At 47.7% G+C, this 69,105-nt stretch overlaps 4 protein-coding genes across 8 annotated transcripts; all 4 read right to left on the reverse strand.

The window, feature by feature from the left end:
- Positions 1-5,834: 5,834 nt before the first annotated feature.
- On the reverse strand, positions 5,835-9,328 carry RBM3 (RNA binding motif protein 3). The gene is made up of 7 exons (XM_029929896.1): positions 9,220-9,328; positions 8,498-8,609; positions 8,181-8,287; positions 7,439-7,544; positions 7,237-7,342; positions 6,743-6,828; positions 5,835-6,410 (listed from the first exon to the last, which is right to left on the reverse strand). Exons 2-6 carry the CDS (start codon positions 8,598-8,600, stop codon positions 6,768-6,770), a joined length of 483 nt encoding a protein of 160 aa, XP_029785756.1. The 5' UTR covers positions 8,601-8,609; positions 9,220-9,328; the 3' UTR covers positions 5,835-6,410; positions 6,743-6,767.
- A 6,160-nt stretch (positions 9,329-15,488) lies between these two features.
- Positions 15,489-30,495, reverse strand: TBC1D25 (TBC1 domain family member 25). The gene is made up of 6 exons (XM_029930781.1): positions 30,253-30,495; positions 28,355-28,464; positions 27,251-27,405; positions 17,621-17,748; positions 17,324-17,512; positions 15,489-17,065 (listed from the first exon to the last, which is right to left on the reverse strand). Exons 1-6 carry the CDS (start codon positions 30,370-30,372, stop codon positions 15,704-15,706), a joined length of 2,064 nt encoding a protein of 687 aa, XP_029786641.1. The 5' UTR covers positions 30,373-30,495; the 3' UTR covers positions 15,489-15,703.
- Positions 30,496-33,504: 3,009 nt separating this feature from the next.
- Positions 33,505-38,487, reverse strand: EBP (EBP cholestenol delta-isomerase). 3 transcript variants are annotated; one of them, XM_029930819.1, is made up of 5 exons: positions 38,379-38,487; positions 37,177-37,496; positions 35,081-35,117; positions 34,822-34,952; positions 33,505-33,998 (listed from the first exon to the last, which is right to left on the reverse strand). In XM_029930819.1, exons 2-5 carry the CDS (start codon positions 37,475-37,477, stop codon positions 33,775-33,777), a joined length of 693 nt encoding a protein of 230 aa, XP_029786679.1. In that variant the 5' UTR covers positions 37,478-37,496; positions 38,379-38,487; the 3' UTR covers positions 33,505-33,774. The 3 variants fall into 3 exon arrangements, with proteins under 3 accessions (XP_029786679.1, XP_029786681.1, XP_029786682.1); XM_029930821.1 differs by lacking the exon at positions 38,379-38,487 and adding an exon at positions 38,087-38,193; XM_029930822.1 differs by lacking the exon at positions 38,379-38,487 and having other exon boundaries at positions 37,177-37,520.
- A 987-nt stretch (positions 38,488-39,474) lies between these two features.
- Positions 39,475-51,049, reverse strand: PORCN (porcupine O-acyltransferase). Of its 3 annotated transcripts, XM_029930847.1 has the most exons (15): positions 50,907-51,049; positions 50,077-50,249; positions 47,641-47,833; positions 47,262-47,305; positions 46,690-46,871; positions 46,479-46,609; positions 46,346-46,363; positions 45,060-45,074; positions 44,839-44,964; positions 44,578-44,678; positions 43,415-43,491; positions 43,256-43,319; positions 43,062-43,147; positions 41,934-42,044; positions 39,475-39,931 (listed from the first exon to the last, which is right to left on the reverse strand). In XM_029930847.1, the coding sequence occupies exons 2-15, from the start codon at positions 50,210-50,212 to the stop codon at positions 39,830-39,832; spliced, it is 1,386 nt and encodes a 461-aa protein (XP_029786707.1). In that variant the 5' UTR covers positions 50,213-50,249; positions 50,907-51,049; the 3' UTR covers positions 39,475-39,829. The 3 variants fall into 3 exon arrangements, with proteins under 3 accessions (XP_029786707.1, XP_029786709.1, XP_029786708.1); XM_029930849.1 differs by lacking the exon at positions 50,907-51,049 and having other exon boundaries at positions 47,641-47,762; positions 50,077-50,160; XM_029930848.1 differs by lacking the exons at positions 45,060-45,074; positions 46,346-46,363.
- Positions 51,050-69,105: the final 18,056 nt, after the last annotated feature.

Here is a 69,105-nt window from a genome sequence, read left to right on the forward strand (position 1 = left end):
CGGCCTGCAGAGAAGCCGAAACAGTGAGCCAGCCTTCCACCCAGTATTTACCCAGCCCCAACTAGGTGCCAGGCACTGGGGAAACAGTAGGAATGGGGGCAAAGTTCCCGCTCTCACAGAGCTGCCATTCTAACTAGAAAGACAAATAGCAAGAAGATCATAGGAAAAATTAGTACTTCCCATAATTAAAATAAGGGTTTGGTTAGGGGCGCCTGGGTGACTCAGTCGGTTAGGCATCTGGTTTCAGTTCAGGCATGAGCTCACTGTTTGTGGATTCGAGCCCTGCATCAGGCTCTGTGCTGATATCTCAGAGCCTGGAGCCTGCTTCCGATTCTGTGTCTCCCTCTCTGTCCTTCCCCCTGCTTGTATTGTCTCTCTCTTTCTCTCAAAAAAAAAAAAAGAATAAATGTAATAAAAACTTTAAAAAATAAGTTTGGTTCGCATTGCTGAGCTGTTGAGGGAAGGGAGGAGGGATGAGAAATAACTTTAAGGTGGACCCTAAATGAAAAGGAGCCAGATACACACAGCTCTGAAGGCTGAATGTGCAGATAAGGCCAGTGAAGCAGGTGAATGACGGACTCAGAGGGGCCAGAAATCACTTCACGGACTAGAACTGGGGCCCCTATGCTCTTAAGATCTCAATTCCATTTACTCAGTTAAGGATTTGGGCCCAGATCTCGGGCCCGGGAGAGACTGGACCCTGGGATTAGGTACTTCAGTCCTCGGCAATATGGGTAAATGGGCCCAGCCCTTGCTTCTTCCCATGCATTCTGTTAATACACTGAACTACTACGGCTCATTGCTTTTCCAAATGTCAAGGCACCCCAGCCAGGTTTCAGGGACAGCCTGAATTTACCAGGCTCTGCCTATATCCATCTTCTGTAACTGTCACAACCACCCCAATGAGAAAGGTGTGACATTTAGCCCTGCTTTGAAGATGAGGGAAGTGGGCCCTGGAGGAGTTTACCACCCGTGGTCACTGAAGTTGAAGACATGGAAACTAGCACTTGGACTCAGGCAAGAAGTCGAACTAGACTCATTTTCTTCTGGCCACTGGAGACCACCAACCCCTGGTAACCAGCCGGCGGTGTTGACTGAGTGCCCCGTTCCTCTCCTCTCCCTCTGCATCCCTGACAGCAAGTCTCAAGTCAGTTTCCACTCCTGTCTCTTTTGTTCACACTGAAACCCACAATGGCTCCCAGCTGCTCCGAGGAGCAGCTCTCGGGCCCTCTCTGCAACTTCGCCTCTTGTTGCTCTTCCTCGATCAGGTTAGCTTCCAGCCACATCGGCTTTCTTGCACATCCTTTGAAAACTGCACAAACTGTTCTTGGGATCTAGAACGCTCTCTCCTGCACACTCTCAGCGAACACTTCTACTCATCCTGCGGTAATACTGTTGATAGCAAGTGCTCTGTGCCAGGCATGGCCCTAAGCACTGTACAGATGGAGAAAACCTTTAATTCTCACAACAACCCTATGAATTTGGTACTGTTAGGCCACGTCAGAGATGGGGAAACGGAGGGAAAGAGATGGAGTGACCTGCCCAAAGTCAGTCAGTAAGCACTGGAGCTGGATTTACACCCAGGCTGCCTAGGTGTGGGAATCTTCGCTCTTACCCACTACACTTAAAAAAATTTTTTTAATGTTTATTTTTCAGAGGAAGGGAGGGGCAGAGAGAGAGGGAGAGTGAGAGAGAGAGAGTGAGTGAGAGAGAGAGAGAGAGAGAGAGAGAGAGAGAGAGAGAGAGAGAGAGACAGAATCTGAAACAGGCTCCAGGTTCTGAGCTGTTAGCACAGAGCCCAATGTGGCACTCAAACTCCCAAAACACGAGATCATGACCTGAGCCAAAGTCTGAAGCTCAACTGACTAAGCCACCCAGGCGCCCCACAAGTACCTTCTCTCCTCCCATCCTCCTCGTTTACCTGTGACCTATCAGCAAATGCTGTTAGCTCCACCTTCAGAATTTATCCAGAATGGGACCCCTCCTCATGTTCACCGCCACTGTCCCCATCGCTGGCCTCAATCAAAGAGAGCTGTCCAGAATCAAACTTTTCTTCCGTGTATTGTATGCATATTCACGCTAACTGGAAAAAACTGAAGGTTATGAAAAGCTCTGGGACACCTGGCTGGCTCAGTCAGAAGAGCATGTGACTCATGACCTTGGAGTCATGAATTTGAGTCCCACATTGGGTGTAGAGATTACTTAAAAAATAAACTTAAAAAAATATAAAGATTATGGGGTGCCTGGGTGGCTCAGTCAGTTGGGCATCTGATTCAAGTCATGATCTTGATCTCATGGTTGCTAAGTTCGAGCCCCACATTGGGCTCTCTGCTGTCAGCACAGAACCCACTTCAGATCCTCTGTCCCCCTCTCTTTCTGCCCCTCCCCTGCTGGTTCTCTCTCTCTCTCTCAAAATAAACAAATTTGGGGGAAAAAAGATTAAGAAAAGCCACAAGTCAGGTCTTATACCAAATTTGAAAAAAACAAAACTGCTTCTAATTTCTCAGATCCCTGTGCACTCTGAATGATAAAGGATCATGGCCTTTATGTTAGCCTGGGGAGGGATGATGGGTGGAAGGTGCAGCTGGGTAGGGACTGTAGGTTTTGTCTTTATAAGCAGAGTAGTAGAACATGGGCTACTAATCATTACCCTATAGGCCTTTTTATGTCCCTGTCCTTGAAGTATTCACAGTCACTTATTTTGAAAAGCCTTTTGGGGGCACCTGGGTGGCTCAGTCAGTTAAGAGTCTGACCTTGGCTCAGGTCATGATCTCTCAGTTCGGGGGTTCGAGCCTCACATCAAGCTCTGTGCTGACAGCTTAGAGCCTGGAGCCTGCTTTGGATTGTCTCTTTCTCCCTATGCCCTTCCCCACTTGCTCTAAAAAAATTTTTTTTTATTAAGAAGAAAAAGCCTTTTCAGTTTCCTACACCCAGGGCACCTGAGCGGCTCAGTTGGTTAAGCATCTGACTCTTGGTTTTGACTCAGGTCATGATTTCATGGTTTGTGAATTGGAGCCCTCCATTGGGCTGAGCTGAAAGCTTGAAGCCTCTTTGGGATTCTCTCCCTCTCTGCCCCTCCCCTGCTTTCTCAAAGTTTCCTACACCCCCAAGTCCAGGAGTGCATGGGGCATGGGTGTGGGTGTAGTATTCAGTAATCTGCCATGTTCTAAAATGTCCATGCAGTGGGCATTATCATTTTCCATTTTATACATGTTGAGCTTGAGGCGGAGAAATTTAAACTGTGAAGCAGGATCTATAAACAGCTTTTAGCCCATGGGGAGTGGAAGGGACCTTGGATTTATTCTTGAAAGGGGCAGGGGACAGAGTGTCTAAAATAGAGGTTTGGATCAAAGTTTAGGGTATAGGGAAGATCCAGGTCTTGAAATATTCGTAGGCCAGGGACTTGGTCTTCACGGGCCTTGGGACAGAGGTTCCCAAGGCACCTCTGCATGGGAGTTTCTAGTCTCCATGGGGTTGAGGAACTTGCACACTAGAGAAATTCTGATCAAACTGAAAACAGAGGACTGATAGGCATTTAAAGGGGGCTGACTCCCATTGTCTAGGAATTTGACTGACGGCAATTACAGTACAAAAACCAACGGGAGTCCTCTAAGCCCTTTTCTTTAGAGCAAATAACAGCAAAAGACTGGATCTCCATGGGCTTGATTACAAGACGCCTTGTATTTAAAGCAAGCTGTATGCCCAGTGTGGGGCTTGAACTCACAACCCCAGGATCATGTCACGTGCCCTACTGACTGGAGCCAGCCAGGCATCCCTGTAAGGCACCTTTTAACATCAAAAGAGCAGAGCAGGTTGACCAAGTTGTTATTTAGGTCTAAGAAGCTATGGTCTTTTGTTGACTTCACTTAGATCACTTTGTCGCAGGAACTTTGTGGTGGGTTATGGGATCCTGTCTCAGGGCACATCAAGGGGAAGGACACTTTACTTCCTGCCAGGCAGGAGCAGCGGTCCCCCCCCTCCCCGCCATGCCCTACCTGCAGGAATGGTGCTTTTTCTAACAGCTCCAATGGCCTTAGCTCTCAGACCAAATACCCAATACCCAAGCAGTGGTAGTAGCCACAATGCCTTTACCTGGGCCTGGCTCAGTGGCCAGACAGCTCGGAGAAGCTCCCCAGTTTCCATCCACCTGCTAAAGCAGATTCAGGACTGCTTGGGCGAAAATGGTCCTCGGGGCCTCTCCAAACTTGCTGGGACCAGGAGGGCTTGGACTACTGGGACTCTCACAATACAAGGACCCATAGTCTGTGAGGGCGCTATAACAATACCAGCGTGGGTGGTTTACAAACTCCGTTCTGGAGGCTGAAGTCTGAGATCAGGGTGCCAGCACAGTTGAGCTGTGAAGGCCCTCTTCCTGTATCCTCACATGGCTGAGAACAGAAGGGGAAAGCTTTTCTCATGAGGGCACCACCCTTCTCGACCTTAATTCTAATCACCTTGCAAGGACCTCATCTCTGGATACCATTATATTGGGGAGGGGAGCATTTTAACATAGGACTTTTGAGGGAACACGTGGAGTTCACTAACACACTGCATGAATGGGGAAATAAAGCATTCATGGTGTTTTGGAACCTATAATCTGGTGGTACTTGACTTTATACCATCCAGGCGGAAGCCACAGACCCAACAGAGTAGAAATCCCAAAAAGAGAGAAAGACCAAGGAACTCCAATGCAGCCACCAGAACCAGGCCTGAGGAATGAAGACAAGCTAAGGTACAATACCAGACCACGCTGGGGAACCCGGGGGGCTCACGTCATGATTTCCAGGTTTGTGGGAATGAGGCCGGTGTCAGCCTCTTCACTGAGAGCAGAGCCTGCTTGGGATTCTCTCTCCCTCTCTGCCCACCCCCTCCTCTTGCAAGATAAATCTTAATAACATGGAGAAAGTCTTTATTTTTTCATGCTTTATTTTTATAGAGACAGATCATGAGGGGGGAGGGGCAGAGAGAGGAGACACAGAATCTGAAGCAGGCTCCAGGCTCTGAGCTGTCAACACAGAGCCTGACGTGGGGCTCGAACCCATGAAGTGAGATCATGACCTGAGCTGAAGTCAGAGCCTTAACCAACTGAGCCACCCAGGCGCCCCGAGAAAGTCTTAATGAAACAAAACTGTCACAGCATCATTGTGAATCCTTGTGAACGAGAGCTTTGCTAACTGTTCTCAGACTGTACGTGACAATTAAATGTACTTAACTCTGGGGTTCCTGTGTCTCTCGGTTTGTGAGCCCCATTTTGGGCTTTGCACTAACAGTGCAGAGACTGCTTGGAATTCTCTTCTTCTCCTGTTTATGCTCTTTCAAAATAAAAGAAAATGTGAAATGCTCAGGAGGCTAAGGCACACAGGTCAAATAGCTGGAGAGCAGGAGAGCCTGGGGTTTGAATCCTGGAATCTGAGCTCTTGGAACATTTTCCAACCAGGATCCTTCCATGTTTCCCAGGCCAAGGTTTGTTTAGCACACCTCTATCTCCCACCATTTCAAAGAAACTAACTGGAAATGCCATTTATGCCCAGGTTTCACTTTATCTGATGCTTTAATTATCAGGACGAATCCTGTGAGAGCACCCACCTGATGCTCAGAAAAGCTAGGGAGATTCAAACCCAAGCAGCCAGATTCCCAAGCTGACAGTATTCAAAACAATGGAAGAGGTCATCCCAGGAATCCCCCACACTTCACGTATATAGAACCCTAACCAAACTCTGCGACTTTTGGCAACCACTGCTTACCCCCCAAATAAATTCCTTCCTCAAAGCCTTCCTTCTTGACTTCCCATTTTTAGTTTGAAAATTAGGTTGAATAAGAAAGAACAAGATCAGTAAGTTTGCTTTCACATTTCAACTTTTTATTCAGCTCCATGAAGGGCATCCTAAATGCTAAATGAAACAGATATTTTTTGTTCCAGTATTAAAGAAAAAGACACAAGTTCTAAGAAACTTCTGTGTATCAGGGTGGTGACCTTGAATAAAAAACTCCCCCCCAAACCATGTTATTGCAGCTGCATTTAGAAATTGGTTCCTAACCAAGATAAATATTATATACAACAGGCTTTGAAAATGTCCCTAAATGCACATCACTTAGAAAAAGAAAAAGTAAGCAAACATTTTTTGCCATAACCAGTAATCCTGAGAGCCCAAAATAAAAAACTAGTAAATAAGATAAAATACCCAGAAACTCTACAAATGTCCCAAGACTGATCTTTAAATGGCAGAAAACTTTAAAATAGACATATGAAACTTCTTAAAAGGTATTTGTAACAAGCTACCTTGGGAGCTTAATTCAAAAATACAAGTCGATATACTAAAACAGATTTCTCAGAGCAGCTCCAAAATTCTTTATAAAATACAGCCATTTGAAAGGATGTTCCTGGATCAGAAGTTTTATTCCTTGTGTACCTGAGAACAGTACGAAGGGGGAGAACTGTCATGTTGGGAAGGCACAGGCAAACGTGCTCGCCTCCTAGGGTTGACAAGGACTGCTGAAGGCTGGGCGACAGCAATACTGCTTCATCTCCTCCATGCCCAGCGAATGTAGATTACAGGGGAGACAGGCTTTTAGACACGCACCTCCCCCCGCATCAGACTAGCCCTGATAGGCACCTGAGAACAAAGGAGGCCTAGGAAAGGTGTCAGGTGGGACAGCAAAGAATGTGTGGGCAGAAGGGGAGTGGAACGAACATGGCAGGGCTGCTGGACAGAGGTCTGCTCAGTGGCAACACAAGCCTCACCTACGTTAGGTGCACGTGCCTCATCTTAGTTGTCATAATGGTCTCTGTAACTTCCTCCTGAGTAGCGGCAGTAACCACCCTGGCTCCTGGGAAAAAACAGATGTCAGTGTTAACAGGAATGTATCATACACACCTCGATATTAAAAACCATACATGTTTGCATACCCTGTCCTTTTAGGTATGTATTATTAACATGCACTTTGGTGTGTAAAACACGATGTAATCAAGCACAGGAGTATCCTACAGAAGTAACATAATTATGCAGTATACTTACACACGATAAACATCATTATCTACCATATGATACCTATGCCACCTTACAATTAATGCATTATTCAGAACTCGTAACATATTAAGTTTCATATTTATACCTTCATTACATTTTGTATTAAAAAATGCTACTAACACCATAAGGAGGGATTTATGAACTCTCAGGCAGCTGAGCTCTTAAGGAAGCAGTGCCACCAGAGTACCCCAATCCCTTGGCTACCCACCTTCCACCGTAGTCTCTGTTCCTTCCATATTCATATCCATATCCATACCCATACCATCCAGGTCGACTGTCATATCTGTTATTCCAATAGCCCCGGTCCCCACCACCTATAGCAGATTAAGAAGTAGTTAAAAGCCAGTTGTCCAGACAAAGATCACTAACAAGTGGCTCCCTTCCATACCCACCCTTACCACTGCACCTACCTCTATAGTAGCTGTGATCACGTCCATAGGACCCAAAGTAACCTCCTCTAGGCACCCTGGCCGATTTGCCCGCGCGATCCACATGGATCTGGCGACCATCCAGAGACTAGGTGTGAGGAGACACAAGGAGGATGGATTGGTGGTCAGACAGGACAATGGTTAAGGGAGGAATGGGTAGGGCAGGTGGGCAAGAGCCCAGAAACTCCTGCTGGGCACCAGGTTCTGGGGCCATGTTCCAGAGCAACCTCCTTTGACCCACCATGGCTTTATCAGGAGCTACAGAACCCCACAAAACGACCTGAATCCACCGTGTTCCCCCTGCTACTACTTACATCTTGACTGAACTCAAGCCGAGTTCTCCTCCCCACTCCTATAAGCTGCCCCACTATTAGGGCTAGACAGACACCTCTCTTGGTTTGAGACTCCAGAGTCCATCCCAGAAGACTCACGAGGTCCTCTCCGGGCCAGGCCCACAGGTCTGCAGACTCTACTACCTAAGCCCAGAGCAGGTCAACCATCCACAGGTGGCTTCTCGGCCTCATGAAGAACCAGTCGTCGCCTCCCAGGCAGCTCTGTCTGCCGCTGCCCTCCACCCCCTAGAACAGAAGGCAGTCACGCTCCTGTGAGTGGGCACTGCGGGTATGGTGGCCGCGCTGCCCCCAGCAGACACAGAAGGAAAAACAGAAAGAATGGTGGAAGTCGCAGATGGGGGCAGGGCCCCTACGCAGGCAGGAGGCCTCACCTCTCCATTCATGGCTCTCATGGCATGTGAGGCATGCTCTGGGTTGGTGAAGGTGATGAAACCAAAACCCCGGGATCGCTGAGTCTCCCGGTCCTTGACAACGACCACTGGGGAAAAGAGAGAGAATGTGAGTAAAAAGAAACAGAAGCAACAAAAGACCGTCGAGTAGACAATGAACTACATCTTAGGCCTAGAAACAGGAAAAGGGGTATGTGAAAGCCTAGAGTCCTTGTTTTCCTCCTTACGGTTTTCAAAATGCAAGGCACCCAAGACTTTCACGAAAACCCCACTCACCATGCATCTGGCCCATGTCTCACCTTTAGAAATAGGACCGAAGCTGCGGAAGTGATCTGCCAGAGCCCGCTCATCGGTGTTGAAACTGAGCCCTCCCACGAAAAGTTTCCCTTCCTCCGAAGACATGGCAGCGAACTGGAGTACAGCGGGAAAGATGAAAAAGAGTGGGAGAAACCGCGGACGTGGGAAAGAATAAGAAATTGAGCGAAAAAAAAAACGTCGGGAAAAAGAAAAGGAGGCGCAATAGGAAGCAGACACAGCAAACAAGAGGCAACTAAGAACAAAAATAGAAGCCGAAAAGGCGGGAATCTGCGGCGCTGGGTCAGCCAAGCGGCCATTTTCGGGCGCCTTCGCGCATGCCCAGACCACCCTCCACTACCACGCCCGTCATTTTGTGCCGCTGCGCCGATTCAAAACATCCTTGTGGTCCCTCTGCGCCCGCAGAACAAGATGGCTGCGGCCACGTGGGGGCAAGCCCCCCTCCCCCAACTCTTGGCTGTCGCGCGGTCCCCGTCGCCACAGACGTCGCGAACCCCTCACAGCATTCCTCGCACTCGGATGTGGCACACCAGCCTCCCACCAACAGCAAAATTTCGCCCATGAGCACGGGGCCCGCCCACCGAGAAAAGTCCCAGCCTACGTGTCAGAAGTCGTTTCTCTCCCGACTCCAGCACTCGCTCCTGGCCGGCGCTGCGCACATCACTGCGGAGAGGAGCGGCTAACCCGCAAGACATGCACGGCTTACCTGCAAGTTAATCAAGAGGAGGAGGAGACTGCTACCGCCGAGGGGAAGAGAGACTGGGAAGAGAGCCGCGCGGGAACACACTTAATAAAGCCTTCGTAGTGCCTATGTCACGGAACGTCCCGCCCCGCGCGCACAAGCGTGAATGCTCATTGGCTGGGGCCAGAAAAGTGGTAAGGGGGCGTGGAAACGGGTGGGAAGAAGGTACGGCAGAGCAAACGGACCAATATCCTCAACACGCTTCCGGACTTGGAGGCGAGCTTTGTGTAATTGATGCCTCCTGGGGTCCGGATGCCTTAGCTGGCCGCGCACGGATCTTTTCGCTCTTATACCCCTTTTCGTCCGTGACATCACCCTCGCTATCCTTGACCTCATTTCCCCCATTGGTTCCGACATGTCCCTTGCCATCTGAGTCGTCTTCCTGAAGGCCCCTGATGACATCATTACCGTCCTCTGATAACTTCCTTCACCTCCCAGTCCTCTCATATACATGAAAAGCCCGATGTTTTATCCCCCACTGTCCCTGCCATCCTAACCCTTCACAGTCCTTAACGTCAGACCCTGCGTTTTATCAGTGTCTAATCCTGATCCCTATGTTTACTTCTCTGTATCCAACATCTAGCCGCCTATCATGGGATCCTTTTTCCTGGAGTCTTTCCTTCTCATTTCTGACTTAAGCCTTCTTCCTCATCTGACAGCTTCTATAGGTCAGTCTCTTGATTTCCCTGCCAGTAGACTGCCCGAGATGCCTTATACAAAACAGGATGCTCCAATCTTTTGAGAGAATAAATCCTAATCCACAGAACCATTTTTTCTATCACTCAGGGTTCCCGAACCCTTGATCCGCAGAAAGGACTTTCACAGTGCACAGTGAACTTACTCAAAGCAAGGAGTGGCTGAGCTCACTACCCGCGATTTGGTCTTGTCCAGTCTTCAGGGTGTCTGAGCTCCACATCGAGGAGGACTGGGTCAGTCTGCTCTCAGAAACCCCAAATTTCTTATCCATAGAATGAACTCATCCGGCCTTCTATGGCTCAGCTCTCCCAACACAGACTAGAGTTGTTAACTGTCAGATTACAGTATGCTATGCATCCACAAAATGGACTTGTGGATTTTGCCATATGCAGACCTCCTATGCCCAGGATGGATATGAATAGATTTCACATTGTCCACATACATAATGGCCTTAGACAGCCCTCAGAGAATCTGAGCCCCCATGCAAAAAAGATCTCTGATCGTATTCTTACAGTTCATGACACATCTTCATTGTTGTTCCATGTAAAGCCCCTCATTTTATTTATTCTTTTAATCCTCCACCCAAATGTTGATCTCTTCCTCTCACAGGTAATCATTTTATTGGACTTAAAGTGTATCTTTTTCAACTTTTCTTTCCTGATAAAAGTATTGAAAGCTCTAGGTTTCTCTTATTAACTAATTTTGCTGTGTGCAACAAATTTTTTGTGTAGTGTTTATATTATTTAGTTGTAAATATTTCTCTTTTAACTTTTTACTTATTTATATTTTTAAGTTAAGCTCTATGCCTGATGTGGGGCTTGAACTCTGAATGCCGAGATCAAGTTGCATGCTCTACTGACTGAGCCAGCCAGGTGCCCCTAGTTGTAATTTCTTTCTTTCTTTTTCTTTTTTTTTTTTTTTTTTTTGAGAGAGACAAAGAGTGTGTGGGCGTGCGGAGGCGGGGGGGTAGGGGCAAAGGGAGAGAAAGAATCTTAAGAAAGTTCCATGCTTAGTGCAGAGCCCAACAGGGCTCCATCTCACAACTGTGATATCATGATCTGAGCCGAAATCCAGAGTGAGATGCTTAACCGACTAAGCCACTCAGGAACCTCTGTAAGTATTTCTAAAGTTTCTTTGTGGTTTCTTCTTTCATCCAAGGGTTATTTAATAATGTTAGTTTCCAAAACTGTTTTTTTTAGCTTTTTGATATTTCTAATTTTATTGTGTTATGGTCAGAGATAATGCTTAATTTCTATTTCATTGAACTTTTCTGTGTGCCCTAACAAATTCTATTTTTCTAATTGTTAAGTATAAGCACAAAAGGAGTCTTCTCCATTTGTTAAGTGGTGGGTTATATAGAAATGTGGGTTTTTAAAACATTTTTTAATTTTTTTTGTTTAATTTTGAGAGACAGCACAGCGAGGGAAGAGCAGAGAGGGAGACAGGGAACCTGAAGCTGCCTCCAGGCTCTGAGCTGTCAGCACAGAGCCCAGTGGGGGGATGGAACTCACAGACTGTGAAATCATGACCTGAGCCGAAGTCGGACACTTACCCTACTGAGCCACCGAGGCACCCCTAGGAATGTATTTTTATAGGGGCGCGTGGGTGGCTCAGTCAGTTGAGCATCAGACTTCAGCTTAGGTCATGATATCTAGGTTTGAGAGTTTGAGCCCCACATCGGCCTCCTTGCTGTCAGCCTGTCAGTGCACAGCCTGCTTCAGATCCTCTGTTCCCTTCTCTCTGTGCCCCCCCTGCTTGGGTTCTCCCAAAAATAAATCAGTATTTTAAAAAAAGAAAGAAAAAGAATATTATATATTTGAAAAGGGCATTTTTTCCTGAATGAATAAATGCTGTGTACTTGGAAAAAAATATTATATATATATATACATGTATACACACACATATAATGATTATATATCAAGCATAAAAGTGTATTGTTCAGCACTCCTTAGGAGTAGATGTGTTTATGGTAGACATATCTTCCTTGTCGATCAGTGTATGTCCTTCTCTTTTATGATCTTAAGTTGTATTGTTAGCTATTGGGATGGTTACCCCAGATTTCTTTGGGTTTCTATTAGTCTGCCATATTCTTTCTTCATCCTTTCATTTTCAACATTTCTAAATCTTTGTGTATGTTGTTGGACTTGTTTGTTTGTTTGTTTTAAATCCAATGAGAGTATCTGTTCTAAATATTTGTGTGAGGGGCACCCAGGTGGCTCATTTGGTTAAGTGTCCGACTTTGGCTCAGGTCATGATCTCGTGGTCCATGAGTTCGAGCCCTGCATCAGTCTCTGTGCTGACAGCTCAGAGCCTGGAGCCTGGTTCAGATTCTGTGTCTCCCTCTCTCTCTCTGCACATCCCCCTCTTATGCTCCATCTCTTTGTCTCTCAGAATTAAATAAACATTAAAAAAATTACAAATATTTGTGTGATTGCCATATTAAAACTTCTGACATCCCAGTTCATATTCTCCATTTACAGTATTTTTCTTTTCCTTTTTTCCTATCATACTTATACCTATATTTTCTTTGGGTCTTTTTTATATCACTTGTTCTGTTTTTTTCTTTAAAAAATTTAAAAAAATATTTATTTATTTTTGAGAGAGAGAAAGAGAGAAACAGAGCGTGAGCAGGGAAGGGGCAGAGAGAGGGAGACACAGAATCCGAAGCAGGCTCCAGGCTCTGAACTGTCAGCACAGAGCCCAATGAGGGGCTTGGACCCACAAACTCAGAGAGCATGACATAAGCCAAAGTCGGATGCTTAACCAACGGAGGCGCCCCACTTGTTCTGGTTTTATATTCTAATACTGTCTCTTATTTATTGTACTTAGAATTCTTCATGTCTGTCCCAGTACTTCTGCTTCAGATTATATGTCATTCGGTATGGTAGCCAGCCTCTAATATAGCCCCGAGTGATCCCTGCTTGATGGTATTCACATCCTGTGTCGTTCCCTCCCATGTTGTACCAGGGTTGGTCTGGGTGACCAAGAAAATACAGCATTGAATGTATGACTTTGGCTCAGGTCATGATCTTGTGGTTTGTGAGTTTGTGTCCCACGTCGGGCTCTGTGCTGACAGCTCAGAGCCAGGAGCCTGCTTCAGATTCTGTGTCTCTCCCCCCACCCTCTGTCTCTCAGTAAGAAATAAACATTAAAAAATTTTAAAAAAAACACAGCAGAGGTGATGGTATGTCATTTCTGAGGTTAAGTTGAAATAGCCACTACAGTTCTGTCTTGGTCATGGTCTCTCACTGCTTGTTGGGACCACGTGTTGTGAGGAGCTGCATGGAGCTCAGGTGGTCAAAAACCGAGCCTCCTGTCAACAGCCTCGTGAGTGGGCCACGTTGGAAGTGGCTCATTCAGCCAAGTTACGCGTTTGGCTGACTGCAGTTCTGGCTGACTTTACTGAAGCCTCAGATGAGACCCTGAGTCAAAAACACCCAGCTGAGTGACTCTCAGATTCCTGACACTCAGAAAATGAGAAAATATATGTTTGTTGTTTTAAGCTGTGAAGTTTGGGGGTAATTTGTTATATGGCAATAGCTAACTAATACATCGTTTATTTTTCTCTGGAGGCAGTTATGCTGCTCTGGTGTCTAGTTGTTTTGGCGGTGGGCTCATGTCCTGATGTAAGCCGTCCTACTGGCGTATACAATGTATGGAGGGAAGGTGAAGGCCAGATTCGACTCTGCTCAATCACCTGGAGTGAGTCAAGTGGTGCCCCATCTGCTAGCACACCACCTGACGATTCCTCTGATAGAGGCTTCATCTTTAAACCCCAAGGGGAGCCCATCGCCCTAGGGGTCGTCACCAGCCCTGGTGTCTGGCGGGGGGGCAGGTAGAGAAGTGATTGCTTCTGGCTGTTCATCTCTTCCCCTCAACAGGGTTCTTGCTGCCCCTGATGGTAGCTCCCTGGACAACTGTAAGTGGTTTGGATGATGTCTGCAGTGGGGTAGGGGGGCAGATAAAGGCCTTCCCAACACATGGGGGGGATAAGAGCCAGAATTTAAACCTATCCTGTATTTGCTGCCTTTGGCCATCATCACTCAAAACATAGGCCATTTAGAGACAGACTTCCATTTCCCCATAGGTCTTCATAGCTGTGCTGCGGTTTCTGGAACTCATGTTTCCCACTAGTTTACTCCAGGGTTGCTTTTGGGCAAGGGAGTTGGTGGCTGTGCTGTTTGCCACCTTGGAAGGAACAAGAAGCCCCAAGTATTCTCAGGGACTAATAGAGGTTTCTGCCCTTCTGGGTATCTGAGCTTCCTATTCACAGAAAGGACCTCAGACCTTCAGAGGTCCCAAGCTGCCACACACAGAATTGACTTGTCTGACCCCTTAAATATCTGAGCTCATTACTCACAGAATGCACCCAGAGAGTGTCAGCTGATGACTGACAAAGGGGACGTTTCAGGCCCTCTGAGGGCCAGATACTCGATCTTGGATAGCCCTTGGAGGGGATGTCTGGCACCTTATCTGCATTTGTTAGACCCATGGTCTTGGAGTGCCCTAGACACAGAATGGTCTTGCCCTGTTTTTCTGGTGCCTGAGCCCTCAGTGGAGTAATGGTCAGCTTCTCCTCCAATACTAGGCCATGATGGGAACCTGTTGAAGGTGACCTCCAGCTTTATATGGCATTCCTGGGGGAGACAGATGACAGGATGGCTGCCCCAATGCCTCTCATCTCTGTGCCTAGTGCAGCTACTTCTTGCCAGAACCTGACACAGTCAGTCCAGAAATTGAAGGAACTGTTACCTAACCCATCATCTGCCATGTCCTTTGTGGAGGAGAGCAACTGGACCACAGAAGAATCCACCTTCTCAGAAGGTAAGTGGGAAAAGGGCCTTCTTTTGATCATTATCCTCCAAATAAGTGGGTGACTTCTTGTAGGGCCTGAGTTTTATCAGTGCTTGGTTTGTGTGCCAACAGAAGTGGGAAGGAGAAGGCTGAGGAGTGGTTTCTATTGCTAACATGGTTAAGACAGGCCTTCATGAGCAAGAAACCCAATAAAGGGCTTAGAGCCTGAAGCCCGGGCAAGGCACAGTCCCTCAAGCTGGTCCCAAGACAAGTGACAAGAATAGCCTCAGCCCCCTGCCCAGGACTGCCAGGATTAGTGGGTAAGACTCACAGGGAAGGGTCTGGATCCTCAAGATGGTGACGTGTGGAATGGCAGAAGTGGCAGGCCCAACATTTCTAAGTAGCCTGTACCGTCCAGTCTGTATAATGAGTCTTGCCCTTTTGGAGTCAAGAACTCCCTCTCTCATCCCTCACTCGGGGGCCTGGCCTGAAAGCATACATTCACAGCCATAATCCAGTCCCTACAGCAGAGAGAGGTACCACAAAACAGCCTCAGGCTGTCCCTAGGCAGTGCTTGACCTGGGCTCACCTTCGAGAACCAAGTCTCAGCGCCCACTCTCCTGCTGCCGGGGGAGCAGGAGCCACCCTCCACCAAGTAAAATTATTTCAGCTCCATCAGGTTAAGAGCCCCTGGGGACTCCATACAGGGAGAGGGCGGAGAAATACACAAGACCACAATGACGTTCATGTGTGCAAAGGATAGTTGTTAAAAACGAAACAACATTAAGCTGAGAAAAGAGGCTGTGGCCTCCATGGATACTCTCAGACCTGGGGAGAGAGGGCCCTGTACTCCAACAGGTCTAGGGCGCACAGGCAGGGAAGTGGGGTCTTATGTGTAGGCCTTCATGGCAAAGAACGGAGATCAGGTGGGGCTGATGGTAGGCTGCAGGAAGCCTGATCAAGACGGGGCTGTGGCTTCAGCCCCCTCCTCTGAGTCCCACACCTCTGACTGCAGGTAATCAGCGAAGAGAGACTTGGCCCGGCGAAGGACGCGCCCCAGGTGGTGTTTTCGCACGAGGCGGTCGAAGTGCATGGCCAGCTCGTTGTAATCTAGCCCATTGCGCATGATGTGGTCGCGGTGCTCCAGCAGGATGGCGAGGCAGAGGAAGAGCATAAACGGGTTCCCTCGGCCAAACTCCTGGGGCGGGGGCAGGCCCAGTGGGGGTGGGGGTGGCAGGGACTTCCCAGGTTCTTGTGGGGACCCCAACTCTGGCATCAAGAGGGATCCTGCAGCCACATCGCCAGCAGGAGAGGCCTCTTGGGTGGATGGTGGAGATGAGGAGGATGGGGAGTCAGGGTGGGAGGAGGAGGAGAGCAGTGGATCTGAGGAGTTCAACAAGGGCTCCGAGAGGGACTTGGAGCTGATAAGGGCAGCTGGGTGGGGCAGCTGGACCCGAGGGTCCCTCCTGGAGCCTGTGTTATCCCTGAGTTGCTGGAGGTCATCCAGACTGGCTTGTCTCAGGAGACGCCCCCCGCCACCAGGCCCCTGGCTGGTCGTGACCAAGTGGTCAACGGCATCTTCGAAAGCACTGCTTCCCCCACCAGCAGGTCTCAGCATGTGCCTCTGTCGCATGGGCCGCCCCCTGTGGCCACTGAAGCCAGTGTCTGCCACTTGACTGGGGGGTCCAACGAGCTCTACCTCATGTTCAGGAGGATCGGGTGGCAGCGAACTCCAGGTGACCTCAAGCATGCGGAGGGCATCGTCAAAGGCGAACTCACGCTTAAGTTCCAGCAACAACCAGCGGTAACAGAAGAACAGGTCATCAGCACCAGCTTCTTGTAGGTACTGATAAAAGTCAGGGTCAGCGTGACGCAGCAGCAGCTTAAGGTGGGCGAACTTGGTGGCCATGGCACGGCCGTCAGGATGGAAGTTCGCAGCCAGGCGCTTCATGATGCCACAAAAGCAGACAAAGGCATGGCCTTCGTGGTCCATGACGGCGAGGATGGGGGAAGCGAGGTCACTCATGCCCTGGCAGTAGGACACCTGTGGGTGGGTAACAGCATAGGTGGTGAGCAAGTCGTGCAGTGCCCGCAGGTGCGGGCCATCCTCAGGCCCCGCATAGTAGGGGTGGGCCCGGTCCGTACGCAGCACATCCTTGAGGACTGTGCTGCGGATGAATTCCAAGTCCTCAGGGCTCGCTCGCTGTGCCCATTCGCTCTTGAGCTGTTCATACTCGCGACTCTTGCGTTTCATGTAGTCCATCCGCTCACGGCCTGTCAGCCCGTCTGGGTACACATTCAACAGGTACCGCCACACCACCTGGCCAGTGACAAAAGGGATAAGGTTGAGATTCTACATGTGAGCCACCACCTCCCAGTGTATATCCGACACCACCCACCCTGCGGCCTGGGGGCCTTCGTCTGCCTTCCCACCTCTGCCTCTAGCCCTCCTGAAGGAGAGCTTGCTGCTCTGGAACATCTCCACGCCTTCCCGTGACGGCGTGGTCCACTGCATGTGTCTCATGAGCTGTTCATGCCTGCGGGTGTGATGGATCTGATGAGTGACGGGGCAGCTCACCTTTCGCAGGGAGGGCTCAACGCCACCGTGATAGATCCGCAGGCGCAACTCCTCGGGGCGGGAGAGCTGGCCCTCGTGGTTCAGGTATGTGTGAAACTCAGCATCGCTCAGGGGAGGCTTGAAGGGCTTGACATCTTCCCCGTAAGACCAGCTCAGCACCTGCTGGACCTTAGACAAGGTGCGGCCCACCTGTGAAGGAAGAGGGAGAAAGGCCACCTGTCAGCTGGCGGGTGCTGAATAGCACGCTCAGAGTCTGGGGTGCCAGCTGCAGCTGGCCACAGGGGTCCCTAAAACCACCTGAGAGAGGAGAGACTGCGTGAAGGGCAGGGCAGCTGTCGTCAGCGATGACCGTTTCTCAGCCAGCAGCACGTCAGAGCCAATGACATCCTTGGGGCTAATTATGTCCCAGTCTTCCAGCAGCGGGCCTAGGCACACAGAATGACACAATACAAGAATGGGGGTCAGAGTCCCAGACCGCAGGGCTGGGTTCCTCTCCTACCACAAGGAGGCCACCCATGGGGCAATGAATGAGTCCCACCTTCTCTTCCCATGTCATCTAAATCAGGCGAAAAATGAAACCAAGAATTCTTTTGTGGTAATGGTCTCACAAAATGGCTGGACAGACTCCAAGCAATATTTTAATGACATGAAGTCATAGTTATTGAGCACTGACTGTGTGCCAGGCACTTTAACAAGGACTTAACTTTAATAGAAATAATAAGAACACTAGATGACATTTCCATTCCCAAGGTGCTAAGTGACAGGAAGTGTTCTGAGTCCTTTGCAAATATTGACTCTTTAACATTCACATCTATTCTCGAAGTTAGGCACTAGTATCATCATGATTCTTTCTATGAGGGAACAGGTACAGTCAATAGAAGTTACTCAAGGCCTCATAGCTAGCGAGTAAAAGAACCGAAATTTGAAGTCCAGGTCCAAAGTTCAAGAGCCCAAACTCTTTTTTTTTAAATGCTTATTTATTTATTTTGAGAGAGAGAGAGCACATGAGCCGGGGTGGAATAGAGGGAGAGAGACAGAGAATCCTAAGCAGGCTCCACTCTGCCAGTGCAGAGCTTGATGCGGGGCTCAAACCCACAAACGTGAGATCATGACTGGAGGCAAAATCAAGTCAGACCCGTAACCAACTGAGCCACCCAGGTGCCCCAAGAGCCCAAACTCTTTTTTAAAAATGTTTGGGGGTGCCTGGGTGGCTCAGTCGGCTAAGCCTCCGACTTCAGCTCAGGTCAGATCTCACATTCGTGGGTTCGAGCCCCGTGTCAGGCTCTGTGCTGACAGCTAGCTCAGAGCCTGGAGCCTGCTTCCGGTTCTGTGTCTCCTTCTCTCTCTGCCCCTCCCCCTTTCATGCTCTGTCTCTCCCTGTATCAAAAATAAAATAAAACATTAAAAAAATTTTTTTAATATTTGTTTAGGGGCACCTGGGTGGCTCAGTCAACCAGCCTCCGACTTCAGGTCATGACTTAAGGTCATGATCTCATGTTCGTGGGTTTGAGTTCTGCTCGGGCTCTGTGCGGACAGCTCAGAGCCTGGAGCCTGCTTCTAATTCTGTGTCTCCCTCTCTCTCTGCCCCTCCCCTGCTCATGCTCTGTCTCTGTCTCAAAAATAAATAAAACATTAAAAAACTTTTTTTTAAGTTTGATTTATTTTTGAGACAGAGACAGAGCATGAGCAGGAAAGGGGGAGAAAGAGAGACACACAGAGTATGAAGCAGGCTGCAGGCTCCGAGCTGTCAGCACAGAACCTGACGTGGGGCTCGAACTCACAGACTACGACATCATGACCTGGGCCCAAGTCAGACACTTAACTGAGTGAGCCACCCAGGTGCCCCCAAACTCTTAATCTTCTATTCTTACTAGCCTTCATCCCACAATCAGTATAGATTACTATGATCATTCTCCTTTTGTAAATGATGACAAAAAAGGTTGCAACGGTAAGTAATTGGCTAAGATTTGACAGCCAGAAAATGGTATGGCTGGGTCTCAACCTTGTTTCTTGGACTCCAGAGCCCAGACAGATTTTAGAGAGAGTATTTGTCGAACAGGTATTTCATGTGTCTTAGGCAGAGGGAATAGTGCTATACTGGTTCTATCCAGTTCTGGCCCTTGGAACATCAGAAGTTTGTCCCTTTCCTCTCTTCTTTACTTCCCCTCACATCCTTTCTTCCCACATCAAATGTGATGTGGTGGCTGAAGCGGCAGTGGCCACACGAAGGGAAGTTTGAGAGACATAAGAGGTGTCGGCCCTGGCATCACAGAGCTGCTAACCTGACCACAGCAATGTCAAACTCTATAAACTCTACAATATGAAATCTTACAATACTTGATACAATATCAAGCTCTACAATATGAAGCAAATCAACTTTGATTTGTTTAAGCCATTGTAATTTGCAGGCAAATGCTGTCCCTACACAGCATGTCCATGGAATCCACTCCACCTTCTGCCACAGAGCTGAGGGAGGAGTTAACGTGTTTGGATGTCACTGCCTCTTGCTGGATGTCTCATGGCGCACTGAAAACCTAAGGGTTCCACTAGCAACATGACCGCCTCCTCTGCTCCTCATGTGAGTGGACAGTGTCTCTAACTGTTCATTTGCTTGAGCCAGAAACCTGAGACAACCTTGCAGCCCCCCACTCTCTCAACTCCCAGGGCCAAACTGTCACCAAGCCCTGTAGCTTCCCCTGAAGATCAGACTTAAATTCCACGTCTTCTCTCATCTCTGCCTTGTCGCCTGAGCCACCACATCTCTCACCTGAAACTGCCTCTGTGCTCCTCTCCACTCTCTCCCAACAGCTGCCCGGGGGGTCTTTCCAAGGCATGAAAACACTTAACAGGTAAAATGACAAAGGTCAAACCAATGATCTGAAAGACCAAATATTAAAAAAAGAAAGGAAAGAAAGAAAGAGAAAGGAAGGAAGGAAGGAAGGAAGGAAGAAAGAAAGAAAGAAAGAAAAGGAAAGAAAGAAAGAAGGAAAACAAGGGGCGGGGCGCCTGGGTGGCTCAGTCAGTTAAGCATCTAACTCTCGGTTTCTTGGTTTCAGCTCAGGTCATGATCTCATGGTTCGTGGGTTTGAGCCCTGCATTGGGCTCTGCGCTGGCAGCACAGAGCCTGCTTGGAATTCTCTTTCCCCCTCTCATTGCCCCTTCCCTGCTTGCTCTCTCCCTCTCTCTCGAAATAAAGAAATAAACATTTAAAAAAAATGTAAGACAAAATAGAAGAGCCCCTTCAAGGTGCAGAGCTTGAGTTTGATGATTTGAGTAAAAAAGTCGAGAGACCTGGATGACTGGTCCAGGAGACTTAAGATTCAAATAGTTCTGTTCTTCAACTCTGGAAGCAAGAAGACACTGGCATGCAGCACCCACAGAGCGTTAAGAAAGGCTTGAGATGCACGGGCCCCCCACCCAGGCAAGACAGTACATATCAATCGTGGACAAAGAAAGACAGTTCTGGTCAGTGGAATACATATAACCCATGCACCTTATCGGAGAATAAGAAGTTCTTTAAGTAAATGACTACTGAATGACTATAAGGGCTCAAAGTATGGGGAGGCAAAACGGAGGGTAAATGGCAACTGGCCACATGTATTTTTTAAATTTTTTTAATGGTTTTTTTTTTTAATTTTTGATACAGGAGAGACAGAGCATGAGAGGGGGAGGGTCAGGGAGAGAAGGAAACACAGAACTGGAAGCAGGCTCCAGGCTCTGAGCCGTCAGCACAGAGCCTGACGCGGGACTCGAACCCACGAACGTGAGATCTGACCTGAGCCGAAGTCGGAGGCCCAACCGACTGAGCCACCCAGGCGCCCCTAATGTTTTTTATTTATTTTTGAGAGACAGAGAGAGACAGTGCGTGCAGCGGAGGGTCAGAGAATGAGGGAGACACAGTCCGAAGCAGGCTCCAGGCTCTGAGCTAGCTGTCAGCACAGAGCCCGACGTGGGGCTTGAACCCACGAACCATGAGATCATGACCTGAGCCGAAGCCGGATGCTTAACTGGCTGAGCCACCCAGGCGTCCCACATGGTTTTAATATGTACAGTGAAATGATGAAGGTACCACTGATGAGGGAAACAAAAGCAATAGAAAATGTAGCTTAAATGAAATCTCCTTACAGCTTGCAGCCCACTGACAGACATCTGAAACATGCACGGTGTGAGCTGGTTCAAGGAATTCATGGCTGCCTTACTTTCTTCATGTTTTTGTTTCATTAAAGACGAAAAGTAACCTTATCTTAACAGCAGCTAGTGCCTCAGGGTCCTGAAAGACTTACTTTCAAATTCCTTAGAGACTTACACTATCCCTAACCCCCACTAACTTAATAGTATGTAGTCAGTCACTTCTCACAACCCTAGTGCAGCTCTGTCTGCCCACGGGCCCTGTCCCTGTGCTTTAATAAAATCACCGTTTTGCACCAAAGATGTCTCGAGAATTCTTAGCCATTTGCTCAAGAACCCCATCAAAATGAGTAGGAGTTTGAATATTAGGTGTTACATTAGGATTCCTGAGACGCAAGTGACCTACTATAAAGAAAATATAATGATAGCCTAGACTTTAAAAAGGAATTACTAACTAACCAAGACCCAGAGGTTAAAGGTTAGGGATCAGAGGGAAAATAAGAATTAAAAGTGTTCCAAAGCTTCCAGTTCAAGGACATGGGAGGGTGGGAGAGACTGGAGGGGAAAAGATTTCACCCGTCAATTGTGTAAACAAGCATAAATCCTGGACGCCTGGGTGGGTCCTTTGGTTAAGCATCTGACTTTGGCTCAGGTCATGATCTCATGATCCATGAGTTTGAGCCCCGCCTTGGGCTCTGTGCTGATAGCTCAGAGCCTGGAGCCTGCTTCAGATTCGTGTCTCCCTCTCTCTCCATCCCTCTCCCGCTCTAAGCTTGGTTTCTCTCTGTCTCTCAAAAATAAATTAATGTTAAAAAAATTTAAAAAAAAAACATAAATCTTGCTTTGGGGTTTTTATGAGAGACATACCTAAAACTAAGTGACAGAGGAAGGCTGAAAAGTGAAGAAGCCTAAAGGTACGTGTGGCAAACATTAACAAACAGGAAGTGCAGCCATGTGAATGTCAGAAAAAGCACCGTTTCAAGACCAAAAATATTATAGGAAATGAGAGACATTCTATACTGATTTAAAAAAGAAAGAACCCATTAATAGAATGGGCAAAGGGTTTCTTTGAGCACAAACTCCTTCCATGGTAAAGCCTGCTCTGAACCGCCACAAGACTACATGTAGTCTTTTTTTTTAATTTTTTAATGTCTTTTATTTATTTTTGAGAGACAGAGATAGCGTGAGCAGGGGAGGGTCAGAGAGAGAGGGAGACAGAATCTGAAGCAGGCTCCAGGCTCTGAGCTGGCTGTCAGCACAGAGCCCGACACGGGGCTCGAACCCACAAACTGTGAGATCATGACCTGAGCCGAAGCCGGCCACCCAAACAACTGAGCCACTCAGGCGCCCCTACATATAGTCTTTATGCAATCTGCTACGTGTGAATGCGCTCGCATTTCCCTGACGAAGCTTCCAAATGTCTCATTACGGGGTGCTGTTCCAGGCCCTGCTTGTGGTATTACATAATATATGGTATGTGTACTACATTTTCTTATAAAATTGTCAAACTTCCCAAACCCTGAATTAATATATAAATTCTATGCAATGCCAATCAGAAGTCTACCAGGATTTTTCCTGGAATTGGATAAAATTATTTTAAGGATCATATGAAAGAATTCACATTTGCGAATAGTTAAGAAAAAGAACAGCCAAGAAAAAGAATAGTGGGAGGTTGGCAATGCTTCCCTTATCAAAATTAACCACAAAACCACTGCGATAAAAATATGGTGTTAGCACAGCAATATACAAATGGAGCCAATTAGTAGAATGCGATAGAAAGACCAGAAATAAACCCAAGTACACATGAGAATTCAGTGTATGATAAAAGTATCATTTCACATCAGTGTAAAAAAGGCGGTTCTTCAATAAATGATACGGGCATGATTAACTGTTTATCTGCCATTTTTTTAAAGAGCTAAGTGTACTTATCACAATGTTCACAGAGTAGAGATTTATTTGTAAAAAAAAAGAAAAATAAAAAGCAGGGGCACGTGGGTGGCTCAGTTGTTTGGGTATCCAGACTTCGGCTCAGGCCATGAGCTCACAATTTGTGGGTTCAAGCCCTGCATCGGGCCCTGTGCTGACAGCTCAGAGCCTAGAGTCTGCTTCAGATTCTGTGTCTCCATCTCTCTCTACCCCTTCCCTGCTCATTCTCTCATTCTCTCTCTTTCTCTCTCTCTTCCTCAAAAATGAATAAACATTAAGAAAAATTTTAAAGAAAATAATAAGCATATAAGAAGAAAATGTAGGAGAATATTTATATAAGCTTGTGGATGGGAAAGATGTTCCAAAGTAAGAGGAGATACTCAGAAATCATAAAGCAATGTGTGTGTAGATATATCTCCACTGTTAGTCAACATAGTGTTGGAAGTCCTAGCCTCAGCAATCAGACAACACAAAGATTCTTCATGGATTGGAAGAACAAATATTGTTAAAATGTCAATACTACTCAAAGAAATATACATATTCTGTGCAAACCCTATCAAAATAACATCAACAATCTTTCACAGAGCTAGAACAAACAATCCTAAAATTTCTATGGAATCAGAAAAGACCCCAAAAAACCAAAGCGATCCTGAAAAAGTAAACCAAAGCTGAAAATTCAGGACTTCAAAATATATTACAAGCTGTGATCATCAAGACAGTATGGTACTGGCAGAAAAACAGACACATAGATCAGTGGAACCTAGGAATGGACCCACAAACATATGGCCAACTAATCTTTGACAAAGCAGGAAAGAATATCTGAAAAAAGACAGTCTCCTGGGGCACCTGGGTGGCTCAGTCACATAAGCATCCTACTTTGGCTCAGGTCATGATCTCAGCTGGAGCCCCACATTGGGTTCTGTGCCGACAGCTCAGAGCCTAGAGCCTGCTTTGGATTCTGTCTCTCTCTCTCTGCCCCCCCCCAAAATAAATAAAATATTTAAAAAAAGAAAGGAAAAGAGTCTCTGCAGCAAATGATGCTGGGAGAACTGGACAGTGACATGCAGAAAAATGAACCTGGACCACTTTCTTACACCATACACAAAAATAAACTCAAAATGGATGAAAGATCTAAATGTAAGACAAGAAGCCATCAAAATCCTAGAGGAGAAAACAGGCAACAACATCTTTGTCCTTGGGCACAGCAATTTCTTACTTGACACATCTCCAGAGTCAGGGGAAACAAAAGCAAAAATGAACTATTGGGACCTCATCAAGATAAAAAGCTTCTGTACAGCAAAGTAAACAATCAGCAAAACTAAAAGGCAACTGATGGAATGGGAGAAGATATTTGCAAATGACGTATCAGAGAAAGGGTTAGTATCCAAAATCTATAAAGAACTTATCAAACTCAACACCCCAAAAACAAATAATCCAGTGAAGAAATGGGCAAAAGACATGAACAGACACTTCTCCAAAGAAGACATCCAGAGGGCCAACTGACACATGAAAAAATGCTCAACATCACTCATCATCAGGGAAATACAAATCAGAACCACAATGAGCTACCCTCTCACAGCTGTCAGAATGGCTAAAATTTACAACTTTGGAAACAACAGATGTTGGTGAGGATGCAGAGAAAGGCGAATCCTTTTGCACTGCTGGTGGGAATGCAAACTGGTGCAGCCACTCTGGAAAACAGTATGCAGGTTCCTCTAAAAATTAAAAATAGGACTACCCTATGACCCAGCAATGGCCCTTCTAGGTATTTATCCAAAGGATATAGGAGTGCCAATTCAAAGGGGCACGTACACCCCAATGTTTATAGCAGTACTATCAACAATAGCCCAAGTATGGAAAAGAGCCCAAAAGTCTATCGACTGATGAATGGATAAAGAAGATGGATACACACACACACACACACACACACACACACACCATGCAATATTACTCGACGATCAAAACGAATGAAATCTTGCCATTTGCAACAACGTGGATGGAACTAGAATGTATTATGCTAAGCAAGGTAAGTCAGGGAAAAACAGATATCATATGAATTCACTCATATGTAGACTTTAAGGAGGAATATAAGGGAAGAGAAGCAAAAATAACATAAAAACAGAGAAGACACAAACCATAAGAGACTCTTAAAAACTAAGCGTTGCTGGAATGGAGGTGGGTGAGAGGATAAGCTAAATGGGTGATGGGCATTAAGGCGGGCACTTGTTGGGATGGGCTCTGGGTGTTATATGTAGGCGATGAATCACTAAATTCTATCCCTGAAATCATTATTACACTATATGGTAACCAACTTAGATTTAAATTTAAAAAAAATAAAAGAAGTTCCTGTCTCTATCTGTCGTTTTCCAATTGTCTCTCTGCCCATCTCTATCACTATCTTTCTCTCTGACTCCAGTTTTCTCTTTCTCTCTCCCTGCCTCTCTTTTCCTCAAAGCTCCCAATCTTAACAATCCCATAATTTCACAGAATCAAATGATTAAGAGAAAGGACTCTGGAGCTAGTTCAGCCACCACTTGGGTTCAAATCCTGCTCCTCCACTTACTGTCTGTGTGACATGCACAAGTCCTATCCCCTCTCTGAGCCTCAGTTTCCTAATCTATAACATAGGGAAAACCATCATGCCTACCCTGTAGGACTATTTTGACAACTGAATGAATACTATGTATGTAGAATGGTCTTAAGTGTTCAACACATGTTAGCTATTTATGTTAGTATGACATCAGTAAAATACCTTGGTCATCCCAAATGGGCATGTGAATTCCATGAGGTTTCCACTCAACTTATTATTAATAAATTTTCAATCTACAATAAAATTAAAAAAATGAATATGGGGGCACCTGGGTGGCTCAGTCGGTTAAGCATCTGACTTCGGCTCAGGTCATGATCTCACGGTTCGTGGGTTTAAGCCCCGCGTCAGGCTCTGTGCTGACAGCTCAGAGCCTGGAGCCTGTCTTCAGATTCTGTGTGTCCCTCTCTCTCTGACCCTCCCTTGCTCATGCTCTGTCTCTCTCTCAAAAAAAAGATGAATACAACGAATACCTATATGTCCTTCATCTAGCTCCCCTCACTGTTCACATTTTTGCTACATTTGCTTCATCTTGCTCTCTCCACATAGATACCAAATTTTTTGCTGAATTATTTGCAGACATCATGACACTTTACCTCTTAATAGCTAATTGTGTTTTTCCCGAGAACAAGGATATTTTCCTTTGGTACCCATAATACCATTACCATACCCAGGACATTTAACATTGCTACAATATTAACATCCAACGTGTGGTTCATAATCTAATTTTTGGGTCCCTGTCTTAATTTATCTGTGTGCTCCCAGAAACCGACACAGGCAAGAGTCAGGGAACAAATATGAGAAGAAGTGGCTGAGAGATCAAGGCAATGATGAATGAGTGAGCAAGAGTGCAAACAAGTGAGCAAGAGTCTGGATGAATGAATAAATACAACCATCATTATTATAATCAGTATTGTTATATTTATGTGTTATTATAATGGAAACCTATAATACTACACTTCTATTGTTATACTGCATTATATAATTATAGTCTATATCACTAGGTTATTAACAGTAAATATAATATAATTATGGTTATTAGAGGTAATATTTTTTTGAGCTTTCACTATGCAACCCTGCGGCCTTCCAGGCACTCTACATGAATTTCTCTGTTTAATCCTCATGATGGCTCTAAGGTACCTGAGGCCTAGGGGCCAAGCCAGCATTTGGACCTAGGATACCTTCGTCCCAAGCTCACTGTGAGGGAGTGTATTGTAAGGGGTGGAGTCATCCTTTAGGGAAAGGGTGGGTCCCCTGGCAGTGCCCCCGGGGTGCCAGGTACTCACTGTCTTCGGTGGGCCGAATGTCTACCCGCAGCTGCAGGTAAGGTTTGGAGGCTGTGGCGAAGGCCGTGCTGAGGTCCCAGTCAGACAGGAGTGAGAGGTAAGTTTCCTGCCCGAGCCGATCCCGGCCTAGGTAGCTGATGCCAAAGTTCTTCTTCCTGGATAGAGGAAGTGTGGTGGCTCTCAAGTGCCCCAGTGCCCCAGAGGGCCTCAGGGACAGTTTCCACAAGATGCCAGGGAAGACAGAGACAATGTTGAACAACTCCCTACCATGTGTTGGGTATTGTGCCAAAGATTGTGGGCAGCTTGAGGTCAGATCGTTGGTCTCCACTCTGTTACACAAACCCAGAAACAGATACACGGTGTGCTTGTATCTAGAGGGCACACCGAAAACTTAGAGTATTAGCCTCCTCTAGGGAGGGTAACAGGGTAGTGCAGGGACAGAGGTGGGAAGAGAGCCGCCTTTCCACTGCATACAAAATAAAGCAATCTGTATGTTTATCTTTCACAACGAAAAAATGTTTATGCAAAAAAGTCAAACGACAAAGAATTTGTTCTTCACTACACTTGTGCAACCATGCAATGAAGTATGTTGTGTAGTAACTAAGGTAACCATGGAAACAGCCTTATGCACTCATCAGTTTTGTACTCTTTGAATTTGCTACCATGGGCATGTATTCCTCCAAAGTAACAACCACAACAAAATAACCATCACACCCAAGAGACACCACTTTTCATGTAGCAGGTTGGCAAATTTTCCAATGCTTTCTAGTAACCAATGTTTCTGGGAAAACAGGCATTTTATATGCTGCTGGTGAGATTGTAAATCAGTAAAAAAACATGTCTGGAGAGCATTTTGGAAACATCCATTGAATTTTTAAAAAGCACACACCCTTTAACCCAGAAATACTACTACTAGGAATTTATCCTATGAGCAGATTTCTCCAAATATTCCCAGATAGGCAGAAGTGGCAGTTCACTAGGGGATTGTTTGTAATAAAACAAACTAACAAACAAAAGCCCTACCAAACAACAACTTATAAGCCAAACAACCACTGTTGAGGTGGGTGGCCCAATGGTTGGTCCCCCCAGCATCCCATAACTCACCCGTTTAAGTCAAAGGCTCGGATGAGGATGTGCTGTAATACATCGAGTGAGGTGATCTGGGGGTCGACAGCGAAAGAGCGGAACTCAGGTGGCAAGAAGCTCTCACACTTCTGGGGGGAGAAGACACAGGGTAGGCCACCAGGGGCTACATCACCATGATGAAGTGGACTGACGAATAGGAGGCAAGGTCAGATGAGTTGGGGGAGGGGCGGATGGAGGCAGGTGTTCTGGGTCATGGTGAGGGCTTTAGCTTTCAACTTGGAGGGTTCTGTACAGAGGAGGGATGTGATCTGACTTATGATTTAACAGGATCTTTCTGGATGCTCTTGGAGGAACAGACTATTGGGGGTGAGGGAGAAAGCTGAAGTCCAGTGAGGAGTAGGCTACCGCAATAGTCCAGATACCTAATCCTTTTTTTAAAAAAATGTTTGTTTATTTTTGAGAAAGAGGGGTGGGCAGAGAGAGAGGGATACAGAGGATGCAAAGCAGGCTCTGTGCTGACAGCAGACAGCCCGATGAGGAGTTTGAACTCACAAACCACGAGATCATGACCTGAACCAAAGTTGGATGCTTAACCGACTGAGCCACCTAGGTGCCCCCAACCCAGTCCTTCTTCTGCATCCCCCCGATGGTTGTCAGGATCACTATGTCCAGTCTGGCCCCCATTGAATCAATACTCCATGCTGCACCAATTTGGCACATCTATCAATAATACTCCCCTGCTTAAATCTCTTCAAAGGCAACCCCAGGGTCCCCAGAAGACGGGTCCATAGAACCCTAGCCAGCGTCTCTTCAGTCAGTTTTTTTGAACTTTACACTCTGGTGCTACCAAATGGCTGGAAGTTACTCTGAATATATCCTGGGTCCAGGACTTTGCTTGTGCTGAACCTCCCCTCTGGAAAGTCCTTCCTGCTTTCCTCAACTGGGTCACTCACAGCTCAGGCATTGACTTTTCTGAATTCCCAAACCTCAACCTTAGAGCTTTCTGTATTACCCTGAGGTGATCTGTTAACTTCTTTACAGAATCTACCTTCTTCTCATCAAAACCAGTGCCATCACCCTAGTCCCAGCCCCCATCACCACTTGCTGGAACTATTGCAATAGCTCTCTTACTCAGAATACATGCCAAAGGCCCTTCACAATCTGCTCTTCTTTTACCTCTTTGCTTTACCCTCTACCCACTCTTGCCCTTGCTCTCCTGCTCCAGCAATATGGGAACCTAAGGGAACATGCCAAGCTCCCCACCGCCCAGCTTTTGCCCTTGCTGTTCTCTCTGCTTCCACTCTTGCTCCGGTATGCACATGGCTGATTCCTTTTTTATCTGGGTCTGTGCTCCTTCAGTATCTCTCTAGGGACTTCCCGGTACAACCCTGGCTAAAGTAACTCCCTAGTTCAGAAGCTTTTTCGTTATTTCTTAATGACATTCGCCAGTGTCCAACGCATCTCATTTATTTAGCTGTTTGTCTTTCCGACAAGCATGTCAGCTCATCGAGGGTGGGGACAGAGAACAAAAGTGTAGTCTCAACACACATAATTGACTTCAGCACCTCCTTTTCAGACACCAGCAGCACCCCCTCATTCCTCCGACTCACTCCTTGACTATTAAGGCCCCTCCTCCAGCCCTTCAGCCCCTCCTCTCTACCCATAGTCTCCACCCATCCATTTCTTAAGCCCCTAACCCCTCCATTTTCACTCCCTACATCCTCTGGCCCTGCCCAGCATTCCCAGGTCCTGCCTCCCCCTCCGCCCCCCGTCCCCACCACTATCATTCCGCCTTCAAGCCTCGCCCCTAAGGTAACACCCCAGATCTCGGGGCCCGCCCTCCAACCTAGGGCAGTCACCGCCTTCCCCTCCCATGGGCACCCCAGTCGGGCTGGCGGACCAGCTGTCAGCCTCACCTTGACTCGGACCCGTACCACCTCTCGCTCCTCCTCCTCAGCCGCCGCCGCCTGGGCTCCCCCACCAGGTGGGGGCGCTCCAGAGCCGGCCAAGTCCGAGGATCCTGAGGCCGACGCCATCCCGCCACCACCCGCCTAAAGGCGACGGTTGACCGTTGCCCCTTACTCCCTTAAACACTATAATAGAGTGCAGGCGCCCGCGGCCCCACCTTGCGCCTGAGCGCAGGCGCAGAGGGCGCCGTGCGACCCTGCCCCCCACACTGCCCCTCCCACTTGGCACAGGGTGGAGACGGCCTTTACGCATGCGCATATGGTGCTGTTGCCAGGTATCCCGTCCCCAAAAGCCGAATGTATTGCCTCACTTCAGCCAGTGCGCAGGCCCTTACTGAGGCCCAGCCTCCCCTCGTCTGCGGTTTGGTTGTTTGGGCACTTTACTTCCGGATTCACCTACGTGTGTTACCGTAACCACCAATTCAAACGAGAGGAGTGGGCGGGGAAAGGAAGCTGTTGCACTTGGCGTCAAGACCCCCGCATCCCGCCCCTAGTCGCCTCCCGCTGCTGTATAACCGATGATGTCATCTATTTCAAATGCCTGTGGCCCTCGCTTCAAGAGTCTGCTGAACGGGAGAATAATCTTTTTTCCAGAATCTTTTAAAAATAGTTTACTTTGTGAAAATTCGTGAAGCATGACCTTTGCAGTTTGTCTGCATGCTGTATTTCAATAAATAACTTACCACAAAAACAGCGATTTTTATGCCCTCTGGAGGTCCTGCCTTTTTGTTTGCTTTAGTTTTACTTAATCCTCACAACACGTGGAGGTCAGTCCTGTTATAAAACAGTGTAGGTCTACCAAATATAAGCTGAACGACTGAACATATTTTAGACTCCTCAAATCACAAAATGCATGAAGGCATGCTTCTCACTTCATTGCACCTCCATATGGTTTAGACAAAATACAGACTGCCCTTACAAATGTAATTTCTAACAAAGGAGTCCTGCAAGATGCCTGGACTTCAGCTCTGGTTGAAGTGTTAAATGAATGCTACTCTTTAACATTAACTATTTAGGGAAGTCTGCAATTTTATTTTGGTGTCTTTTTGTTTCCTTGGTATTAATATTAGATAATCGATTTTCTAGAAGGTATAAATAATGGGGGATTTCTTTTTGAGAGCCAGCTCAGAACCTGGAGCCTACTTCGGATTGTGTCTCCCTTTCCCTCTGCCCCTCCCCTGCTCATTCTGTCTCTGTCAAAAACAAACACACACACAAACAAAAAGAAAACGTTGAGTCTGCTTCTCATTAAAATTATCGTTGGGTGGGATGAGCAAAATATTAGCCTGGTTTTGGAGTTTAATCCTGAGGGCACTGAAGCACGGGTTTTAAATGGGGGTATAATGTGGTCATATGTCTCTCTTGGTTGTGTAGAAGGCCTTGGATGGAGAGATACTACTGGATACAAGAAGATAAAAAAGGAAGTCCTTGTCATAGTCCTGGGGAGAAGTTTCTCTTTCATTTGTTTATTTATCCTTCCATTCAACAAATACAGGGGCGCCTGGGTGGCTCAGTCGGTTAAGCATCTGACTTCGGCTCAGGTCAGATCTCACGTTAGTGGGTTCAAGCCCCGCGTCAGGCTCTGTGCTGACAACCAGCTCAGAGCCTGGAGCCTGCTTCCAGTTCTGTGTCTCCTTCTCTCTCTGCTCCTCCCCCTTTCATGCTCTGTCTCTCTTTGTATCAAAAATAAATAAAACATTAAAAAAATACAAAGTGGGGTGCCTAGGTGGCTCAGTCGGTTGAGCATCTGACTTCGGCTCAGGCCATGATCTCATGGTTTGTGGGTTTGAGCCCCGCGTCGGGCTCTGTGCTGACAGCTAGCTCAGAGCCTGGAGTGTGTCTTCAGATTCTGTGTCTCCCTCTCTGACCCTCCCCTGCTCACGCTGTCTTCTCTGTCTCTCAAAAATAAATTAAAAAAAAACATTTAAAAAAACAAAGTATATGCCAGATAGTCTACATGTATTAATTGATTTAATTTGCATAAAAACCCTTTGAGGGAGGTGCTATTATTAGGATTTTACAGATGAGAGCACTGAAGGTCAGGGAGAAACATGCTCAAGGTCAAAGGGATAGTAATTGGCACAGAGGGTAAATGCAATGGACAAAAGGTGGGCTGTGTCTGGCTTTGGCTCTACCACTGAGGCATTTGTTAAAAGCTACACTGTAGGCTTGAGTGGAACCAGGATTTGAACTGAAGTCCTGCTCTGCACAGGTCACTGGGAGCCAGTGTATGGGTATCTGTCGTTTTTTCATTCTTTGTCATATCCTCAAAATTCCTCAAGTTCCCATTTGTTTTATGACTCAAGGTCTATGAGTTTAAGGAGAGAAATTGTGGGAAGAGTGATGGGGGCGGGTCTGCAGGGTGAGGGGTACTGTGGGGTGGATACATCATAGGTGGTCTGTGGTATGACAGGACGTGGGGTGAATGATGGAAGATCTCTGGGGTAATTGGGGATCTGTGGGGTATGAGGTGATAAATTCTGCAAGGTGAATTATGGGGGTTTGTAGGGTAAGTAATGACCACCTCTGGGGTAAATGATAGGGAATTTGTGGGAAAAGTGAGAGGGTCTCTGTGATACATGATGGGGGGCATCTATGGGGTGAGTCATGGGGTTGTTGGGTGTACTACTGGAGGTCTGTTGGGGCAAGTTATGGGGAACGTGAAGTGAATGATGGGTCTTGTGTGAGTTTTGTGGGGTCTCTGGGGTGAGTGATGGAGATCTTTAGGGTAGTAATAGTACGTCTGTGGGGTGAATGATGGTGGGGTCTTTGGAGCGAGTAATGGGGACTGTCTGAGGTGAGTGAGGAAATATCTGTGGAATTATTGATGGGGTGTCTGTAGGGTACCTGATCAGGAGACAAGAGGTTGAATAAACTGAAGAACTTAGAGATTTGAAAAATTCTCAGCCTGTCCGTATTGCAAAGGATAAGAAAGTGTGTTCTAGAGAGAATACCAAAGGGTGCGAGTGGATGATTACTGCTTCAAAGAGATAACAGGTGTCTCGATGATCTAATTAGCCATCACAGGACTCTGTGGGGGCAGTGATAGGGGGTTTGTGAGGTTATAAATTAGAGGCCTCTGTGATGATGATGGAGGTCTATGGCTGAGAGAACGGTTGTCTGTGAAATGAATGAGTGATGGAGGAGTTTGTGGGATCAGTCATAGGGCATCTCTGGGGTTAATAATTAAAGATCTCTCAGTGTAAGTGTCCAGATCTTTTATTTCCTGATTCTAAAAACTGCCATCATCACAGGCCTCCTAGGTTCTTTGGTACCTTTGTCCCAGTGCCTCCCGGCAGTAGCTCTATACACCTCCTTTCTTGCCCCTGACTCTGGCCCTTCCAGTGCTTACCCATCAGAGGGAATGTGCCAGATCAATTCCCTTTGTCCCTCCAACCTGTGGGTGTAAGGACTGGACTCTTCTGACTGGTGGAGTGTTCCTCATCAGCCAGTGTCTGAGCTCAGCCAACATTAGTTCTGCTTGTTCTTAGCTTTTGTGGCTTTGGCATCCAGCATGCCCTGGGCACGAGCGAGGTGCTTTACAGAATCAAGCACGAGGATTCCAGGAAGTACCAGCCACAGACCATTCATGAAGACAAAGTAAAACCAGAAGTAGAGTGGGTGGCCCAGCTCCCCATGCTGGAATCCGTCCCGCTGCTCTGTCAGGAAATAGAGCACATCCCCGTAGATCTGACCTGTGGGAGGCAGAAGAGGAAAGGGAAACCAAGTGAAGAGGAAAAGCTATTCTGAAGCATTTTTTAAGTCATCATTCAAGGTCTCAGCGCTCAGGATTCCCAAATCTAGAAGGTTAAGAATTCTGCGATCATAGGAGTACCTGGGTGGTTCAGTCAGTTAAGCAGCCGACTTCAGCTCAGGTCATGATCTCACAGTCCATGGGTTCAAGCCCTGTGTCAGGCTCTGCGTTGACAGCCCAGAGCCTGGAGCCTACTTCAGATTCTGTGTCTCCCTCTCCCTCTGCTCCTCCCCTACTCACTCTCTGTCTCTCTCTCTCAAATTAAAATAGACATAAAAATTTTTTTTTTAAATTAAAAAAAAGATTTCTGCGTTCATATAGCTGAAAATTTGAGGAATTACAAAAGTGAGAATTCCATAAATCAGAAGCTGAGCATTTCTGAACTCAGGAGAGTGCTTTATTGCCATAATTTAAGGAAGCTCAAAGTGTTTTCATTTAAGACAGCTCAGGATTCCAGAACTAAATAAAGCTTACCATGTAAGAACACAAGAGGACTGAATGTCAGATGAAGGGAGGATCCAGGGGCTTCCCACCATGGTGGGCCACCTCACGTAACCTTCCCAGGAGACTTTGTGTAAGAAATGAACCCTCCCTACTTGAGAACACGGACCAAGAGCGTCGTGGCTGTTCGAGAACCTCAGGAATATGTCAGTCTGACACAGCCCTGCATGGGCACAATTGAGAGGTCCTCCCTACAGGGATGCCCCCGTGTCTGGAGATCCCCCATCAAACCCTCCAGCACCCAGCGTGGGCCCTCTCCTCACCCACAGAGACCACGAGCTGTAAGACAAAGCGGAGGGGCTGTTGGCGGAGAAAGGCAATCACAACCCAAAGGCTGAGTGGTCCCCAGAGGCAAGCTGTGATGGTTTCCATGCATATCGTGAAGTTGTCACTCCTGTGGGAGAAAGGATCGGAGAACACTGGCGTCACTGTGCTCTACCCACAGGGCACTCTATTAGTGCTCCTTGACTCACCACCACCCCAAACCAATGCAGGTCTCCCCTGATGGAGGCAAACACTTACAGGATATAGCGGCTGTCTCCTTTGGCATACTCTTTCCCTGAAGAAGAAAAGAGGCATACATGAAGAAGGCAAGAAAAGGAACTCAGGCTATGTGAGAGCTGAAGGCCCATGTAAGCTGGGCTTTATAACCTCTCTATGCCTCAGTTTCCTAATCTGTGAAATGGGGTAGCTGTCTGCATTCTATAGTCGATGTCCGTATAACGATACTTTATGCACACCTGAACAGAACAGTAGGTAATGCTGTGATTGTCTCGTATTCAATAAATGTGGAATGAAAGGAGTTAAGTGTAGGTGATGGAGTGAGTCAAGTAGCCAATGAGTGAGTGAGAGTGAGTGAGTGAGAGAGAGAGAACACACGAGCAAGTGAGCATGCAAGCACAGAGGTGAACAGATTAGTGACTAAAAGAGTGGAAGGAGAATTAGTAAGAAAAAGATCACCTATAACAATAGGCAAAAGACAAGTTTTTTCAGAAAAGCGGATTCCCAAATGGACAATAAACATACGAAAGGTGCTCAAATTTCCATTAGTCATTAAGGAAAAGTAATGAGATATCACTCGCATCCACTAGGGCTAAAATTGAAGAAACACCTGACCATACCAAGTGTTGGCGAGGATGTGGAGAAACTAGAACTCCCATATACTGCTGGTGGGAAAATAAAATGGTGCAGCCATTTTTAAAAACAGTTTGGCAGGTTTTCATTAAGTTAAACACACATCTACCATTCTTTTCCTCCATATTTACAAGAGAAATAAAAACAGATCTCCACACAGACTTATATATGCTAGATCAAAGTGTTATGTAAGAATAGCAGTTTTATTCATGAGGCCAAAAGGGAGTATTATTTATAACAGCAAAAGACTTGGACATGTCAAATAATTCTGTAACAACTATGCTTTGAAAGCTCTTCATGAACCGATGAGAAGTGATCCTGTTTTAAAAAAAGGAAAGTTCATGGGTGCCTGGGTGGCTCAGTGGGTTAATAATCATCCAACTTCAGCTCAGGTCATGATCTCACAGTTCATGGGTTCGAACCCCGCGTCAGGCTCTGTGATGACCACTCAGAGCCTGGAGCCTGCTTCGGATTCTGTGTTTCTCTCTCTGGCTCTCCCCTACTTACGCGCTCTCTCTCTCAAAAATAAATAAACATTAGGGGTGCCTCGGTGCCTCAGTTGGTTAAGCGTCCGGCTTTGGCTCAGGTCATGATCTCACGGTTCGTGGGTTTGAGCCCTGCGTTGGGCTCTGTGCTAACAGCAAGCTCAGAGCCTGGAACCTGCTTCAGATTCTGTATCTCCCTCTCTTTCTGACCCTCCCCTGCTTGCGCTGTCTCTCTCTCTCTCTCTCTCAAAATAAATTTAAAAAAACATAAAAAATAAATTTAAAAAATAAATAAACATTAAAAAAAATTTTTTTTAAAGGAAAGTTAAGGAGCATTTAGGTGGCTCAGTTGGTTAAGCATCCAACTCTGGCTCAGGTCATGATCTCACAGTCCATGAGTTCAAGCCCGATTTCGGGCTCTGTGCTGACAGCTCAGAGCCTGGAGCCTGTTTCAGTTTCTGTGTCTCCCTCTTTCTCTGCACCCCCCCATCTGTATTTCTCTCTCTCTCTCTCTCTCTCTGTCTCTCAAAAATAAACATTTAAAAAATGTAAAACAAAAAGCAAAGGTCAGAGGTGTATATCGTATATTACCATTTGTTTTCACAAAAGGAAAAAAAATGATGATGATAATGTTATGGCATCTCCTGTCTGCCAACACTGTTCTAAGCAACTTACATATATTTGGATATTACTGTTATCTCTCTTTTGCAAATGGCAAACTGAGGCTTATGTGTGTAATTTTTGTGTAAATAATCCCTGGAAAAAACATATGCAATTAACATTGGTTAATAATTGGGGACAGTTAGGGGACAGAAGGTAGATTTTCATTGCATACCTCTCTAAATGGATTTTTGGACACAGGTGAGTATATCCCCAACAAAAAAGTTAAACGATATTTTAAAATAAATTAATGTTAGAGTTGGTGGGTAGATAAATATCTAAGCCAATCCCTGCCCAGAAAATTCCCTCCCAGGGCACATCAAAGAACTCAGGACTCACAGAGTTGGGACAGGAAAGCTTGGTCTTCAAGAAGATCTTCGTGGTAGAGGCTGAACCAGCCTTCAATCACCAGGTGAATGAACCCACATACTGCAAACCAGCACAGGGACAGTCGCCGCCAAGTCCCTAAGGGGACGACCGAAGCACGACCTGACAACAGCCACGTGGTCACAACCAAGACTCCAGAGACAGAGAAGAGGCCAGCCAGGAGATGCCAAGTTGGGCAGTCATTAGGCACAAAGTTGTCCAGCCTCAGGTGCCGAGGCCAGTATGGATGCAAAGGGCTGGCATTGGTAGTCATGTCTTTGTAAGGATGATGTCTGTGTAAGTAGAAAGGAGAAAAAAGGACAAAAACCTGAACAAATAGAAAGCACAGCATGAGATCATAAAATCAAATCCAAATAGTTTAGTATCACCAGAAATGTAAATGGACTAAAATTATCAGTCAATAGACTGTAAGACTGGATTAAAAATAATCTAATTATATGCCCTCCAGGAGCCATAAGTGAGAGATACAGGAACCAGGCCAGCTTCTAGCCCTCGGGGGTCACAGTCAGCTAAAGAAGATATAGAAACCAGGTTTAGTCCCTGCCCTCACTGGTCACAGTCCGGTGGGCAGACACAAGAACCAGATTAAGTCTCAGCTCTCATTGGTCATGTTCTGATAAGGGAGACACAGGGGCCAGGCGTGGTCCTCACCCTCCGGAGTCACAGTCGGCTGGGGAGACCCAGCGACCAGGTGGGTCCCGCTGCAGGGGTCAGGGTCTACCATCTTTCAACAGAAAACTATTCCCTCCCCGTAGTCTGGAAACCGCAGGACAGAAGAGAGAAAACTAATCAGAACTACCACCCTCAGATTCTGTGCGTGGAAAGGCAGACCCTTCCTGAAATCGCGCGTAAGGGTACCAACCTGCAAGAAAAAGGAAAGCGCAGGACAGGGGTCCTGTGCGCGGCACTAAACACGAAAGAAAAAGGGTCATATACAGAGACCACCAATTAGAACTAGAAGCCTGTAGGACAGCTGCCCAATGAAAAAGCAGATCTTCTGTCGCCCCGACAACCGCGCGGTAGCAGAGGGTTTGGCGCAGGCGCGTTTGGTGGGCGGTGGGAGTGTGTGCATGGGGGAGGGTCTCTCGCAGGCGCTGATGGTCAGCTGTTTAGCAGTTGAGAATTAGGGGATGGAGTGGTCTGGGGACACTCACCCAGCGGCGCGGTGGCAGCGGTCTCCCTCACAGGCTCCAGGTTAGCTCGCCGGCGGCGTAAAGACCGTGGTTCAGACTCATCCTTTCACCAGTCTTCTCTTTACAGAGCTAACCAATGGAGGGGCTGGGAAGGAGGCCAGTGCCGCCACTAACCAATAGGAGCTCTCCGTGTGCCGCCGGCCCCGCCCCCACTCGTGGTGCCATTTACGCTGTTGGTTGAGATCGTGTCAGCAGTTGGGTGACGGCTGGGACTCACCAAGGTTGGTGGGCGTTTTCGGGCGGAAGCCTGTCTGCAGTGAGTCTTGGCTTCAATTTCCCTATCCCATTATCAATCGTATCAGAAACTCGGTGTTTATCTTCCTCATCTGCCGTTGAGTCAGCATTGCTTTGTGTTCTCTTACCTTTGCCCTAGATTTTTAGGCGGGGCGACTGGTTCCCGGACTAATCTTCAATCCACACTCCCGAACCGGCCGGGACACTTAATACGACAGGCAGATCACATTTGTACACTGTGCCTCTGCCCTCTCCCTCAGCGCTCAGAACTCAAGTGGTCATCCTTACCTCTCCCGACTTCAAGTCAGAAGAAGCAGTGAAAGCCCAGGCTCTTCATCCTTGCTGACCAATTGCCATGGAGACCCTCAATCTCCCTGTAACTCTAAAGAGCCAATCCGAACTTCCTAACTCTAAGCCAGCAGGCACCCCAGACCGCACAATCAATCAGAACCCAGACTTTCCTTTCCAATTAGAACCCACAGCCTTCAGTCCTAACGACGGATAAGCAAGAACTCTTCATCTGCCTTGCTTACCCCCTCTCCGTCCTTGTCAGAGCACCCAATCAGAATGGGGATCCCTCAGTTTTCCAGCCAGTTAAGTATTAGGACTTGCCCAGATCCAACTACGGAGTATGTCCTGGCCCCACTCAAATCAAGCTGTGCAGGCCTCAGGCTCATCATCCAATCAGGAACAATAATAAATTAACCACGAACCAATCACAACGTGCTCCCTCTTCATGATTTCCAGCTTCCAAAACCTTTGTGCTGTGCCCATTCCTCACTCACTTCGATTCCCCACTGATCGGTGAAGAAAGAGCCTTTTGTATCTTTCCTACTTTTATTTGACAATAACAAACTGTATATAAAAAGGGAGAAGGAAGGCGGGGAGGCCCTGGATCTCCCCACTCTCTGATTCCCCAAGCATGGTCCACCTCTAGGCCCCAGCAGGGACCACCCCCTTCCTGCCTTGTGGTGGGGTGGGGATCGACAGGCATGGAAATTGTGTGTGTGTGTCTGTATGTCTGCGCGAATGAGTGTGTGTCTGTATGTAGGAGTGTTGGGGGGGGTTAAGGATGGAGAGGGATCAAGAATTAGAGATAGGGCCTTCCCTCATCCCCCATCAGAGCTGGCACCCTGAGGAGGGGTCTTGAGGGAGCTTTGAGGATCCACAGATGTGCCTCAGCCTATGAGACGGTAGAAGATCCAACATCCAAAAGTGACCCAGTGACTGGCCCAGCTGAGCTCTGACCACTTGTGGACAGTGTATGCCATGCCGTAGCCCTGTGGGAGAGAAAGAGGTGACAATGCCACACGGCAAGAACAAAATATATGTCAGGAAGACCTATCCTTTGCTCAAGGACATTTCTGTGACTCCACGGTTACCCTAGGTGAGGCCCCAGAGAAGAGACTGGGTCCATAGGAAAGAGAGGTCTTTTCTTTCGTGTTTTCTTCTTTACAAAATTATTTTAAGAACAAGACAAGGCAGTCCCACTCTCTGACCCATACTCTTCTTAATATAGAAGGAGCTCCTAGAAATCGATTTTTCTAAAAGAAAAACAAAACTGGCAAAGGATGGGAGTATGTCATTCTTGCTAAGGAAAAAAAACAACGGCTCTTAAACAAATGAAAAGATACTCATAACCTTCCTCCCGTTAAACTGGCAAACATATCCAGGAAGTCTGAGAGGCACTCTGTTGGGCAGGGTGACAGGTATGGTCACCCAGTGCTGGGGAGGGGGGGCAAAAAGGTAACTTCTCCATTGTAACTATTGAAGGATAGATCCTATAGTTCTGTCTGTACCTTTGTGAATCCACATGCGTATGAGTGTATTACCTGCTGCAGCACCATTTGCAATAGGAAAAGGGCGGGAAATCACCTGGGTGTTCACTGATAAGGGACAAATTACACTGTGTCATATCTTCACAATGGAAAATAAATGAACGAGGACATTCCATTCCACTTATGTGCAAGATTTTCAAGAATTATGTGAAAAAAGCAACACGCAGAACAGTATCATTCATGAGTTACTTTAGGGTAAAAATTGGGGGTGGGAAAGGGAATTAAAATATATTTTTACATTTGTTTGTGCTTACATTTGAGAAGGATATTTTAATAAGATGACAAAAAGTAGTTACTTGTAAAATAGCAGGGGGTAGACAGTAGGAGCAAGACTTCTCCTTGAATATCTTGAACACTGTTTGGTTTTTGAACCTCGTGATATATGCATTAACTATTGTTTTAAGTGTTTTAATAAAAAGAAAACAAGAGGGGTGCCTGGCTGGCCCAGTCAGAAGAGCACACTATTCTTCATCTTGGGGTTGTGAGTTGGAGCCCCACGTTGGGTTGTAGAGATTACTTAAATAATTAAAAGAAAACTTTAAAAAACAAAACAAGAAAAAGTAAAAATAGAACAAAGTCCAGATTTTGCATCCAACCTGAATAAAAATTAAAAATTGTTTTTAGGGGCACCTGGGTGGTTCAGTCAGTTGAGCGTCTGGCTTCAGCTCAGGTCATGATCTTGCAGTTCATGAGTTCGAGCCCCACATCAGGCTTCCTGGTGTCAGCCTTTCAGCACAGAGCCCACTTTGGATCCTCTGTGCCCCTCTCTCTACCCCTCTCCTGCTTGCGCTCTCTCAAAAATAAATATTAAAAAAATAAATAAAATGTGTTTTTAATGACAAAAGAAAGCATAAAATAAATAAAATAAGGTATAAAATAAAGTTTTATTTTCAATTAAAAATAAAAATATTTTAAAGAGAAGCAACACCTGGATCCTGCAACAGCCATATGAAGAGTCTTTTTAAAACTACTTTTCATCTAAAAAGGAATAAAATCTGGAATGTGCATACTCCACACGAATAAAAATAGGATATACATTTTAATGTACATTCTTAAAGCAGAATCCAGAGTTTGCCCACTCGACCTGAGTAAAAATACTTTTTTATTTAAATAAGAGAGAAATCTTGTGAATTCTCCCTAAACAAAAATATGATAAAATAATTAACTCTTTGAAAAGTAAAAACCTGGATTTTGCACTCCATCTCTGCAAAATAAGTTTTATAAGTAAAATAAACATAGTTTGCACACTTCACCCTAATAAGAGCCTAACAGTACGAATCAACCAGAGGACAATGGGAAAGAGCGACCGAGGAGCGCAAGCTTCACAGGCTATAGACACAGGACACAAGGTGCTCATGCCTCGGGCTCTTCACCTTTGTCCTCGTGGTTCCCACGAGCAGGTAGCACAACCCTAAGTAACCTCCAGCCCAGGGCCCCACCTCACCTGCTCCTCTGTGGTGTCATCCACATCGACATCAAACAGGGAGCCCAGGTAGGACAGATGGAAGATGGCCAGGGCCCCAAAGAGCAGGTTTAAGGCTCGCACCCCCAGGCCCTGTGGGGGACAGATGGATATGCTTGGCAGCTGGATCTATTCACTGTCCACCAGCCCCACCTGGGCAGGGGAACCCAGGGAGATGCACAAGGTACAGCTTATCCTAGGATTGAGAATGTCTAGGGCACAGGGCATTCCCTGGGGTAGGAAAAAGGTGGTTCAGATCTTCCTATGGGATCTCAAGAGGTGTCCAAGGATGAGGGTACTGTTAGCCTGTGGGCATCCAGGGGGAGATGTTCAGACAGAGGAGGAAGCATGGAGGGGCTGGAGTTGGGGGGTTTATGGTGATAAACATCGGTTGCCAGGTGGGACACAAATCTGAGGTTGTCCATATTTCTCATTGTAAACAAGTGAAAAATAAAAAGAAATCCCCACCATGACCTACAAGATCCACCACTCTCCCCACCTTGCTCGCTCTGCTCAAGCCACACGAGCCTCCTTGTTGTTCCTCAAATATTCCAGGCTCTCTCCCATCTCAGTGCCTTTACACAGGTTGTTCTCTTGGCCTCAAATGCTTCTCTTCCTCATCTCCTTCAGTTAAAGAACTCAAAAGTCACCTCCCTATTTAAAATTAAAGCCACTTACCCACCTCAATACTTCTTCTCCCCTTTCCCTTATGTAATTTCTCCTTGGCATTGATCACAATCTAGGAAACTATTATTCTTTACTGACTTTTTAAAAATTTACTGTCTCATCTGTTAAAATGTTTGTCTCATAGGGCTGGGGCTTTAGTCTCTTTTGTTCACCACTGTGTCTCCAGTGCCTAGAATAGTGCCTGATACCAGCAGGTACTCAATAAATGTTCGCTGGGGGGACAAATGCCAGGTGTGGATACAGCAGGTGCCTGATAAGTGTTTGTTAGAGAAATGAATGCTAGTGAAGAGAAGTGAGGTTCTTGGGATGGCTCAGGCACCAGCAGAGGAAGCTGGGCACACTGAGACAGACAGAAGACAGAGACAGAAGTAACGATTTTGAGGGGGAGTGTTGGGCATGGGGCTGCCGGGGCTGAACCCTCACCAAGCGATGCTGGTGCGAACAGTTTGGTGGACACCGTTTCGACAAGACGCAGGCACTGAGGATCCGAGCCAGGCGCTTCCGGAGGACTGGGGCGGGTGCCAGGAGGTAAGGGGGTCAGGTTAGCCTCAGGGGACAGTGGTTCCAGCCCCCATATTCCATCCCATCTCATCTGCTGCGCTGGGCTCTGCACTCACCGTGTTCCACGTAAGTGATAAACGCCAGGGACAGCAGCACCGCAGCCAAATGGAAGCTGAAACCCTAGGGAGCCCCGGGGACAATGAGGTGAATGAGGAGGAGGCGCTGCCACCCCTGCCCAGCTACCCCCACCCCACATCCCGCTCTGCCCTGCTCACGTGCAGGAGGGCACTGGCTGCATAGGTGACCAGCACGGCTGAGAAGGTCCCGAGGCGGAGAGCATTCTTGAAAACATCTGGAAGGGGGAGATGCGGGTCAAGAGACTCCAAGGATCCCCTCTGCCCCTCCTGGGTGGGGCATAGGGCAAGGTGAGGAACCCGTGACCTGTTGGAGCTCCCAGGATAATATCTTTATAATGGCCTCAAACTTAGCTCCTGATCTTCCCTCCCAACCTGCTCCTCCCATGGTATCCCCAAGTTAGCAAATGTCAACTCTACTTTTCCAGGTCCTCAGGGCAAAAGCCCAGGATCACCCTTGCTCTGCCCTCCCCCTATTCCCACAACTAAACTCTCAGCAAATCCTTCAAAATTTTTCCAGAATCTGACCTCTCTTCTCCGTGGCCACCGCCACAACCATTGCTCGCTTGCACTGCTGCCGTGGCCTCTGCACCGCTTCGACCCTTGCCCCCTTCCCATCTGCTCTCACAGCAGCCAGAGGGGCCTGTTACGACCCAAGTCATCCCTCAGCTGTCCTCTGCTCAGACCCCTGTTGTGGCTCCACTTCTCAGAGAAAAAGCCAAAGTTCTCCCTGTGGCCAGTGAAGCCCTACGGGACCAGGCCCCTGTCACCTCTCTGACCTCGTCTCCTGCCACTGGTCCCCTCGCTCACTCTGCTCCTGCTGCACTGGTTTCCTCCCTGTTCCTCAAACGTGCTGCTACCTCAGGGCCTTTGCACTGGCTGTTCCCTCCATCTGTTACACTCCTTCCTCACACATTTGCATTGCGTGCTCTCTCACCTTGCTCAGGTCTTTGCTCACAGGTCACCTCCTCAGGGGGAACTTGCTCTGGCTAATTTATTTAAAATTGCTCCAACATACACACAGTCGTGCCAACACTCCCAGATGACCTTTACCTGCTTCATTTTTTTTTTACCATAGCACTTGTAGCACTTGAAATATGTAATTTTTTCTCTTACTGTCTGCGCTGCCCACAAAAATGCCACTGCCACAGGGGCAGGGATTTGGAGGTTTACCCCCATGGTCCCTGCAGTATCTTCAGTGCCTAGCACATGATAGGTTCTCAGTAAATGTTTGTTATATGAATGTGGGAAAGGGCCTGGGGTGAGGACTCTCAACTCTTGAGAGTGGTGACTTGGTGACTCACAGTTATTTAGCCAATAAGACATGGGCAAGTTCCAGCTTGTAACAACTTCCACCATGGACCGGGGCAGCTCCACGTTCAGTGGCTTAGACACCGTCAGGTCCCTGTAGGCAAAAGAGACATGCAAATTCATTTGAGGTCTCACCCCAGCTGACCTCCACACCTTTGTCTTGGCTGTTCCCTCCCCTGGGAGCACCCTCCCCCTCCCCACGGCTCCTCTAGGCAGCACCCTGTGGGAGAGGGGCCCCCCCCAGCCCTCCCCACCATTCCAGGTGATCCTTCTCCTCGGTGAAGCCAGCCCCTGCCAACGTGGCCGTGGCCTCGGACAGAAAGCCCACAAAATAGTTGCTGAAGTGGAAGGAGACAGCACTCTCGTAGGCTCGCAGCCACCTGGGGAGAAAGAGGCAGGGGAGACGGATCGTTCATAGGCCCCAGCATGATACCCCACCATGTGTCAGCATCCCAGCCCCGCTCTGTAGACTCACCTTACCATGGTGCCCCTAGGGTCCCCAGGGGTCAGGAAGGCAGCAGAGAAGAAAGGAAAGAGAGTCAGAGAGGCCCTGGAGGCTGGCCTGAGTTGTTTGTAGACAAGACAAGACAAGACAGAAACATGGTGGCAGAAGAGAGGCACTGTGATAGCCACATGCAGATACACACACCGTCAGTTCGTTTCATGTGCCTCAAACAGATGTGTGAGCTGTACTGTAATAGGACATGGCCCTACAGCCTCACAAGGCCAGATATCAGGACCCAGCCGCTGTCAGAGGCTTGACCTCACCATGCTACACACTGACATAGCCATGGGGCCAGACACAAATACCATCAGGCTCCCAGCCTCATAGCTCCGTAGTTTGGCTCAGTGACCATAAGATACACTGGAGTCCTTTATTTCGGCACAGACACCAGCAAGCACCCTGCCATACACATGTACACGATACTATGCTCAAGGATAGTCAGCCCACCCATTGTCCAGTCACATGGTGAGAGACAGCATCCTGGAAAAAGTGTAGGTTCTGGAATCAGGCCTGTGAATGATGCCTGGTGGCTTAACTAGGTGACACTGGGTGAGGGACTCCACCTTTGGGAGCCTCATTCAGCATCAGACACCATCAGCAGCGAGTGAGTGGGAGAGGGGTCATACAATCAGACAGTTGAATGAAATCCTACAGTCACGCCAGAGGCGGATGGACGGTCCCGCAGAAAGGCACAGGCACGTGGTCAGCCCGATCCCTCAGCTAGACGACACCAGGTAGCCAGAGAAGGCAGGTTCACTGGTGGAATCCATCACAGACAGGCACACAGCATGCTACAGTCAGACCCATCCCCAGCCAGAGTTACAGTCAACCCAGCTTTATCTTCTCCGATGACAGGCACACAGCCCATCACTGACAACGGCACAGCGAGACAGCCGGAACAGCAGTCCCACACAGCAAGTGAGTGGCTGATAGGCAAACAAGCCATACACAGCCCTAGCTAGAGTCACAGACAGGTCAGCAACACCCACCAGCACGTGCTTGTCACTCCCCATTGTGGTCACATAACTTGTTCCTAACAGTGGAACAGATGGATAGCCAGACCCAGTTACGTGGTACGTCAGTCGTACAGAGTCACAGAGCCAATCTTGGTCACACAAGAGCCACAGGCATTCGGTCTCTGTCTAGTCATGGGACAGATGGTCAGACAGTCGCAGACTTACAGAACAAACCGGTCACAGACTGTGCCCCCACCCCCCAGTCAGCCCCGCTCGCCCTCGGCACCTGCCCTCATTTACCTGGCTTTGCGTTTCTTGCTGTAGTAACAGAAGACAGATAGAAGCATTAAGAGACAGGCTCGGAGCTGGGGAGACACCAGGTCCCTACCCAACCCCCTCACCATGGGGCAGAAGCCTCAAAGGCTGTGCTCACTTGCGAAGGAGGCGGTCACCATCAAGGGGGATGAAGTACGGGAAGAGGTAGGGGCCCACACAGGTGGACAGCACAAGGCACAGCAGGGCCAGCGCCAGGCTCCGGGCCACCTTCTGCAGCCATCGGCGGCTCTGTGGGGATCAAGGCTCCATGAACACTGCCCTGCGGTGGCTCCCACAGTCCCTGCCCACCTGTCCACCCAGGACCTCACCAGTGGGCGGCCTTGGACAGCCTGTAGGTAGCTGTGGAAGGATATCCAGGGCCCAAAGACGATGGTGCCCACGAAGTAGAGGTAGCCCATGAACTCCACGGGCGAGGGCACTGCACCCACCTCGCCCCGGTCCAGGTCGAAGCCCAGGGACACCGCCTTCATGGCCACGATCATCTGGGCCCCTATGTGTGGCGCCCGTGGTCAAGTGGGCAGGCAGAGAGCAGATCCACATGGGGGCATGGGGGGGCACCAGGTGAGAAGTGGTAGGAAAAGAGGGGGACGAGTGTGGACAGGTGGGCACAGTGTCAGACAGGCAGGTGAGCAGGTGGCCCAGGACCAGCAGACACCGTTCCTCAAGTGTCAGGCATGGGCATGAGATAGGACAGAAAGATGGGAGGGGGAAGGCATGGTTGAGAGAGAGACACAGATGGATGGGGCATCTGAGGCCTGCATGTCCGCTGGAGTGGGCGGATGAGTGAGAAAAGTGGGGAAGGAAAGACAGGGTTGGGGAATTAGGAGATGTGCAGTGGAGCAGGAGGGCTGGGGCAGGTGAGAGGCCCAGGGCTGCCTACCTCGCATCTTGTGCCATGTCACGGTGTCCACCATGTGCATCTCACTGAGAAAAAAAGGTGGTCTTGGCCCCATGACTCCCATGGTCTCAGAGACCACAAAGGGGGGAAACCAAGGTGCAACAAGAGGGTTCTATCTTCCCCGGTCCCGCACAATCTCCTGGAGGACTAGTTCTCCAGGACTCCCTCCTTCAGGGAGAGAGCCTAAGCCCAGCCTGTCCTGTACAGCCAGCCTTTAGAAAGAACACATCTCCCAGATTCCCCCTTCCCCATCCAGGAATGCCCTATGTCCTCCCCGTCCTGACCAGCCTCATGAGGTGGGACCTGGGGGCCCCACTGGCCCCTTTGCCAACGGTATGGGGATGAGGACTTGCAGCCATACCCCATGAGTAGGTAGATGAGGATGGTGACGGAGAGGAAGACGCCCCGATGGGAGGAATGTCGGCACAGGAACAGCACGAGGTAGCACAGGAGGCTGAGCAGCACGACCCAAACCATGTGCAGCTGGAAGAAGTGGTAGAGGCTGAAGAAGCCACCTGCCACGGTGCTTGCATGCTTCAGGTAGGATGGCAACCCTTCACATGAGAGAGAGAGAGAGAGACAGAGAGAGAGAGACAGAGAGAGAGAACAAGAAAGCGAAGTTGGGGGCGACACCTAGGTGGCTCAGTCAATTAAGCTTCTGACTCTTGGTTTCAGTTCAGGTCATGATCTTACACTTCATGAGTTCGAGCCCCACTGACAGCATGGAACCTGCTTGGGATTTGTCTCCCTCCCTCTCTGCCCCTCCCCTGCTTGCGTTGTCTCTCTCTTTCTCTCAAAAGAAATAAATAAAGTTTAAAAAAAAGGTGGGGGGGAAGTTGAATGGGCTGGTAGGAAGGGAGGGCAACCCAAGCAGAGGGCACAGCACGGGCAAAGGCCTAGAGGTTGAAATGTGGTGAGATTGCAGGATGCCCAGAGCGGGTGTTGGGGAGCTGGATAGGTGGCAGGGCCTGAGTTTAAAGAAAAGAAACAGGAGCTGCTGGATGGCTCAATTGGTTAAGCGTCAGACTCTTGATTTCAGCTCAGGTCATGATTTTGCAGTTTGTGAGATCAAGCCCCGCGTCAGGTTTCACCCTAGGTGTGGAGCCTACTTAAGATTCTCTCTCTCCCTCTCCCTCTGCCCTTCCCCAGCTCATGTGCATGCTCTCTCTCTCTTAAAAAAAGTTCAGAGGTACCTGGGTGGCTCGGTTGGTTAAGCACTGACTTCGGCTCAGGTCATGATCTTGTAGTTCATGAGTTCAAGCCCTATGTCAGGCTCTGTACTGACAGCTCAGAGCCTGGAGTCTGTTTCAGATTCTGTGTCTCCCCTCTTTCTCTCTCTCTCTGCCCCTCCCCCGCTTGCTCTCCCCCCACCCTCTCTTTCAAAAATAAAATAAACATTAATTTTTTTAATGTTTAAAAAAATAAAGAAAGGAAATATCTATAAAGGACATTTTGGGAACCCTGTAAACATTTGAATATCAATTTATGTTGGATACTATTACTGCATCCAGCTTAAGTTTCTTAAGAGATGATGGGTAAGGATGCAGTTGTTGGGGGAAGATGTTCTCAGGGGCACACATTGAAGGATTTGGGTGTAGTGTCAGCAGGTTCCTCATATGATTCAGGAAGATGATAGGTAGATAGATAGATAGGCAGATAGGGCTAATGTGTCAAGATGTTGACAGCTGGAGAATCTGGAAATGCATATATGGGTTCCCATGATGTTCTTTCACCTTAATTTTTCAGTAACATTGAAATATTTCAGAATGATGAACCTGGGAAAAAACAAAACATCCTATTAAAATAAAAGAAAAAAGAAGGGGTGATTGGATGGCTCAGTCAGTTAAGTGTCTGACTTCAGCACAGGTCATGATCTCATGGCTTGTGGGTTTGAGCCAAACGTCGGGCTCTGTGCTGATGGCTCAGAGCCTGGAGCCTGTTTCAAGTTCTGTGTCTTCTTCTCCCTCTGCCCCTCATCCACTTGCACTCTGTCTCTCAAAAATAAATAAACATTAAAAATTTTTAAATAAAAGATAAAAGTAGGGTAGGGGTGCCTGGCTGGCTTAGCCGGTAGAGCATGCAACTCTTGATCTCAGGGCCATGAGTTTGAGCCCTCTGTTGGGTGTAGAGATTGCTAAAACAAACAAACAAACAAATACATACAAACAAGTAAACAAACTTTTAAAAAAGAAAAGAAAGTATAGAACCTCTGAATCTCAGATTTCTAAAATTCTCAGCATCCTAGAGGAACCTTGGGAACTTGGAACTTTATCATTTGGATGTAGGCTTGCCATGATTGTGGAAACATTCCAGAATCCTACAATCCAGAAATCTCATCATGCCCTGATTTTAGAAATCCAGAATGCCAGCATTTTGGATGCCTTGAAATGTGAGAATTTCAATTTGTCAGAATGCCCATACCCTGCAACATGATACTTTGGGATTCAATAACTCTGTGACATCAGCATTCCAGAATCTTATAATCTTGGGGCATAGACATTTCAGGATCCCAAGATCCAAGAACCTTAGTTTTCCAGAATCCCACAACCCAGGGGTACTGAAAGACCTGGCTTGCCATGGCAGGATGTGGCTTGGCATGGTGTGGCATGGTGTGCCTGAGCATTAAGGACGTGGTGCAGTGGAATGGCACTTGGGCTGGTAGGATGCGATGGGCTAGACATGTTGGAGTGTGGCTTGGCATGGCAAGATGTAGCAGGATAACACGTGGTTTTGTATGGATGAATGTGGTATGTATGATATGGCCCGGCATGGTGGCGCATGGTGTGCCAACACTTACCAAGCCTCCAGAGGAGGCGGCAGGCGAGGCAGATGGCAAGGAGCAGCCAGATCTGGTCAAGGCCCTGCTGGGCAGTGGGCAGGAGACAGCCCTGCAGCAGCTGCTGGAAAAATTCCTGGCGGCTGAAGGTGGCCATTGCCGACCCCCACGGATGGATGGACAGATGGAGAGACCTGCCAAAGTGAGGACATAGAAGGAGCCAGGGTGTCCATGGGGCAGACCACGTTCAAGGGATGGACTTGAACATTCAGATTTCAGTTTGGGGCTCTCCAGGTAGAGACATGGTACCTGGGGACTGGGGGAGGGTGTGAATGTCAGGTACATCAGACTGAGCCACCAACTGTGTGGTGGGGGGACGTCCTGGGTGCACACACACAACCCATGACCTGTGGTGAATGTGTTTCTCGAATCCTGCGAACAGTCCGGGTCCGATGGTAATTAAATGGTGTACATTCTAGGCCCACATAGCAAATGGGGGTGGGGGGGCGGCTCCCTGGTTTCCAAGGTAGAGTCATTTTGTGTGGAGGGCAGAGAGGGAGATCCTGTGACACTTGGGAGCCGTGTGCATCTCTTCTTGCACGGATGTGGGGGGTGTCCTGTATCCCCCGCAAGCCCCATCTCACCCCCACCTGGCCTCTTGCAGCCACCAACAAAGCTCTGCCCAGGTCCGGGGGCTGCAGGGAGGTGATGTTGGTAGTAAGGGATGTAGCAATTGGAGGAGTGGGAAAGGTGATGGAGAGGGGGCCCCAGGACACGAGCTGCAGACCCGCGCGGGGAGGCCGGCTCAGGATGGGAGCCGGGCAGCCGCACGCGCCCTGCTGGCGACTTACCTGGCAGGAAGGAAGCCGCGGTCCTGGGGGTCAGGGACGCACCGCCGCCACCACCGTCGCCGCCTCCTCCGGGCAGCCTCCCCCGCAGGCCGCAAGGCCGGGACCAGCTGCGGCTCCCTGGGTGGCGCGGAGAGCGGGCCCTTTAAATCCCGGGGAGGCCTGGCCGGCCAGCTCGGCCAATGAGAGGGCAGGAGAGGGGCGGGGACGGAGGAGGAAGAGAGCCGGAGGATTGAAAGAAGGAGGAGCGGGAGGTTGAGAGGAGCAGCGAGCGGGAGCTCGTCGGAGCGCGGAACGTTTGCGCTGGCACCTTTCCGGCCTCTTGGTGCTCTTCTAGTCTCTTGAAGGTTCGCGTCGGGAGGTCTTCTGGCTGTGTGAGAACAAACTTTCAAATCGTCAAATTCCTAATCCTTGGAAGCTGAGATGGGAAAGGTGGGGGAGCGAGAAGGAAAGCCTGCTCCCGCGAGCCGGCTAAACTGCCCACCGGGGCAAGTCTTCTGGCCACTTTTGTGTCCCCCCCCCCCCCCCCCGTTTCACAGACGGGAAAGTAAATTGAGATCTCTCCTTCCCCCTCCGGTGAGGGAACTAAAGGAATCTCCAACCCCCACCCCGAGACGGGCCAGAAACGTTTATAATTACTGTGTCACCTAGGGGCACGAATTAGGCGCCTGTGCTTCCCCGGGCCTGTGCTTCCCCCGGGGATTCCTTGTCAGCACTTAGCTGGTCTTTGAGAACTGATTTGCCCGCTCAATTCCCTGCTGGGCTCACTCCTGCCTTGAGGGTGACTCCGACCCCAGCAACTAGTTAGTGTTCCCTGTGAGCTGGGAGGCTAGTACAGAGCATCCATCGGGGAGCATGTTTAAAAAGCACTTACAGTGCCTCCAACAATGATTTGCCTTGGGTTCTATGTGCACCAACACTGAGGATTTATGCAGCACCTACTGTCTATGGGCCTTACCCTGCAGTGTCTGGACATTCCCCTCTTCTGTCCTTAGGCTGATGAAGGGTTTTACAAAGGGGCATTTGTTAGGTACATACTGCATGTTTAACATGAGTTGGAAGGAAGAAGAAAGTCCAGGTCAAGCTGCACCCCACCATGACCCGAGGAGCTAAGGAATATAGCCCCTAATCAGATTAATACCTGCCAGTATGGAGCTGGGTAAGTCATGCCCACTCACTGGGCTTCAGTGTCCCTTTCTGTTAAACAAGACTGGGATTACCACTTCTTGGCTTGGAAATACCAATGGCAGTTGAAGAGAAATGTATGCCTGGTCTCTTTAAAAAATGTTAACATAGATTTTCCTATAACTCCCCCTTCCCAAACTCATAAAAGTCCTACCCCACCTTTGTTCGGGGCTCTCTGGCTCTCTCCGCTCCACCAGCTTGGAGTGAACAGAGGCCCGGGTTCGAACCTGCAATAAACGACCCTTGCTTTTTGGCTTTGAAAAAAAAATGTTAACATAGAGGTGCCTGGGTGGCTCAGTCGGTTAGCTGAAGCATCGACTTCTGGCTCGGGTCATGATCTTGGAGTTTGTGAGTTTGATCCATGATCAACGCGTCCGGCTCTGTGCTGACAGCTCACAGCCTGGAGCCTGCTTCAGATTCTGTCTCCCTCTCTCTCTCTGTCTGTTCCCTGCTCACTCTCTCTCTAAAAAAATAAACATTAAAAAATGCTAACATAGAGTTGTAACTCATAAAATTGATATTCATGTATTACAAGTGAAAAATATTTAACACAGTAAGAATATATATACATAATAAATAATTACATAGTCCAGATGCACAAACACAAATTCCTTTCCTTAACAGCAGAATACAGATTATATCTTATGAATTACCTTTTTAATTTTCCCCTCAGTTTTCAAACGTACTTAAGTAGTGTCAACAGTGACCCACAGGATATGCCAGAAATATTTCCCTTAGTTGCAAGACCTAGCATTTAAACTGGAAGATCCTCACGATGGGTGACCCTGAGCTTCACAGACTTAATTGTTTCCATATAGTCTTTTGATGTGTATGACAAGGAACTAGTATGTAGACTCTAGGACATATAAAGGACATTGCCAAATCAATAAGAAAAAGACACAAACAATACACTAGAAACTGGACAGTGGACACAGGTCATTCACAGCAGAAGACCTCTGAAATGACCAATATGTAGAATATATGAAAAGATAACCCAGTCTCTTTAGTTGTCATTGAAATGCAAAATTAAAACAATGATTAGATACCATTTCACATCTACTAGATGTGGGGTTTCATGTTTTTATCACTGGAGCTTAGTAGAGGGTGGGTATATTTGTCAAATATTTTAGTTAGCCTTTCTGGTCATTCTGGATTATGATTTCTGGGGCATTTTAAATGGTCTCTCAATAATTAAAGAGATGCAAATTAAGACAATGAGATCCCATTTTTCACTTATTAGATTGGCAAGTCAATCTAATGGCAATGCCAAGTCTCATAATAATAACATATTTACAGTTTCTGTCTCTGTATCTAATCTCTATCATCTCTATCTATCTATAGTTCTTCTAAACTATTTAATAATAATTGCAGATGTGATACCTTTTCAACTGAATACTTCAATATGAATTTTCTAAGAACAAGGACATTTTCTTCCATTCCTACCAGCAGAGTATGAATGTTCCAATTTATCCACATCCTCACCAACACTCATTGTTTTTGACTTAAAAATTTTTTTTTCTTAATGTTTATTTATTTTTGAGAGAGAGGGCGCTCGCATGCGCAGCTGGGGAGGAGCAGAGAGCAAGGAAGACAGAGGGTCTGAATTGGGCTCTGCGCTGAGAGCTGAGAGCTGCATGTGGGGCTCTAGCTCAGGACAGGAGCTGTGAGATCATGACCTGAGCCGAAAGTCAGATGCTTAACTGACTGAGGCACCCAGGTGCCCCAAGAATTATGCATTTTTGAATGAAATTCCACCGAAGTGACTCTGTTCTTCTCAGTGTATCTGGATACTGTTTTCTACACTGTTTTCCACAATGGCTGCACCATTTTACATTCCTACATTCAATTCAACTGTATCCTTGCCAACACTTCTAATTTTTTATTATTAAATTATTTTTATCGTAGCCATTCTAATAGGTGTGAGGTGGTATCTCACTGTGGTTTTGACTGATATTTCCCTAATGGTTAGTGGTGCTTAGCATCTTTTCTTGTGGTTACTGTCCCTATCTCTATATATTCTTTGGAGAGATGTCTATTCAAGTCCTTTGCTGATTTTATTTTATTTTATTGTTTTTTTTAATGTTAATTTTGAGAGAGAGAGAGAATGAGTATGAGCAGAGGAGGGGCAGAGAGAGAGGAGACACAGAATCCAAAGTAGGCTCCAGGGTCTGAGATGTCAGCACAGAGCCAGATGCAGGGGTCAAATCCACAGACTGTGAGGTCATGACATGAGCTGAAGTTGGACGCTTAACCAACTGAGCCACCCAGGTGCCCCTATTTTAAAAATTTGATTTATTTATTGAAGGAGGGAGGAGCAGAGAGAGAGGGAGAGAGAAGAATCTTAAGCAGGTTCCACACTGTCAACACAGAGCCCTATGCGGGGCTCAAACCCATGAACCGTGAAATCGAGAGACAAATACTTAATTGACTAAGCCACCCGTGCACCCTTTCATTGCTCATTTTAAAATGGGGTTGTTTTTTATAAATTTTTTAAAATTTGTTTTTGAGAGATAGAGACAGCATGAGCAGGGGAGGGTCAGAGATAGGAGGAGTCACAGGATCTGAAGCAGGCTCCAGGCTCTGAGCTGTCAGCACAGAGCCCAAGGTGGGGTTCGAACCCATGAACCGTGAGATCATGACCTGAGCTGAAGTTGGATGCTTAACCGACTGAGCCACCCAGGCGCCCCATAAAATGGGGTTGTTTGTTTTTTTGTTGTCGTTGTGTTGTAGAAGTTCTTTATGTATTCTGGACATTAGTCTCTAATCAGATATATACTTTGTAAATATTCTTACCCATTCTGTGGGTTGCCTTTTCACTCTTTTGATAGTGCCCTTTGGTGAACAGCAGTTTTTCACTTTGACATGGAAAACTTACTTATTTTTTCTTTCGTTGCCTGTGCTTTTGGTATTTTATCCAAGAAATCATTACCAAACTCAATGTCATAAAGCTTTTTCCTATGTTTTCTGCTAAGAGTTTTATAGCTTTAGGCCTTACATTTAAGATGTTTGATCTATTTTGAGTTAATTTTTGTGTATGGTATGAGGTAAGATTCCAACTTCATTCTTTTGCATGTAGATATCCAGTTTGCCTAGCACAATTTGTTGAAAAGAACTCTCATTGTTTATTTTAATGCTCAAATTATTCTAGATTTGGCCAGTGGGAGTCTCCTCCAACTGGCTCCTGTGTCCTTATGACCTGTCTCTATCATTTGTTGAGCACATCTTTCCTTTAGATAACATCATGATGTTTCAAGTCCATTTCGTACTTTCCTTGTCACGACCCTGGGGTTCAGCCATTTCCCCCAAGAAGACTTGTTTCCTTTTAGAGGAAAATGGCATTTCGGAAACCAACAACTGGGCACTACAAGTGCTCATTGCTTCTCTAGTGTTGCTGATTCTAGGCGTTCTCAGAGGACAGAGTTAGGATATAAATGTAGATGCATGTATGTAGTGAATCCATATACACATATGTATGTAAGTCCATCCATACATCTATATTTATATATTAAATTCTCTGAGTTCCTACTGACAGACAATACCAATCCAACACTAGCGTGTTCAGCCTAGCCTTTCCCTTTTCTGTATTTGTAACTCCCTTCTCTAGTAGTGAGAAACCAGATTCTCTTTATCCATGAGAATTTCCTTATCTCAGTCCTAAGATACATATTCAGTAGTTTCAGATGCAGTAACTGATACTACTGTGGAAGACAAGGCTGCCCACTAGAGGTCAATCTTTGTCACAGTCCTTTTTGCCTTTAGCCTGAAGGATACCATATTCAAAAGTTAACTTGGGTTAGTTTTCTTCCTGCTCTCCTTCAGTGGGGCTGTGTTTGAAATACAGTTAAGGTTAATTTGTTTCTGTTTGTATTCCATATTAGGATTTTCTTGATCCTTGTTAATTTTCTTTATTTTGTTAAGTATATAAAACATTAACACGGTTTTAAAAGTCAGAATTATACCAACAAGTATACTCATAGAAGTAAAACTTTTCCATTCTGTTCTTTCTAGCCTGCTTCCACCCAGCCCCTCCAGGCAACCAACTTTAATAGTGGCTGGTTTTTGGGTGCCTGGTGGCTCAGTTGGTTAAGCGTCTGACTTCAGCTCAGGACATGATCTCACAGTTTATGAGTTCAAGCCACGTGTTGGGCTCTGTGCTGACAGCTCAGAGCCTGGAGCCTGCTTCAGATTCTGTGTCTCCCTCTCTCTCTCCCTCTCTCTGTCCCTCTCCCACTCATACTCTGCCTCTTTCTATCTCTCTCTCTCTCTCTCAAAAATAAGTAAACATTAAAAAAATTTTTTTAAATAGTTGCTGGTTCATCCCTCCTATGTTTCTTTTTGTAAAGGTATGCAAATGTGCATATTTTCTTAAATCCTCTATTTTCTTACATGAAGGGTTTTATACTGTAGATACTTTTCTCTCTTACTGGGACACGCTGGACCCGGGTGCAGGCTGTCCCAGAGGTGAGGGGACCCTATCTTCATCCCCTCTGGCAGCCACCAATTTGTTCTTCGTATTTAATTATAAATTTTATTTCTGTGATTGTTTATTTTGTTTATTAGATTCTGCATATAGGTGAAATCATATGGTATTTGTCTTTTTCTGTGGGACTTATTTCACTTAACATAATACCCTCTAGGTCCAGATACTTTTGTGCGCATTCCTTTTTTCACTTAACATATATCCTTGAAATCACACCTCATCAGTTCATAGCATTGATCTTTCTACAGCCGTGTAGGACTCCATTGAGTGAATGTGCAACAGTTTATTCAACCACTGCCTATGTGTAGGAATTGGTATTGTTGCCAGTATTTTGCAATTATCAACCAAGCTTCAGTGAATGACCTTGTGCCTATGTATTTTCACATTGTGGGAGGTGTATCTTCAAGGCAAACTGCTGCAAGAGGGATTGCCGGGTCAAAAGAGAAACACGTATGCATTTTTGTTAGATGCCAAATTCCCCTCCATTGGGGTTGTGAAAAGGACATTTTAAGAAGCACACAGACTAGGGGCATCTGGGTGGCTCAGTCAGTTAAGCATCTGATTTCAGCTCAGGTCATGATCTCACAGTTCATGAATTTGAGCCCCGCATTAGGCTCTGTGCTGACAGTGTGGAGCCTGGAAACTGCTTCGGATTTTGTGTCTCCCTCTCTCTCTCCCCCTCCTCTGCTTGCACGCTGTCTGTCTCAAAAAAAATAATAAACATTTAAAAAATTTTAGGGGCACCCGGGTGGCTCAGGTGGTTAAGTGTCTGACTTCTGCTCAGGTCATGATCTCACGGTTTGTGGGTTTGAGCCCCATGTAGGGCTCTGTGCTGACAGCTCAGAGCCTGGAGCCTGCTTCAGATTCTGTGTCTCCCTCTCTCTGCCCCTCCCCCACTCATGCTCTGTCTCAAAAATAAACATTCAAAAAAATTTTTAATTAAAAAAATAATAAAAATCACGGAGAAGAAAAGCTGCTATTCACAGGAGAAGCCAGTCTTTTTTGCTGCTGTTCAATAGTCCGTGTTGGTTTTAAGATTGAGGGATTTAATTTCACAGAGTGGCTTTTCCAGAGTGATTTAATTTCACCAGCACTGTTGAAGCCTCTGTGGGTGGCGATGCCCTTCCTCATATAACCTGGGGCTGTCATAGGAGCTCCCCTTTTTCATAGAGACAGCCACTGAGGCCACGTGTGATGACCCACACGAGGGCCATTTATAGACAGGTGTCTGATTCAAGCCTGTCTGGGCTATAGGTGATTTTAGAGATTAAGCATTTGTTTCTTGTGAGGTCCCAGAAAATCTGATCAAAATCTGATCAAAGCTCTTTCCTTAGGAACACCCTGGGAAGGAGAAAAGCAACCCCCACATCCACGAGCTGTCCTCTCACTCACAGCCAGACCCTGGTGTCCTCCTGTTGAACGTGATCAATTTCACAGAGCATCAACCTCAGACAAGGCCACTCTACAACTGCAATCCATCAAGACAAATAAGACCACTCCATAATCACGTCCAAACACAGAACAGAGCATGGACATTGTCCAAGCCACAAAAACGACCAAATAGTCCCCTAACTTGGCTAATGTGCTGTTTCTTCACCAGTTTCAACTTTACCCTCACCCTAATCTTCCCTCTTTCTAGATAAAATGTATTAAGATACCCAATCATAGAATCACCCTTCTTCCAAGGCAGAGCACAGTCCCGCTTCCTTAAACATGCCACCAAATCACCTAACAGCAGCCCAAATCCTAGAAGAAGTCCTCTCTAACAGCTGAGACTGAGACACCCATGGTTCCCCACAGTGTTCTCTCTCTCTCTCTCTCTCTCTCTCTCTCTCTCTCTCTCTCTGGTTGCAACAAACAATCAACCAAACTTGTTGAACCGCAGGTGTATTCCTGGGGGGTCTTTGGAGGGCTTCGACAGCACTTAATGGAGGTTGCTGCAAGTTCAAGGCCTCTTTGGACCCTCTACTCCACAGACTCCTAATTAAGTGGCCTTTAGCCTAGAGCATCAGTAATGCCATTAAACAGTTGGAGAAACTGAGGTCTAGGTAGATAGTGACTTCCTCAAAGTCCCACCATGAGCTGGTAGCTGGGTGAAAACTGGAAACCACGGTGGCTGACCCCAAGGTGAGGAATGTCGAGCAGACACAGCACCTATCCCCAAGCCCGTTCTGACCCAGCCAAGTTCCAATATGTGGTCCCCCCTGCAACAGCCACAGAACTCTGCAGGAAACACACATGCTCTTCTCTGAAGGACGGCTTCTTTTCCTCTTTGCCTTGCTTTCTCTCTGTAGAAGGGAGCCATAAGATTCCAGGTTGAGGTGAGGAGTAAGGGAGCCCCCACACCTGGGTTGCCCTCAAGGAGGTTCGGGCAGTGAGGTCTCAGGCTGAAGAGGCTCCATCTTCCCTGGCACAGCTGTTCCATGTCCCAGAGTCTGGTCCCTCACAGATCCTGTCATCAGGGACACACCTCATTCCCATCTCTGTTTCCCCCGCCTTTGCCCATGCCATGCTCTCTGCCTGGGATGCCTCTGTTTCTCATCCTTGAGTTCTGGCAATTTCCCTTCAAGATCTAGCTCGGAATTGCCTCTGAGGAGGGGGAAAGCCCTTCCCACCTCCTGCCTCAGTGACTCCCACATCCTGACAGAGCCTGTCTTCATAAGCCTTATCACACAGGAGACATGGACGGGGCAGGGTCTGCACCTCTGTCCTGTCTGGGACCCCAGTGCCTGCACTGGGCCAGCATGGGCTTACAGGCAATGTCCAGCAAGTGTTGACTACAAGACTCTATCAAGTAGCCAAATAGTGTAAATGAGGGAGGGGTGGGTGCTGCTGGCCTCTGCCCTCCTGGGGAGTACTTGGTTTTGGGCTGGGGCTCACTGAGGCTCTTCCTCACCCCTGCAGCCTTATTACCCTCAGCTCCCTGCCCCACCCCACTTGCAAGCTACTGCCCACTTCCTTCCAGAGCCAGCTGGGACCTCTTCACAGCTCCTGGCAACCCAGGGACTCCTGGGACATCACCCCCACCCTGTCCCAGGTCCCTCTGGTGACCCAAGATCTGACTGCACCAACGTCACATCAGGCTTTTAAAGCTGTGGGCCTCTCCTGACTGGGCCTGACACCCGGCAGGCTGCTGCATGGGGTTTTGTTCAACAGCTACTGAGCCCTGTTCCCTGCTAGGTATGTCATCCCTAGGGCACACCCTTGACTGTCCTCTGGCTCTTGCTTCCTGTGAAAGGACAACACCATCCAACAGAGTCCATGGCACCCAGTGTTCCTGAGAAGAGGCCTAGGATGGTTTTTATTTTGTTTTATTTTTTAATTTTTAAAAATTAGGATTATTTTCCTTTGAGAGAGAGAGAGCATGGGAGAGGGGCAGAGAGAAAGGGAGACAGAGGACCTGAAGCAGGCTCTATGCTGTCAGCAGTGAGCCTGAGGCAGGGCTCAAACTTATGAACTGTGAGATCATAACCTGAGCCAAAGTCAGACACTTGACTGACTGAGCCACCCAGGCACCCCTAGGATGGGTTATTACTTTTTTTTTTAAATGTTTTAAATGTTTGTTTATTTTTGAGAGAGAGAGAGAGTAGAGGAGGGGCAGAGGGAGGGGAGACACAGAATCCGAAGCAGGCTCCAGGCTCCAAGCCATCAGCACAGAGCCCAATGCAGGGCTGGAACCCATGGACCGTGAGATCATGACATGAGCTGAAGTCGGCTGCTCAACCAACTGAGCTGCTCAGGCGCCCCTAGGATGTTATTTTAGATAAAAATTCACCTACAGGAAAAAACAGAAGCTGCTTCCATCAAGGAAATTCTTAGAGCCCCAGCTAGAAGAACTTTTGGTTAGAGGTGCTCAGCAGCATGGGTGCCCCGGCCACGCCTTTCAGACTCTCTTCCCTTCTCTTCCCTCAGCAATGTGACCATGCATCCTGCAAACCCCCCAGAACTGCAGAGCCAGGCACACTGAGACACACATGCCTAATGCCACAGTCCCTGGCACATGAACCCAGAGCTTGTGGCATGGGCCAGAGTCCTTGACTGCATCTGCATACCAACCAGCTGTCTGTGCATCTATGCGTCCATCTGTCTGTCCATCTCAGAGACTATTCCCATAAAGGTTTCTTTGCTGAGGTTTGGAGTCTTTCTTTCTTTGAATTGTGGGCAGGCAGGCATGTCTCCTTGAGGCCTGGAACAAGAGTGGGCTGGCCACTCCCAGGTCTTTGGCCAAACTGTGTGCTGGCTCTTTTGCTTAAATGTCACCCCAGGCTTCCCAGGACCGGGAATCAAAGGTCCCTGCTCAGCTTCCAATGTCAGCTTCTGCCTCAGCCCTCCATCCACCCTATGCTTCAACCACACTCATCTCTCTTACAACGCCCAGAATCCCTCCCGTGCTGTTCACACCTCCAGGAATGCCCTTCCTCCTCCTCTCTCTTTGGAAACACCAACAGATCTGTCAATGTTTGGCTAAAATGTCATTGTCACAATGAAATGCTCCTTGGGGTTTCCACAGCATTGGTCACAGAATTGTGCAGTGGCATATGCCTGAGGATGTCTCTCCAGCTACAGTGGAGGCTTAAACGGTTAGGAAGTCAACACAACACATCTTCATGTTCCCAATGCACGGCCTGGGATGGATCCACAGCAGTCACTAGTTATTACGTGGGTGGATAGTTGGGTAGGTAGGTGGGTGGGTCACTGATGGGTGGATGAATGGGTGCAAGGCTAGGTGAGTGGTTGGGTGATGGGTGAGTGGGTAGATGGATGGGAGAGTAGACAATGACTATTTGAATGTTCTTACCTGTCTTATTTGCTTCCTAGAGCCTCTCCTCTGACACTCCCATACGAAACATATCTGTAATTGTCTAGAACAGACCTTCTACCTCTTTAGAAAGATCCTTCCTGTGTTAGTAATTGATGCTGGATCAATATGCACCTATCTAACAGCTTTGGAGCAGAGCTGAAACGACAAGCTGACAGCTGGACAGACAGATCCCTCAGAGGAAGGGAACAGAAGAGCCTAGAAGTCTGACATGCCTGGGAGGGCCATCTGTCTTGCATGGAGACCTAAGATGCAAAGGAGGTTTCTCTTTCCTCCTGGGCCACCTTCACGCCGCTTGGTCCACTGAATCCTTGGCAATCTTCCCAAAGATCTCCCCTGCCATTTCGCCGCACTGCCCTAAATCCCACCATTAGATTGAACCCTTTCCTGTGGTTTAGACAGCCTCTGCCACAAACATGTTTAACCGCCTCTGGAAGATGTTAGCATTTTAGTATAAATTACCCTTTAATCTGTCACGGGAGGCAGAATTTCTGGTGGCTGAGAGAGATGAGATGACTTTACTGCATAAAACTGAGAATCTCCAAACGGCAGGCAGAGAGGGACTAAGGCTGCTAGCGATTCCATTGACGGTTTTGGTGGTGGCCTGCTGCAGAAGGTAGATAGCCTTCTTGGCAACTCCGTACCCCTTTGCTCTTCCACTAAACCCTACACTTTCTTTTGACAACATACCTCACTGCACCTTGATGCATGTTTTTTTTTAAGTTTATTTATTTATTTTGGGGAGAGAGAGAGGGAATGAATGAGCAGGGTTGGGGCAGAGAGAGAGAGAGAAAGAGAAAGAGAGAGAGAGAGAGAGAGAGAATCCCAAGCAGGTCCCATGCTATCAGCACGGAGCCCGACATGGGGCTCGATCTCTTGAACTGTGAGATCATGACCTGAGCCGAAATCAAGAGTCAGATGCCAGGGGCACCTGGGTAGCTCAGGTGAGTTAAGTGTCTGACTTCAGCTCAGGTCATGATCTCACAGTCCTTGAGTTCAAGCCCTGTGTCAGGCTCTGAGCTGTCAGCACAGAGCCTGGAGCCTGCTTCAGATTCTGTGTCTGCCACTCTCTCTTTGCCCCTCTCCTGCTCGCACTCTGTCTCTCTCTCTCAAAAATAAAGAAACATTAAGAAAAAATTTTAAAAGAGTCGGACGCTTAACTGAGCCAACCCAGGTGCCCCTCCAATGCATGGGGTCTTTAATGGGGCTAATTCCCCCTGGCACTGCTGTGCCCAAAGCTCCAGGAATAGACCCATGATTAGGCTGCTCCATCAGAGCAGGGTCAGGGTCATCCTGAGTGCAGGGTCAGAAAAGGGCATGCGACCCAAGCCGGACTACATGACCTAAGCTGGGACTTCAGGGAACGAGGTCTCTCCAGCCCTTAGGGCTCCTAGATGTTCAGGTGGACGCAAGGTGGCCATTGCATGACGAGAGCCCACTGAAGATGAAGCTATCAGAGAAAAAACAGAGCCCACTCCCAGTGAGAGGCAGGGTATGTGTCCTATGCCCACTCTTCCCAGGTCTCTTTGGTTACTTGAGTAAGTCCCTTTCCCTTCCTTCAGCTGATTTGACTTTTCTTTTTATTTTAAAGATGAGTCGTGTCGACCCCCTACATTTTAAGCCTACACATTTTGAGTGTAGTTGGAGAGAGATCCTCAGACACACCCCATTGTATGATTCTGTGATCAATGCCGTGGAAACCCCAAGGAGCATTTAATTGTGACAATGACATTAGGCAAACATTGACAGATCTGTTGGTGTTTGCCGAGAGAGGAGGAGGAGAAAGGGCCTTCCTGGAGGTGGCAACAGCACAGGGGAATTATGGGAGGTGTAAGAAAGATGAGTGTGGTTGGAACATAGGATGGATGGAACCTAATTCGGGGCTTGAACTCATGAACTGTGAGATCATGATGGGAGCCAAGATCAAGAGTCAGACGCTTAACTGACTGAGCCACCCAGGGGCCCCATGATTTGACTTGTGTTTCCAACACAACCCAGGGATCCCTGAAGAATGCATTTACCTTGGACCAGCTCAGGCCTCTGTAAGTTCCCCAGGCAGACCTCAGGAGTAACCTGAATCAAATTTTCCTCCTTAGTAGCCAAGAAACTTGGGCACGTGGGCTCTCAGTCAACTCTTGAGCCAATTCAGCCTGCTGGGTGACTTCCTGGGTGTGTGTGAGTGCCTCTCCCTTTCTTGTCTGCCGTGCTTTGTCATGGAAAGCAAGGCATGGCCTGGGAGAGCCTCTGCTTCTAGCTGTTGTGCTCTTGGGGACCATCTGTTTCTTCCTGAACCGTGCCTGCAAAGGTCCTCAGCAATTCCCAGCTCCACATACCCATTGTACAGATGGAGAAACCAAGACCCTAAGAGGTGACTTGCCTCAGGACACCCCACAGTTACTCGGCAGGAAGTCACCTTTCCTTGAACTCTTCCCCTTTTGTCCTCTGGGTCCCAGAATCTCCTGGGTGGAGGCACGGGGTTGCCAGAGAGAGCAAGCCAGGCGTGTTCTTGCTGGCCAGGGCTCTGACCTCCCAGGGAGCACTTACTGGGTGTCTTGGCCAAGGATAGAGGAGCGAAGTCTTTCTAGGTCAGAACCTGGAAGGCGTCTCAAGCATCCTTTTAATTAAAAAAAAAAACTTCAAAAAAGTTTATTATTTATTTTTGAGAGAGACAGACAGATGAGTGTGGGGGGGCAGAGAGAGAGAGGGAGACACAGAATCTGAAGACAGGCTCTAGGCTCTGAGCTGTCAGCACAGAGCCTGACATGGGGCTCGAGCCCACAAACCATGAGAAAATGACCTGAGCTGAAGTTGGACACTTAACCGACTGAGCCACCCAGGCGCCCCTTTTTAATTTTTAAAAAAGTGTATTTATTTGAGAGAGAGTGTGAGCACACAAGAGACGGGGAGACACAGAGAGAGAGGGAGAGAGAGAATCCCACGTAGGCTCTACACTGTCAGTGCAGAGCCCAACTCAAGGCTTGATCCCAGGAACCTCAAGATCACGATCTGACCCAAAATCAAGAGTCAGATGCTTAACCAACTGAGCCACCCAGGCGCCCTGCAAGGATCCTTTACAAAGTGCTTACCACTGGAAGTTCTGCAAAGCAAACAGACCTACTACCTGACCACTGATATTTATTGGATGCTTACTCTGTACCTGACTATTTGAAGAGCTTCATATCCATCATTTCATTGATAAGGAAGCTGAAGCCCAGCAGTTGAAATGACTCATCCAAGAATGAAACCTTTCCCCCAGGTGTCGCCAGCACAACAGCCCAGAATGGCAAGGAGGTATTTCAACACCTGTGTGTCCTGCATAAACCCACCCAAACTGCCACTGGCCAGGATGGCCCTGGGGGTAGGGGGATGGCTGTGTCTCAGATCAGCATCGGGGCACAACTCAGAGGGTGAGACCCAACAGGGGGTCCTCACCCAAGAGGGTCATTCTGCATTCTCAAAGTAGGGTTTGTGTTACAACCCCCATTTCACACCCTGTGCAAGAAATGACCCCCCCTCAGGGAGCAGGGCAGAGCTCAGAATGGCTTGGATTCAGCTGTCTCCCAGCCCCAGCCGCTGAGGGTCACTTTAGGCAAGTTCCGCCCCCGCCCACGTGACCTCATCTGCACTATGAGCTGATAGATGCAGTTAAAGGATAATTTCCCAAAGGGCAATATCATGATTCATACAAATATAAAATGAACCCATGTCAAAGATTTTCATTAGGTCTTTTACAAAGGAGAGGGCTGGTGAGGAGTTATAATCAATTCAAAGGACATTCTGCACAATAGACATAGATAGGCTCCTGGGGCTACTGAAATGAGTTTGCCAATAGATGCACTAGAATCTATTACTATATTTGGAATCACCTTTTTTCTTCATGGCAGAAGTCAGTCGTAATTTGACAAGACAAAATCCATTTGCGTGTTTATGAGCAGAAATCATCAGCCCTGCACCTGTTAACTCCAGTCTTTGTAGAGTTTTAGAATGGCCCAGCCAGAGTCGAGGTTGCTGCCCCCTGTAGATCGGTAGGCCATAGAGGTCCACTAGGTGACACCAGCGTTCCATTGAAAGGGCACCTGGGACTAGTTCTGTGCTGGTAAAAGCCCTTTGCAGTTTTTCCTGATGCTGTCTGGGGCTGGACTAGACAATGGCTGAGGCTTTTTCCAGCACAGAGGCATATCCCGGGGCGAAGGCGTTTCCAGCCCTGGGCTCTTGTCCTGACTGCCTTTAAAGACCCGGACGCTGAGGGGCGCCACCAGCTCACAGAAGTGCATTTGTGAACTTCAGAAAAGGCGCTCCTTCCTCCTGATGGACACAGCCCCAAACCGGGACCCAGATGCAAGAAGAGCCCAGGCTGCATTTCAGGCCTCACTTTCCTCCTTTGCCAGGTGTCTTTTGTCAGCACACAGTGGGCTGCTGCTCCCTGACATTCCACACGCAGTAGTGGTGATTCCCCAGAGGGTCTTCTGAAAAGCCATCGGCTTGGGGGTTTGAGATGGGAGCATAGTTAAGTCCTGACACCACACCAGAGGGGCTCTTTGCAGGGGAAGCTGGCAGGGCTAGGGGCTGAGACTGGAAGGGGAGACCCTCCTCTATATCTGGGCTGGACTGGGAATTCAGGAGCTGGAGTCACTCCTTGTCCAACCAGAGCCAGGAGGAGTGTTGGGGTCCCTGTGCATCCCCTGGTGTATTGGATGCCGTGGTGGGGAACCAGGGCTAGTGGTGGGGGCATGCCTTCCTAGCCCAGGGGTGCAGCACCACCAGGCCTGGCCTCCTTGCAGCTTCCCCAGCCCATTTCCAAGCCTAGCCCCTGGGGGCAGTGTGAGGACTGAAAGATGGCAAAGGAGCAGGAGGGTGGCCCAAAGCTGGGGAGACCCTGCTTGCTCACTGCCCGTGGGCTACTTTGTTTTTCATTTTTTTAAATGTATGTTTATTTTTGAGAGACAGAGAGAGGACAAGCCGGGCGGGGGGTGGCAGAGACTGAGGAGGACACAGAATCTGAAGCAGGCTCCAGGCTCTGAGCTGTCAGCACAGAGCCTGACTCAGGACTCGAACTCAGGAACCACGGGATCATGAGCTGAGCTGAAGTCAGATGCTCAATCGACTGAGCCACCAGGGCGTCCCTGCCATGGGCTGCTCTTTTACCCTAAATTCTTTCCTGGGCATGGGCTACAGGCAGGGAAGCTATTTGGCCGTGAAGAATACTGAGGCTCAGAAAGGGAAAGTGGTTTACTCTAGGCTCCGGTGGCCTTCTAAGTGTAAGCTGCCTGTTCCCTGGATAGATAGACGGCTCGCCTTACCCACCAATCCTCGTTGATCTCTGGGCCCCTCCCAGGCCTGGGCACTTGGTTTTCGAGTGACCAGAAAGTCAGAAGCAGCTTCCTGACCAAACACTGCCATTGCACCCCCAGGCCTTTGCCTTCTGAGTTCCCCTTGCCTTGCCTTCTCTCTCCCTGCTCCCATCACTGTGTGTCCAGGCCCCTCCCAATGCCATGGGCTCTCTTCGCTGCACCCTTCTACCCTACCCTCCATGGAGCCTTCCTTGAGTCTCTTCTGCCTGCTCTAAGCGGCTTCCTGGTGCTTCTGCTTCATACATGGTGGCTTACAAGCATTGCTCATCTTTCCTGGAGTCTGGAGTCTGGCCACATTGTCTCTGAGTTGCTGCAGAGCCCAGCACAGTGCTCAACGTGGGGAGCATGAATGAAAGAAGGGGAATTTTCCAAGCTCTAGTTTTGTCCCAAGTAACAAGGTTTAAGAAGAGCAAAATGGTTCTGGATTGCATTCCCTTGGGTCTGCCCAAACCTAGATTCCTATAGAAAGCACATTCCTCAGTTTCCCTTATAATCCCCCACCAGGTGTAGGTGGAAGTGAAGGTGGATACCCATCCTCCCCACATGGCCATAAATGCATGCACAGATGCCACACATGGTCCCCAAGGAGATACGCACAGAGATATCATGATGCAAGCCATAGGCACATCTGAATGCATGAGTATACGATGCATGGGCCCCTAAGGGTACGTATACACACATGCCCTGGCCCAAGCCTATGGCCACATCTAAAACCATGCACGCACACACGGGCATGGGCCCCCAGAGTTACCAATGCACAGATACTGACGCCTGGGTTCATGGGCACACCTGCACCTATCCATACACATGTGCACATTAAAAAAATTTTTTTATGTTTATTTTTGAAAGAGAGTGGGAGAGAGAATGTAAGCTGGGGAGGGACAGAGAGAGAGAGGGAGACAGAGGATCTGAAGCAGGCTCCATGCTGTCAGCAAAGAGCCTGATGTGGGGCTCAAATTCACAAACTGTGGCCTTATGACCTGAGCCAAAATCAGATACTCAACCGACTGAGCCACCCAGGTGCCCCCACATATGCACATTTATACAGGGTCTATGTGCACAAACCCCCAGACCCAGACCCACAGAAAAATATGCACCCATGCCCGCACATGTTTATGGGCACACAGGGGTACATACCTAGATGCCTGGACCTGAGTTCATGGACACACCTGAACTTGGGCACACACATATTCACAGGTGCCCAGACATATATGATCACAGACATCATGGTCCTAGACACTTGTGGTATCCTTTTTAAAATTAAAAAAATATTTACTCACTTTTGAGAGAGAGAGAGAGAGAGAGAGAGAGAGAGAGAGAGAGAGAGAGAGAGTACAAGCAGGGAGGGGCAGAGAGAAAGAGATGGAGACACAGAATCTGAAGCAGGCTCCAGGCTCTGAGCTGTCAGCACAGAGCCTGATGCAGGGCTCAAATCCATGAACGGCAAGATCATGACCTGAGCTGAAGTGGGATGCTTCACCAACTGAGCCACCCAGGCGCCCTGACACTTGTGGTATCCATGCACACACACTTGTGCTTTGATGGGCACCAAAGGATACATGAGCATAGACACCCAGACCTGGGCCAACAAAACTACTTGCAACCAATGACGTATCAGATAAAAGGGTTAGCATCCAAAATCTATAAAGAACTTATCAAACTCAACATTCAAAAAACAAATAATCCTGTGAAGAAATGGGCAAAAGACACAAATAGACATTTTTCCATAGAGGATATACAGATGGCCAACAGACGCATGCTCAATATCACTCAGCATCAGGGAAATACAAATCAAAACCACAGTGAGATACCACCTCACACCTGTCAGAATGGCTAAAATTAAAAACATAGGGAACAACAGATGTTGCCATGGATGCGGGGAAAGCGGAATGCTTTTGCAGTGCTGGTAGGAGTGCAAACTGGTGCAGCTACTCTGAAAAACAGCATGGAGGTTCCTCCAAACATTAAAAATAGAACTACCCTACGACCCAGCAATTGCAATACTAGGTATTTATCCAAGGGATGCGTGTGTGCTGTTTCAAAGGGGCAGCACTATCGACAATAGCCAAGTATGGTAAGAGCCCAAATGTCCATCAACTGACGAATGGATGAAGAAGATGTGGTGTATATATATCATGGAATGTTCCTTGGCAATTAAAACGAATGAAATCTTGCTATTTGCAACAATGTGGATGGAGCTAGAGTATGTTATGCTAAGCGAAATAAGTCAGGCAGAGAAAGACCAATATCATATGACTTCACTCATAGGTGGGATTTAAGAAACACAACAGATGGACATAGGGAAAGGGAAGGAAAAATAAGATAAAAACAGAGAGGGAGACAAACCATAAGAGACTCTTAAATATA

The sequence above is a fragment of the Suricata suricatta genome, chromosome X (assembly GCF_006229205.1).
Source record: "Suricata suricatta isolate VVHF042 chromosome X, meerkat_22Aug2017_6uvM2_HiC, whole genome shotgun sequence".
Lineage (NCBI taxonomy): Eukaryota > Metazoa > Chordata > Mammalia > Carnivora > Herpestidae > Suricata > Suricata suricatta.

What these genes read in the sequence shown, in the direction of transcription:
- TBC1D25 (XM_029930781.1), bottom strand. Translation starts at nt 30,372, where the DNA reads ATGGCGTCGGCCTCAGGATCCTCGGACTTGGCCGGCTCTGGAGCGCCC. An exon ending in CGCAGTCTCTCCTCTCTCAG is followed by an intron (nt 17,513 to 17,620) that starts GTGGTTTTAGGG and finishes CTTCCTTCACAG; the next exon opens with GTGGGCCGCACCTTGTCTAA. An exon ending in TTGAGCCCTCCCTGCGAAAG is followed by an intron (nt 17,066 to 17,323) that starts GTGAGCTGCCCC and finishes GTCACTGGCCAG; the next exon opens with GTGGTGTGGCGGTACCTGTT.
- EBP (XM_029930819.1), bottom strand. Translation starts at nt 37,477, where the DNA reads ATGACTACCAATGCCAGCCCTTTGCATCCATACTGGCCTCGGCACCTG. An exon ending in GGAGACAGCCGCTATATCCT is followed by an intron (nt 34,953 to 35,080) that starts GTAAGTGTTTGC and finishes TTTCTCCCACAG; the next exon opens with GAGTGACAACTTCACGATAT. An exon ending in ACAGCTCGTGGTCTCTGTGG is followed by an intron (nt 33,999 to 34,821) that starts GTGAGGAGAGGG and finishes TGCCTCCCACAG; the next exon opens with GTCAGATCTACGGGGATGTG.
- RBM3 (XM_029929896.1), bottom strand. Translation starts at nt 8,600, where the DNA reads ATGTCTTCGGAGGAAGGGAAACTTTTCGTGGGAGGGCTCAGTTTCAAC. An exon ending in CTTCGGTCCTATTTCTAAAG is followed by an intron (nt 8,288 to 8,497) that starts GTGAGACATGGG and finishes TCTTTTCCCCAG; the next exon opens with TGGTCGTTGTCAAGGACCGG. An exon ending in AACAGAGACTACGGTGGAAG is followed by an intron (nt 6,829 to 7,236) that starts GTGGGTAGCCAA and finishes GTTTTTTCCCAG; the next exon opens with GAGCCAGGGTGGTTACTGCC.
- PORCN (XM_029930847.1), bottom strand. Translation starts at nt 50,212, where the DNA reads ATGGCCACCTTCAGCCGCCAGGAATTTTTCCAGCAGCTGCTGCAGGGC. An exon ending in TATCACTTACGTGGAACACG is followed by an intron (nt 43,148 to 43,255) that starts GTGAGTGCAGAG and finishes CACCCGCCCCAG; the next exon opens with TCCTCCGGAAGCGCCTGGCT. An exon ending in ATGACACCACAGAGGAGCAG is followed by an intron (nt 39,932 to 41,933) that starts GTGAGGTGGGGC and finishes TCTCTCCCACAG; the next exon opens with GGCTACGGCATGGCATACAC.